The sequence below is a fragment of the Patagioenas fasciata genome, chromosome 17, assembly GCF_037038585.1.
Source record: "Patagioenas fasciata isolate bPatFas1 chromosome 17, bPatFas1.hap1, whole genome shotgun sequence".
In the NCBI taxonomy this organism is placed as follows: Eukaryota; Metazoa; Chordata; class Aves; order Columbiformes; family Columbidae; genus Patagioenas; species Patagioenas fasciata.
Window position 1 is genome coordinate 13,949,613 of NC_092536.1, and position 67,836 is coordinate 14,017,448.

Below are 67,836 nucleotides of genomic sequence, written 5' to 3' on the forward strand. Positions count from 1 at the left end.
CACTATCTCTCATGCCAAGACCCCTCACAAGTGCTTTGTTAGAGGAATGTTTCTGTTTCTCGGTAAGCAACACAAATGTGTTCTCTCCAAAATGTAGAGAAAAAGTGGTGCCAGGGTGCTCCCTGGAGGGACATCCCACACGAGGTGTGGTGGTGGCAACCGCAGACTTACCTCAGAGCCGGTTCATCTCTCATCTTCAACCTCACCTTGAACTAGCAACCTTAGAAATAAGATAGAATAAAACAAAATACACCTTTATAGCAACAACAAGTTTAAACACTTGGAATGACTCAGACCCAGTTTCCTTGTACGACTGTGTCTCTGCACATGAATTTGCTTTTGCCTTTGGCCTCAGCATCTGGGGCTTCCTGGAGGAGCAGCTTGGTCACCATGGGGTGCTGTGGGCCCTTCTGCTGCAGAGGAGCCCAGTTCTCAGCGCAGCCCATGAAGGTCCTTCTGCAGAGCTCCTCAGGCCTTGCAGGGATGGGCTGATGTGTTCTCCTGGTAAGACCTGAGTGCAAGAGTTCACAGGGGGAGATGGAGTCACACCAGTTTCCTGGCGTGTTCCTTGTTAAAAGCCACCTCATGTGCATCCCAGAGCCAGCGTGCAATGCACAGATGCATTGAGTAGCAGTTTGCTTTTTGTTGCCAGTGACTAGGGCTCATGATAAGATCTCAGCACCTCATTTCCATCAGATGGTTGATCTGGTCTATGCCAGGCTTGTTCTGGTGGAGCAGTGGATGGAGAGCATCTGGGCTGGCAAGGGAGTGGGATGGGGATGGGACAGCCATCTCCTTGAGATGTGAGGCCACTACAGTGTCTGCTTCTGGCATATCCACAGCTCCAGAGACAAGGAAACTCCAGGGAAAGTCACCTGTTGGGGTGGTAACGTCACCTCTGACACCAGCAGAACACAACCCAGCTGGAGCAGAGATACAGAGTGGCTCTCAAAAGCACAGGAGCAAAAATGTCAGCGAGAGGAACAACCTTTGTTGGGTCTGCCTGCCAAGTCCTGCCTGGATTTTGTCCAGCTTTACACTTTAGAGCTGAAATTTTCCATCCCAGGGTCTTTTTCTTTCCAAGTTTCGGTGCAAACAGTCAGACCAGGGGGACAAGCGGAGCTGGAGCTGGGGCAGCCAAACACCCAGAGCTGCGCTGGTGGGGCTGGTGCCCTTCATCAGCGCAGCACAGGAGCTTTCAGAGAGCAAGCACACATTTTCCAGCTGTATCAGCAGCTCTAATGAGAGAAAATTACTTTGTTTGGCCTGCATTAAGAAAAAAAGTCAGTCTCTCCAGCAGAAAGCTGTCACATCACCAGCTTGTGGAACGGAGACTTGGAGCGTTGCCTTCTCCCGTCCCCAGGAAAATCTGCAGAAATTTGGACAATGATGTTGAAAAATTATTTGAGAGCTCATACAGTCAGAGTGCGAGTTTTGGTGGCAGCTACAGCTCTGCTGTCCCAGGTGTCCTCTCACCACCACGGTGGGAGCATCGTCCAGAGCTCTGGGTGGGTTCCGTCCCGGGCTCCCCTTGTGCTGACGTCCTGGGGTGGCTGTCACAGCTGGGTGACAGCAGGAACAGGGAGGGGGGTGGCAAAGCCATGGGGGTCTCTGGCATCTCCAGCTCAGAATGCCCCTTGGAGGAGCGTTAGATCAAGCCATGGCATGAATCCATCTGAAGATTCTCCCTTTGATACTTTCTCAGGTTTAAGATTTAAGAAATTACATATAAAAATCCAATGAGAAGGAACTTTAAATGTGCAAAATGAAGCCATGCAACCAGCAGAGTGAAAGACAGAATTCAACCTTGAAAAAAGCAGCGCTTTGGGGCAGTAAAATGCATCTTGAAGTGACCCCAGCCACACAGTCTGTTTTTGGCAGGCCATGTCATCATATGGGATGGGAGAGGTGAACACGACAGAGAAGCCCATGGGGCTGCAAAGAGCTGGTTTGGAGTGTTGTGGGGCACAGGTGGTAGCTACACAAAAAGTATAAATGGTGAAAAAAAAATAGGTCAGCAAGGATCTGCAGCCTGTGTGGTGATAGAGGACACGTGGTTTTGGGATCAGTCACTCAGGTTCCCTCCTAACACTTATGGATGTTGGATATGTTGAGCCATGAAGATGATGGAGTGGATGATGGAGTGGAGCATCTCCCGTGTGAGGAAAGGCTGAGGGAGCTGGGGCTCTGGAGCTGGAGAAGAGGAGACTGAGGGGGGACTCATTCCTGGGGATCAATATGGAAAGGGGCAGTGTCAGGAGGATGGAGCCAGGCTCTGCTGGGTGACAACCAGTGACAGGACAAGGGGCAATGGGTGCAAACTGGAACACAAGAGGTTCCACTTGAATTTGAGAAGAAATTTCTTCATGGTGAGGGTGTCAGAGCCTGGCCCAGGCTGCCCAGGGAGGTTGTGGAGTCTCCTTCTCTGCAGACATTCAAACCCGCCTGGACACCTTCCTGTGGAACCTCAGCTGGGTGTTCCTGCTCCATGGGGGGATTGCACTGGATGAGCTTTACAGGTCCCTTCCAACCCTGACACTCTGGGATTCTGTGATTCTATGGTATGTAAAAGTGGATAAACCTTTTCGAGCATCCCCTGGCACCCCGGGGCTGGTCTGAGCTCAGGGCAGGGGCTGGTGGGGACATGGTGGGTACAGGAGACACAGGGGAAGCCGCTGGAAAGGGAACCCTGTGCCCAACGCATCCGTTGGATGGTGGACGGCTGCACGTTGTCAGTGCCCTTGCTGGCTCAGGGGGGCAACCAGCGGCCTCAGTCACTTCCCCCGGTTTGTCCCAGAAGGTCCCTGTCCCCCTGTGTGTGCCCAGCTGTCAGAGAGCTCGTGGTCCTGGTGAGAGGACAAGGGACCACAGGGCTCTCAAGCCACCCCCTCTCTGTCTCCAGGACCTCGGAAGCCACGTGCTGCTGGTGCGGGAGGCTGAGCCCAGGTTGGTGGTGCGACCCCAGCAAAGTCAGTCTCTTTTCAATTCTGTTTTCTGGCTTTTTTTCTGTTTTCAGCCTTTATGGAATCTTGTGCTGGGAGGGGAGCATCCTTTCCCGGGGCGCTCTCCCTTTGAGGGGCCAGCTCAGCACTTCCCTGGGACAGCAGAATAAGGGAAAAGCATGATATTTCCTACAAATTATTTGCCTGTGAAAAAGGAGGAAGACAGGAAAGCAACACAGAAGTAAAGAAAACAGAACAGCTTTTCCCCTTTCCATGTGGACATCTCAACGGGAAAAGGAACATTTTTCCTCCCACTTTTTTCCACTGGAAAATAAGTCCACTTGGTTCTACTTGCTCTCAGTTAAATACACGGAAAGTTAAGAAGTAAAAATAAGTGACAGTCGGAAAAGGGCAGGTGCCAGTGGGCCGCTGCGAGCTGGGAACCGACCTGTCCTGCCGCGGACCAGCAAAGCGGAGCCGTCGCGGGGCAGGATCATCCAGGCTCTGCAGCCAAAGGGGCTTCTCCGGGGCTGTAGCCACCCTCAAATCAACGAGCTTTTGCTGTGAGACATCTCTCCTTCCTGAGGCACAGTAACTAAGAGCATATTTTTAGTAAAATGAGCCACCGCATTAACCAACAGGGAACAGTCAGGTTCTCAGGGGTAAGGGTGTCTTGAGTTCATCTGCTGCAGCCTTCAGAGTGCTGCTTGTCCCCGACCCGACCACGGCTGGTTGCCCTCAGATCGCTGCAGGGAGCCCCCAGCCCTGGGCACAGTGGCTCCTGCAGCCGGGAGGGCTTAGGCTTGGCTCAGCGGGGGGAGCCGCGTCCCTGGGCCTGGCCTGGGGCTGCTCCTTGCAGACCAGGCCTGCAGAGAGGAGCAGGGCGCTCCTTAGGAGCACGGCCTGGGAGGAAGCTGAGAGCTTTGGAAGATGCTGGCTGGAGAGTGGCCCTCAGAGGCAACCGGCCCCTGGGTTCACATCTCAGCAGCAGCTCTTGATGGGGGGCAGGAGGGGCACAGCCAACCCCCCCCAAACGCTCCTGCTGTCCCTGCCCAGGGCTGCCCCTTCTGCCCTGCACCCATCTCCTGGGGCCCTGCACCCCTGTTCTGCTGGGAGACAGCCGAGCAGCCCCTTCCCTCTCCCCAGTACCCTCCTCTCCCTCTCCTTCCCCTCCCCGCAGCTGTCCCGGGAATGTTCCCCCAGCATGAGGTGTTTAAATCATTTATGAAGGGCTAAAACACAGCTGGCTCGCTTCCAGGCGCTCTGGCATCCAGGCTCCATAAACAACCCACCCGCCAAGGGAATCAGCTTAGAAAAAAGGCTTTTTATGTCTATTCCCCAGACCCCACTTCCACAGAAACCTTCTGGCACCATCCTTTCTCAGCTCTAAGTGCAGCAAAATTGTTTCAGGCGTGTGCTGACCTGCCTTCTCCCCCAGGCGCACCCACAGACATCTCGCATGATCCGCCTCTACCTGCAGATGGAAAACCAGAGGGACCTTCTGCACAACAAAAGCAAACCAAAACAAACCAACAACAAACCACCAAAACCAAACAAACCCGATGTGGGATGTCTGATGTGCCTTTCCTAGCCTTGGATATTTCCTGGGGGCCCTTTCAGAGGTGACCTCCTTTTCTACGTATCTTTGACCTGTGTGGAGATGTGAAGATAGGAATTCACCCAGGTGTTCTCTCGTGGCTCCTGAGACACACCGGGCCTGCAGGGACGCAGAGGGAGAATCAACAGGACATCCATTTCTTAGGCTGCAAGTGATTCACTGAAAATCATTGGGATGCAAGTGAAAAATGCCAGGGATTGGAGCCCAGCCCAGCTTCCCAGACCCCAACCATGCCGGGGAGCGAGGTCCAAGACATCAGGAGATCAGCTGCAAGAGCGGCCCCTCAGCATCTCCTTCCTACAGCAGGGTCTGTGGCAGCTCTCAGCCGCTCTCACTGGGCTCCAGACCCACAGAGACACCCCAGGAGCTGGAGCTCTCACCTTGTGACTCCCCAGGTGCCCACCAGGAAGTCCCCAAACCCACCTGCTCCATTCCTGTAGAGGTGGGACACACCTGCCCGCGCAGCACCGGGACGGGCTCAGCACTGCCCTAGCTGCACCGGTTAAACCTCCAAGGTCCTGTGCAGTCCCAGGAGGAGGGGAAGGACACAGGGACCCGGCTGCGGGAGGAAGGGCTGGATCCTCCACCCCACTGGCTCCTGCACAGCACAGCAAAGCAGAGCTGCGCTTGCAATAGTTGTACAGCCAGAGTCACCTCGGGAAGGTGACAGAGAGGGTGACAGGACTGTTTGGATGGGCTAGAGAGAATAAACTCATCTAAATACACACTGTCATGGGATCAGAGAACAGTTTGTGTTGAAGGGCCCTTCCCAGCTCCCCCAGTGCCACCCCTGCCATGAGCAGGGACATCTTCACCAGCTCAGGTTGCTCAGAGCCCCGTCCAGCCTGGCCTGGGATGTCTCCAGGGATGGTTCATCCACCACCTCTCTGCCCGACGTGGGCCAGGCTCTCACCACCCTCAGGGCAACAATTTCTTCCTCATGTCCGGCCTGAATCTCCCTCCTTTAGTTTAAACCATCACCCCTTGTCCTGTCATAACACGCCCTTTTAAAAGTCTGTTCCCATCTTGCTTACAAGCCACTTTTAAGTCCAGAAAGGCTGCAATAAGGTCTCTCTGGAGCTTCTCTTCTCCAGCTGAACACCCCAGCTCTCTCAGCCTGTCCCCCAGCAGAGCTGTTCCAGCCTCGGGGCATCTTGGTGGCCTCCGCTATCTGAGGGCTGGGAGCTCCTGTGCATCCCACATGGGCTTTATTCCCATCAGTGTGGATATCAGCAGCTCTGGGGGTCTCCCTGAAGAGCGGCACAGCAGGAGACGAAGCCTCTCACAATGAAAATTAAGCCCCAACCAGAGAGTGAGCCACACATGGTTGCCATCTGGGAAGCACCATCCTCACTTTGATCTTCTCCTGGGTCTTGCTGGTGGGTCTGCAGTGGGCAGCTGCCCTTGACCCCTGCCAAGGAAGGGCTGCAGGTCCTGGCCAGTCCATCACGTCCTGCTCCAGGGACACGTCCAGCAGCACGAGATGCCAGCTGAGGCTCTGCACTGTTCCCCACACCCCTGCCTGCCTGCTGGTGGGTACAGATGTCCCTCCCGACATGCTGGGCCTGGGTGGACACAGCTTGTTGGGCTGGTGCTGAGCACAAGGCAAGTGTGTGATCCCAGTGAGAAATACCCAGCAGAGGAGAATCTGAATCGGCGCTCCCCAGGGAAACCGTGGGGGACGGACACAGGAGAACAGGGTGCCCGGCGTGGCCAGGGCTGCGGGGCGGGCAGAGCCACAGCACAGCGAGAGTGGGACCCAGCCCTGGGGATGGAGTGGGGCTGGAGGAAGACAATGGTGAGGAAGGCTGGTCCCTGTGCCCCAGTGATCCCGTGTGGTCCAGCAGACCGGGGGACGTGCACCTGTGCACCCTCCACTTCTGCAGAGGAGACAGGAGGAGCAACATCGGTCTCACAACGCCCCCTCCCAGGTGCCAGGAGCGGCTGCTGTTCCTCGTTGCCATCTGTTATTTTCACAGTGTCAAAATGCCTCTGCCGAGCTCCAGACCATGAAATACGCACGCCGTGGCCTCTCCCTTTCCAAACTACCATCTTCTCCCACACTAAGTCCCTTTCTCACCTATTTGTCTTGCATTCAGATTTGTTTCTTCACATCGTCTGGCTTCCCAAGCCATCGGTAACGGCTCAGCACTGTGGCTGGTGTGGCCAGGAGTGCCCGCTGAAGGACTCGGATGGGGCTCCTCGGGCCTGGAGCACATTCTGTGTGCAGGACACAGCAGCATCGTTGTGTTCAGGATGCGGGTATCCATGCTGTGGGCTGGACCGGGCTTCCCCTGCCCCGCACGGGCTGGCTGGAGCCAGCGGGAGCAGAGCAGAACGTGCACCGTCCCCGTGCCAGCAGTGGCTGCCTGGGTCTGGTGGGTCTGGGAACAGTGGCTTGAAAAGCATAAAGTCCCAGCCCAGGGTCATCAGGAGCTGGAGGTCAGTGCTCAACAGAGCCACAGTGCAGGGACCTGCAGGGCTTGTCATGGTCCCTGTAGCAGCCTCAAGCATCCCTGGTGCTCCCCCAGCCATCTGCAGAGTTGCTCAAGGACCGCTCTGCTTCAGGGAAGCCATCCCAAGACAGACACCATCGCATTTCACTTCCACAAAACGTGGGGTTTTTACTTTTCACCTTTGCGCCCAGATATGAGACCGAAGTTGCTCTGGAAGCTCAGACCTGGTTGTACACCACAAACCCCCATCCCAGCCGGAGACCCCGCCGGTGCCATGGGGCTGCCAGCTCTGCCGGCACAACGAGCAGCGCTCGGAAACATCCCCTGCTAGGAGCAGGCAAAGATTGCTAAGCAGTGACTGATGCCATTAGAGACTTTCAAGGGAATTTACTCTGTGGCACCTGGGTGATAAATGAGCTCCTGCCATGGCGGGTGGGTCTGCTTGTGGCCATCGGTTAGCAGAGTCGTGGCTTAGCCCAGCACCACTGAGGCTAAAAAAGAAGCAAAAGATATAGCTGATTAAAGGTTTCTAATTGCAGCAGAATCTGTTCCTCAGAGTTTAATGCAGCTTGGTGTAATGGTGGCGCTATTTTTCATCAACAGGAGTTTGAACTGCAGCATGAGACTTCACATGCAAAACCTACTCACGGCATAGAGCTTCAGATGAATTATTTCACTCAAAAGAGCAAGAAAAAGTCAATGCAGCACAGGAAATATTGGGAAGGAAACGGGTGCTTTTTCATAGCTGACCTGTTACCCAGCTGTGTCAGGGGACAAGGCCACTGTCCGGCTTCCACCAGGGCAGCGCAGGGCATCCCAAAAAAAACCCTGGTGTATGGGGATATAGCAGAAGATTTGGTGAGGAGGTTAGTTAAATGTAAATACGCTCAAGTGACTTGCACCTGTCTGTAGAAAAAGCACACACATCACACTAATTGTTTTACTGACCTTGTGTGCTTGATGAGTAGAAGCTCTGTGTTAGATAACACAGGCCTGGGAGAAACTCCAGGCTCCTCATCACTGTGCCTGAGATTCCTGCTTTGTTGTGAGAAAGAGCGGGAGGCTGCGCCTGCCTGAAGCCTTGAAATGCAGGCGAGCTCAGCAGGCCCAGTGATCTTCCAGCAGGGCTGAACTGACCAGCGCCTGCGTCCCTGCTGCTGTCACCTCTGCCTGGGAGCTCAGGTGTGGCTTCGGAGATCCCCCAGTAGAGAGGGAACTAAAATAAAACTTGCTCTTTGTAACGCCTCTGTGGCCTCTGGCTCTTCTTGTGAGTGCCTGGGTATGTGCGCGCACCTAGCAAATCAGCTCAAGCATCCACTGCAGTTGCAAGGCCAGTGCTGGGCTGTGGAGGAATAAAAGCATTTGTTGTAACTAATTTTTCCTGTACCAATGGCCCTGTGGTAGGTGTGCCTCATCCAGACGGAGCTGGAATTCCACAGTTCGCTGGGCTGGGGTTTGACTGCTTTGGAAAGTTTTGCATCGCTGCCGCCGGAGCCTTCTCAAAGCTCCAGGTCTTCCTCTCCACGCCAGCGGAGCTCACAGACCTGGTGCTGTCTGCGCTGAGCAGCCCCGGGCAGGGCACCACGTGTGAGCGTGGAGCCGGGTTCTGGCAGGTCTGTGCCCGCCCTGTCACCCTCCGGGATCCCTGCGAGACTGGGGCTGGAGCAGCGGGCACGGAGCGGGGGCACTGGTCAACCCCAGACGGTGATGGAGACCGCAAGAGCTGCTCACTCGCCCCCCCCCGCCCCCAGGGAGCGCAGAGTCGAAAAGGAGGGGAGGAATCTGTGGGCTGGGTTAAAAACAGTTTAATAAGACAATGAAATAAGATGCCACTAATAATAATAATAATATCAAAAATAAAATAAGTAAGTATAATTTTTAAAACAAAATAAAATAAACCAATACAAAACTAAATAAAATAAAATAAAATAAAATAAAATAAAATAAAATAAAATAAAATAAAATAAAATAAAATAAAATAAAATAAAATAATTTTGTTTTAAATAAAATGTGATATTCAACACAATTTCCCACAAAGCCCATCTGCACCAAGCAGCCACTCCTGCGAAGGGAGCGCCCTGGTCCCAACCAACCAGTCATGGGGAGAGAGTGAAAAACCAAAAGGCAGAAAGGCCCAAAAGCCAACTGCAAAACGGGAAAAGGCCAAACACTATCACCAAACTCCCAACAGAACAGAACTCCCAATCAGAACTAACTGGACTAACAAACTGGACAATCCGAACAGGACTAACAGAACGGACTAGCTGGGAAAGTCGATTCCCATTCCATACTGAGCATGGTGCTAACGGCAGGGAGTATTTCACCAATGGGTCTGGATCCGTCTGTCCAGGCGCTGTCCTGCTGTGCCCCCTCCTACCAATTTGCACCTGTAGCTGGACACCAAAGTCATCCTTGGTTTCTCTGACAATAGTGAATATATCAGTGAGTTCTTACATTCCGTTCATACTGACTTCCAAAACACAGTCCAGCTACTGAGAAGAAAACAGTAACTATCCCAGAGGAAAGCAATGGAATCTCAGTATTCTCATAGTGAGTCTAAACAGAAGGCTGTGCTGGCTGCAAAGGAGAGAAAGATTCTAACTGCGTGGAGAAAATTAACTCAATTCCAGTCAAACCAGGACAGGAGACATGGGCATGGAGACGGGACATGGGCATGGAGAGGGGACATGGGCATGGAGAGGGGATGCAGCTGTGATGCTGCTGCAAAACAGTCCTGCAAAAAGGAAGAGAACTCCCGGTTCTCTGCTCCCCAGGCCAAGAGTCCAGAGCACATCTGGCCACGGGGTGCCAGGGAGGTGCTGGGTGGTGTCTGAAGTCCAGCGCCGGCTGTGCCTGGAGGAACAGCTCAGGCAAGCACCTGCCAGGAGCAGCACAGACACTCGGTCCTGCCTGGGAACCTCCCGAGGCCCTGCCAGCCTCTGTGGTGGGGCTCTGTGGGGCAGGCAAAACCCAACAGCCCCAGCCCGTGCCAAGGGGGGCGGTCTGCTAGCTCAAGCTGCCCCAAGCACCCCAGCACCCATGAACCCTGACCAAACGAATGAGAATTCAGCTGAAACCCCCAAATCATTCATGCACAGACCAGGAGGAGCAACTCTTCTATGACAGGTCCCCTGGGTCTGAGTTACCCTCCCCAAGGGCACCCCAGCTCTGTGGGCTGGTCATGCCACAGCCTGCCCCAGGGTTTGCTGCAAGGGGACAGGGACGCTTTGGGGGCACCCTTTGGCCCTCCCTGGGGCTGTGCTAAGCAGTCAGGAGCCCCTTGGCCCTGCAGGGTTGGCCCCGGTGCTCCCCTCAGGGCTGCGCTGGTGGCATGAGGACCAATTCAGGGCCCCCTTGGGACCCCCAGAGCTCTCACTGGGGCTCCTCTCCTTGCCCTCCCCAGCACTGCTGCCAGGGGATGGGGCTCCCTTCGGCCCCACGCGGGGCTCCCCTCAGGCCACGCCTGCCCTCCACATCTTCCCTGGGGCTCCCCGGAAGGGATGCGACCCGGGGCGCGCTGCGCCGAGGGGATGGGCCCGGGGGAGGCACCGGGACCGACGGCTGCGGGAGGGGGTTGCGCCGGACAGGACGGTCCCGGTCCCGGTGCCGGTCCCGGTCGTGGTGCCGGTCCCGGTCGTGGTGCCGGTCCCGGTGACCCGGCAGAGCCGGGGCGTGGGGCGGAGCGGCGGCCCCGCAGCGCCGGCGGGCGCGGCCGTGTCGGCGGGACCCGCGGGGCGGTGCCGGGAGGACGGTACTTAAGGCGGCGGCGCGCAGCGGGCGGTCACGCCGTGCCCATGGCTCTGCCGAGCACGGCCCGGGCGCTCCGCGCCGCCGCCCGCCTGGGCGTCCCCGCCAGCCGCCCGAGCTCCGTGCCCGCCGCCGCGCCCCGCGGGGCCGCTCCGCCGCCGGCTGCGGGCAGGGGAGCCCGGCCGGTGCCGCCGCCGACTGCCCCTCCGCGGGGTGCGGAGCGGGGGCCGCCGCCCGCCGTGGATTTCGGGGACACGCGGGAGGCGTTCCGCAGCAAGAGCAGCGCCGAGCTGCTGCGCGGGCTGCTGGTGCTGGGGCTGTGCGCGGTCGGGCCGCTGGTGGAGCACAACCGAGAGGTGGCTGGCGGGGGGGGGGCGAGTCCCTGGTCGGCGGGGCTGCGCTGCGGGGATGGGGGATGCTGGGCCGGGGCAGGGCGGTTCCCGCTCCGGCTGAGGTGCCGGGCCTGGGGGGCTGCCCGCTCCAGGAGGGATACTGGTCCCCAGCTGGGCTGGGGGCTGTCGCTCCGGGGGTTGCCGGACCCGGATCGGGGGGGCTGCCGCTCCGGGAAGGCACCCATCCCCAGCCGGTGGGGGACTGGCAGGTCCGGGCCTGGGGTCCCTCGTTCCGGGGGTGTGCGGTGCGGGCCGGTGTCCGCCGGCGGGTCGCTGAGCTGCCGCTGTCCCGCAGCTGCTGCAGCTGTGCCGGCGGCTGCTGGGGCCGGCGCTGTTCGGGCGGCTGATGAAGATGACCTTCTACGGGCAGTTCGTGGCCGGCGAGGACCAGGAGGCCATCAAGCCGCTCATCCGGCGGAACCAGGCGTTCGGCGTGGGCGCCGTGCTGGATTACAGCGTGGAGGAGGATCTGAGCACCGAGCAGGCCGAGCGCCAGGAGCTGGAGTGAGTGCGGGGCCGGCGGGCGGGGGGCGGTGGGACCGCGCGGCGGGCGCGGGACTTGGCCGCTCTGCTATTGGCTGTGCCCGCCCATCCCCCCTCTCCCATTGGCTGCGGAGCCGCCGTTGCCATGCGTCACGGCCCCGCCCGCGCGGCGCGCCCGGCATCGTCCCCCAGCCGCCACCGCCCCCCGAGCCGCCCTCGGAGCACGCGGGGTGCTGCCCTTCCCCGGTGCTGCTCCCTCCATCCTCCTGCACACCCCGAGGTGCTCCCCACCCCGGTGCTGTGTCCCCCACACCCCACGCCGGGGTGCTGCCCCCCCCCCAGTCCCCTTCTCGCTGGGGTGCTGCCACCTTTGTTCTGCCTCCACTGGGGTGCTGCCCCCTCCCCTGCATACAGTGGGGTTACCCCCCCATTCCCCCTTCCTCTGGGGGTGCTGCTCCCCCGTCCCACTTCCTCTTCCTCCCCTGGACTACTGGCCCCTCCACCACCCTGCTGCCCCCTCTAGTCTCCTTTCTGCCCCCACCCCCCATTCCTGTCCCCTCCATCCCCCACCATGACACTATGACCATCTCCGCTGCCCTCAAGCCGGGGTGGTGCCTCCCCCAGGTTGCACCCGCTTTCCGCACTGCTCCCCACATCGCGGGCAGCCTTTGCTGCCCACCCTCCCCTGCTCTACCAAGGGCAGGCGTTGGCCCAATGCTGCCAGTAGTTTTGCACTCCTTGGGCTCCAGTTTCAGGGGACTTCACCCACCCAATCAGTGTCTCCCCCATCCAGGACAAGGGTGGCCCTGCTGGGGGGTGCAGGCTGGAGACACAGTGCTCCCCCAGGCAAGGCTGCAACAGCCCTGAACCCCTGTTCACAGCTGGGGGCGCTGGACAGCTGTCACACGCTTGTGACATGGTGTTAAAAATACAGTGGAAATGGCTGGGGGGATGTGCAAGTGGGGTTCCAGGTGGGTGTTGCTGGGCTCCTCCCGCTGCTGCCAGGAGCCTTATCTCTGCTCCCCAGCAGTGTTGCTTGTCGGGACCGCTGCTTACCGCAGCGGGTGACACTGTCCCTTGCTGCCTGCAGTCCCTGGCTGGCAGCGGGTGTGGGGGCTGCCCGGGGGGGCAGGCAGGGCTGTGCCCATCCCAGCCTCCCGCAGGTTGAGCTGCAAACTTCGTTTTGCTTATATAAGAGCTTCAAAATACCCCCCTGCAGCCCTGCTGTGGGGGTGTGGACCGGCTCTTCTGGAGGCGCAGAGCAGCGCTGGTCTCAGAGTGGTCGGTTTCTTCCCTGGGCACGCAGGTCCAGGCACATCGCTCAGCGTTCCACGGGGCCACGCTGGCCCCGCCTGACCCGGTGCTGCTGGTGCTGCCATTGCTGCTTCTTGGTCTGGCTGTGCCTGTGCCAAGCGCTTCCCTGTGGGTGACCAGCAAGGCCTTTCACAGGCTGGCCCTGCCTGCACCCGTGCTCTGCCTGCTCACAGGGGGTGTCGGTGGTTTGTGAGCTGTCTGGGCTGTGTTGGTCCCCCTGGGGCAGATTTTGGGGGCTGCATGTGTGGACTCATCACTAGATGAGTGCTGCCTGTCCTGAGTGTGTCACTCTCACCCAAGATCGCTTGGCAAAGCCACACACTGGACTCCGTCCTCATGCCTCCCAGTGCCACCCTGCCTGGGCACCAGTGCCATTTGTTCCAACAAATGAGCAGGGGGACAAAAACGCCATGCTGGCGATCACCCTGGGATGCCATGGAGCAGGGACAAAGCCCAGGGGAGGTGTGTGTGGCATCAGAAGAGCTGTGCTGGACCCTGCCGTATGCCAAACATTGCTCTGTCCTCCTTGGCTCCATTCTGGTGCAAACCCTCAAATTACTGATGCTTCTGCCAGGGATGGTGCTGAGCTGGGCTGTGTATGGTTGAGGGGGATGAGTGGTCCAGGGCTGGTGGCTGCTGGACTCTGGAGCCACATCCTTCCCTCCTGTGAGTGCTCTGGGGCTTTACCTTGCTGCCAGCTGGGAAGCAGCGGTACAAACCAGATGCAGCCAGCGAGTTTTTTTGCCTCCTGGTGCCATCTGCTGTTGTTTCCCCCAGGCAGCCCATGCTGGTTTACCAGTGCAGCCTGCTCTTCTGGAGCCAGCCGGGGATACCAGCAGGGAAATGTCCTCTTGTCCCCAGCAATGGGCCCTGGCCGCTCCCTGTGGCGCTGTCTGCTCGGGAACAGCCTCACAGTGTGAGCAGGCACCGGCTCGTCCTGCCCGGGCTGCACCCAGAGCTCTGGCAGCCAGGCCAGGGGTCCTTGCTCTGTGCTGGAGGCTGCTGCCCGGCCATGGTGACACAGCTGGAGCGAGGTGTCCTGGGTGCTGCTCTGCTCCCAGGGCTGCTCTGGGATGGCTGCAGCCCTGGGGGGTGTGGAGAGGTGATGCTACAGCCAGGCAGGGGCTCCTGCTCCCTGTGGGATGAAACAAGGAGCCCCCCCATCATGGAGATGGTTGTGATCCCCTTGCAGCCTCGGGGACATTGCTGGCCCATGGGTTGGGGTTGTCCTCACATGGGCAGGGACAGTCAGACACTCTGAACAGCTCTGCCATGCAGTGTGTGGGCTTCACTTCCCGTAGAGGTTTCTTGTGCAAGCACCTGGTATCCGCCCCACGTGGGATTGCGATCCAGCCTGGCTGATCGGCCTTGCAGAGCTGCCACCTCCCCTGTGCTCCTGCCCTCAGTGCTCTGCCTGTGCCACGGCTGCCCGGGATCACGGGCCAGTTTCTGTGGAGGTTGGAGCTGTGCAAGGAGGGGGGTCCTGCGGTGGCCCTGGGCTGCTGCGTGCTGGGAGCTCACGTGCTGCATGCTTAAAAGACTTTATTCTGCCGAGAGCTTGGCATTATTCCTACCTACAGGGCTTTAAGCATCACCCATAGCTCCGGCTCTACCCATCACCCATGGCTTCTTGTGGCCATGAGTTTTCCTTTGGACATGGTAATTCAGGGACAACTTTTCCCTGGTGTTCCCTCCTGTGCTTTCCCAGCCCCATTTGCTGATGAGCAAAGAAAATATGTTGTGCTTGTGGCACCCTTCTTCTAACCTCCAGAACCAAAGGTTAGATTAGTAGATTATCACCTACTTATTTCTGACAGGGGGACCTCTGTGCTTCTCCCGAGACAGTTTATTTGAGCCTGACCAAAACTTTTTGAAAGCCTCAGTCTGCTGTGTCAGCTGCATTACTCTTCCCAGCAATTCAGCAGGCTGCATCGAGTCTCCAAAACCCTCTTTGCGGCGCTTGAAGGACCCACTTTTGCCTACTTTGGGTGGGTGTGAGCTCCCAGGTCCTGAGTGTGCCTTGCAGGGGCTCCTTCCTGCTAACAGCCAGCAGACGCCTTTGGGCAGTGCTGGAGATGTGTCCTGCTCCAGGAGACCTGCTCTCCGTTTGCAGAAGGGGTGGCCAGTTATAAACTGGGTTAAAAGGCCCTTTGCTGGTTTTCGGAGTGGTTCTGCTGACTGAGACCAGTATTGCAAAGGAAGCAGTTGATGTCCAGGAAGAGCGATTTCTTCAGCTGGAAGGACCTTCCTGTGTTTTGCGGAACAATAAAGCAGCACCATGGCAGTGCCTCGAATGCCCGCTCCGGGGGAAGGGCTCAGTACAGTCATGCGGCAGGAATGCTGCTGGAGAGGGTGTGTTTGTCTTCAGGAACACAAAACACTTCAAATTCAAGGGTGCTGTTTGCTTATTGAGCTGTGTGCTCATCCTGGGCAGGTCGGAGGAGGCTTCGCTCCCTGCCACTTGTCTCGGGTGTCAGAAGCAAAGAGTGCGTTGGGATTCAGAGCCACGCTGCGGCTGGGCCCTGCCCGCGGGACCCATCTCTCAACACGTCCTCGGCTGAAGCCCTCCCCTGCTCCTCGTTGCTCCAAGGGGACCCTCCACCCCTGCAGGCTTTGCTGTCACATCCCATCGCTGTGTGATGTCTCTTCCTTCCTTTCCTCCAGACGCTGTCCTCAGGGTAGCAAAATCCCGCAGCAGAGCCTGCCAGACGTGGTGCCACTGCTGCCCGTGAGCTCCGGCTGCTCCTGCCCCAGTTCACCCCGGGTTTGCTGAGATTTGAGCCAGCAGGGCTGTTCCTGGCTCCGGGGAGCGGGAGGAAAGGCTTGTCTCTGCTTATTTATGCTTCCAGCAGCTCCTAATCCCTGTCACAGGGTTTCCGTGAGGGACAGCATGTTCTGGGCCCATGCCACGTGCCTTTCTGCTCAGTGGTGCGAGTCCTCTGGCTCCGGACGGCTGGCTTTGCTGCGTGCCCCACCATTTGGCACAAACAGTTTTGGGACAGTGGATCTGAGGGGGAGATCTCCCGGAGGAGGTGGCTCTGCCGTCACCCAGGGCTGCTCGCCAGGCACCAGCAGTGCTCCTGGGTGAGGCCCGGCTCGGCGCTGGCTGCGGGGTGTCGGTGTCGACAGGAAGGCTTAGCTGCTCAAGGAGGATCTCATGACTTGGCCGGCATCCCCCAGGCTGTCAGAGCCCTGTTATCTCTGCAGCAAAGAGCCTGGGTTTGGAATTACATCTGAGGTCATCTGAGTTGAAGCTGAAGCTTTCTTTGTACGCTGTTGGCCGATGCCGAGGCACTGAGGACCTGCAGCAGGGCATCCTGCACTTGGCGCGCCCTGGGCCTGGAGGAGCTCCTTGCTTTGTGGCCTGCGAGGCAGGGAGGCGTTGGGTTGAGGTTGGTGCCACCACCGTGAGGACTGGGCTGGTGTGCTGGAGGTGGAGCACCCAGCCGCAGCAGGGCTGGCCTTGTCCTGGGCTGTGCCGTTTGAGAACAGCTCCGGACCTGGGACAGAGCATCTCCCTGTGCTGCCCCAGCGCCTCCTGCTGACACTTGCTGGGTGTTGAAAGCCCCTTGCTTTCCATGGGTAGGTTTGGGGCATCTGACCTGCCAGCAGAGCTTGTCCTGAGCAGCGTTTGATCCATTGGCGATGGGATGGCGAGGGAACAGCAGGGTCTAGGGGAGCCTCCGAGCTGCCCCGGCCACCAGCAGGGGGTTGTGGGGGGTTACTGACCTGGCCCTTACCTTCCCTGTTTCTCTTCTTAGCTCCTGCACCTCTGCAGCCGAGAAGGAGATGGGAGGTGAGTGACCCAGCCTCTCCTGCTGACAGGAGACAGCCTGAAGGTCCAGCTCAGCTGGGCCTGGTGTGGGGGAAGGACTCAGCCCCCACAACCTCAAAACATGAGCTGAATGAAGAACATCTTGGTTCTCGGCCAACCCTGCTCCTCAGCAAAGGCTCAGCCTCCGCTCGTGCACGGAGCAGGCAGGGAGCGTTTCAGCCCTCGGCCGCTCTTTTGAGGCCCAACCTGGAGCCCCTCTCCCCCGCACCCGCAGCAAAAGCTCCTGGGGATGCTTGTAGGAGCTCGTCAGGGCTGTGTGGCCCATCTCCATCCTCTTCCACCCCAGGAGCAGAACAACGGGAGAAGCAATACCGAGCGCATCAGGGATTTGGGGATCGCCGTGGTGGAGTCATCAGCGCTCGCACATATTTCTATGCCAGTGAGGCCAAGTGCGACCAACACATGGAGACGTTCCTCAGCTGCATTGATGCCTCAAGTAAGTGCTCTGCGTGTCCTGAGCAGCCCCACTGTGCTTGGGGACCACAGGGACCCTGCAGCCCCCACTCTGCCTCGGGTACCTCCTGCGTGCCCGCCAGCCGTGTGTCTGTGGCTCCATGCAGGTGCCAGCTCGCAGGACGGCTTCTCGGCCATCAAGCTGACAGCGCTGGGCAGACCTCAGTTCCTGGTGAGTGCCAGGGCTGTGAACAGGGGGCGGCGGGGGGCAGGCTGTGGAGGGAAGTGCTTGGGGGTGCTGGGCTTGCTGCAGAGAGGGCTGGGCACCCACAGGCTGTTCCCTGCATCCCTAAGACCACCCTGGAGACCCTACCTCAGCTTTTGGGGACACATGAAGAACTCAGAAGTTTAAAAGTCCCAGGATGGGGCACGGGGGTCTGCGCTGCTGGGCTTGGCTCCTGCTATAGGGTCAGGATCTGCCTCAGGCTGGGTGTGATCTTGCAAAGTCCTGGCGCAACCAGAGGCTCCAGCGCGAGTGTGTCACCTCGAGCTCTGTCCCCACAGCTGCAGTTCTCAGAGGTGCTGGTGAAGTGGCGGAGGTTCTTCCACCAAATGGCTGCGGAGCAGGGCCAGGCGGGGCGGGCAGTGCTGGAGATGAAGCTGGAGGCGGAGAAGCTGCAGGTGATGTCCAAGGCAGGAGGCTGTGCTGCCGGGGTTGTGCTGCTGGAGGTGGCCGGTGGCTGCAGAGGTCCTAGAGCAGCCCTGGCCTGGGACACCTCCGAGCCTGAAGCAGTGAGACCCCCGTAGCCCCTTGGTACTGATGCTCCTTCTGGTGGCAGGAGGCCCTGGCCAACCTCAGTGTCGCAACCAAGGCGGAGAGCCAGCGCTGGTTCACGGGCGAGGAGCTGGGCGTGAGCGGGTGAGCTGCCTGTGACCTGGGGTGCTGCGGGGTGGGGACACGGGGCTCCCTGTCCCTGTGCCTGGGCTCAGCACAGCGACCAAGTATAGAGGAGGTTTGGGTAGCAGTGACAAGACAGGTCAGGGTGGCACGTTCCATGCACCCTGCTTTTGCTGGTGGGGGCCACGAGCTGGTAGAGACCCCCGCTACCTCTGCAAGACCCCAGTACAGACCAGTCTCTCTGCTCCCAGCACTGTGGACCTGCTGGACTGGAACAGCCTGATTGACAGCCGCACCAAGCTCTCCAAGCTGCTGCTCATCCCCAACATACAGGTGGGCACCCATCTGTGCTGCTCCCAGAGCGGCCCCGTGGGGAGGGCACTGGGACCTGGGGTGGCTGGTGCTTGCTGGTGGCCGCGGTGCTGTTTGGCACCCGTGCTGGCAGAACCTGGCCGTGCTGTGACCCACCAGCAGCCCCCAGACTGGCGGGGAGGCAGCCTGTGCGCTGTGCTGGGGCGCTGGCATGGGGGCAGCCCTGGGGACGGGCTGTTCCTGCCCCGCGGGCAGCACTGGCCACAGGCAGGTCCCACAAGCTGCTCTCGTTTCAGACTGGGCAGCTTGAGCCTCTGCTCTCGCGCTTCACCGAGGAGGAGGATCTGCAGATGAAGCGGATGCTGCAGCGGATGGATGTCCTTGCCAAGGTTGGGGACACTGAGGCTGGGGGAGCTGGGCGTGGGCGCTGGCAGAGATTGGGAGACACGTAGCAGGCAGCCCCGTGAACCCGACATGCATGTCATTGAACCCCCAGAGAGCCACGGAGAAGGGCGTGAGGCTGATGGTGGATGCGGAGCAGAGCTATTTCCAGCCAGCCATCAGCCGCCTCACCCTGGAGATGCAGCGCCGCTTCAACAGGGATCGCGCCATCATCTTCAACACCCACCAGTGCTACCTGAAGGTGAGGTCTGGCTGGGCAGGAAGGACCTGCTGGAGCAGCTGATGGAGACCTGAGCTCCTGCAGCCCTGGCGATGCGATGGCACAATGCCAGGCTGGCTGCCGCCAGTTATGGGGCAGTTAGAGAATCACAGATTGTCCTGAGCTGGAGGGACCCACAGTGATCATCAAGTGCAACTCCTGTCCCTGCACAGGACACCCCACAGGTCACACCGTGTGTCTGAGGACGTTGTCCAGTCTCATCTTGAACACTGTCAGGTTGGGCCGTGACGCCTCCCTGGGAGCCTGTTCAGTGTCCAGCACCTCTGGGGGAAGAACCTTTTCCTCATGTCCCACTGACCGTCCCTGGTACATCTTCTGCCATTCCCTGGGTCGTCACTGTCACCAAAGAGCTTAGCCCTGCCCCTCCTGCTCCCCAGGTGAAACTGCAGCCCCGTGCGCTCTGCTCTCAGTCTCCTCCAGGCTGAACAAACCCCGTGACTTCAACCGCTCCTCATACGGCTTCCACTCCAAACCCTTCACTAGCTTTGTAGCCTCTTCTGAACACTCTCCAGTAGCTTAATATGCTTTTTATCCTGTGGCACCTGGTGCGCTGACCTTGTGCCATCTCTTCCATCTGCTCCCAGGAGGCTTATGACAACGTGGCGGTGGACCTGGAGCTGTCACGCCGGGAGGGCTGGCACTTCGGCACCAAGCTGGTCCGCGGTGCCTACATGGAACAGGAGCGGGAGAGGGCGGCCAAGATTGGCTATGATGATCCCATCAACCCCAGCTATGAGAAGACCAGCGAGATGTACCACAGGTACACACACCGCAGCCCCAGCCACGCTCCTCCCTCCCATCCCACCGGGCATGGCCTTGAGCAGCCTCGCCACACAGCCCTGTACTGTCTGACAGGTGCCTGGACTATATCCTGGAGGAGATCAAGCACAGCCCGAAAGTCAACGTGATGGTGGCATCTCACAATGAGGACACGGTGAAGTTCACCCTGCGCAGGTGGGTGAGGCAGTGTGGTGTGGCAGGGACCATGGGCTTGAGGGATGGGGGGACCCAGCAGAGCTGCGGTGAGATGTGCTGGGGCTTTTCAGGCCTCCTGTGTGCTCACCCAGTGGGATCCCAGCTCCCATCGGGTGCTCAGGGCTTCAGCTGGAGTGCAGCACGGTGCCCCCAGGGCCTGCAGAGCTGGCCCCGTTCCCCAGCCCAGAAGCTGTTTTCAAAACAAATGCCTCAAGTCCTCACATCCCAGCATTTGTCTGGGACGTGGTCAGTGCCGTGCTCTCGTACTTGGAGATGGTCCCCGCTCCTCTGGTGGGATGCGCTGCCCCGTCTGCTCCGCTGTCTCTGTTCTTCCCCAACACTGAAGCTTGGCTTGCAGGATGATGGAGCTTGGGATCCATCCCTCAGAGAAGAAGGTGTACTTCGGGCAGCTGCTGGGCATGTGTGACCAGATCACCTTCCCCCTGGGTGAGTGCGGGGAGAAGGGGGCTTGGCAGATGTGCTCCTGCCCCAGCCTGACCCCTGGGATCTCCCTGAGCAGCTGCTGGGGATGTGAAGGAGGGAGGGAGCCAGGCCGGGAGCTGTCAGGGCAGTGCTGGCCGAGGACAGTGCTTTGTTGCCTCTTTCCCAGCTGTGTGGAGTGCTGTGACCCCCACATGGGGGGACGTAGATGAGGGTGTAGATGGAGAATCGCATTAGTCTTCTGGAACCCCATGAGACTGTGATGGCTGGGCAGGGAGGTTCCTGCTTTGGGCTATGACCTGAGATCAGGGTGCTCCTAACTGGGGCAGAGCCTGATCCCGGCAGCCCGCAAACCCCTCGCATAGCTGCTTGGTCTGGAGCATTGCTTTGCCTGTCGGGAGGTGCACACTGAGTCCTGGGCTCTGCTGCTGTGGTGGCAACAGCCGCTTGTCCTCTCCTGCGCCGCTAGCCCAGGCAGCGGAGCAGAGCGCCCAGGGACAGAGGGACGTGCGAGGGCCAAGGCGCCCTGGCTGGGGTCAGCACCCATCCCCTGCCCGCACCGGTGTCCGCAGGAGCTGGGCAGTGCTCCAGCCTGGACCTTGCTCTGTCCTGGAGTTCCCCTCGCGGGCGGGTTTGGCTGCCTGTCCGCAGCCTCCTCTGCTCATGCTGGAAAAATGTGTTAACTTGATGTTTCTGGTTGAACGCTTCTCGAATTGGCCCAGCCCTGGCTGCCGACATTCCCAGGGCTCCCGGTGACCCCAGCGTGCTCGCCCTGCGCGTTGCCGAGCTGCGGCGCTGTGCCGGGGACACGCTGCTCCCGGGCAGTCCGGGCTGTGTCCGGCTGGTGCCGCTCCCAGGGGCCCCAGGTGCCCAACCACAGCCCCAGCGCTCCAGCCACGGTGCCCCCTCCATCGGCACAGCTGAGGGGCACGGAGAGCTGGGAGACAGGGGAGGCTTTTGTCCTTTTTTTTCTTTTTTTCTCCTCTTTCTTCCACTTTTCTTGGTTTTCTTTTCGCTTCCCCCTCCCCCTTTTCTTTTTTGCTTTTTTTCTTTCTTTCTCGTTGCTTCCCTGACCAGCTCCTCTCCCTCCAGGTCAGGCTGGCTTCCCTGTCTACAAGTACGTGCCCTACGGCCCGGTGGACGAGGTGCTGCCCTACCTGTCCCGGAGGGCCCTGGAGAACAGGGGCTTCATCCAGAGAACGAAGCGGGAGCGGGAGCTGCTCTGGAGGGAGGTGAAGAGGCGGCTCCTGGCCGGCAGCCTCTTCCGCCGCAGCCCCTAACCCAACCCTGGCATCCAGCCGGGGGCCTCCTGTGCCTTCACCTACAACCACTGCTGCCATTCCCCGTCCTGGTTCTGCTGCAGTTTCCCCCCCTCCGCACCCTTTGTCATGGGAGGGGACACATTCTTGTTGCTGTTCTGGAGGTCACTGCTGTGGGGTTGTCCCAGCCGGGGCTGCCCGAGGGCTGTCCCTCTGCCCACCCAGGGGTTCTGGAGCAGTGCTCGCCCTGGGCTGTCTCAGGGGAAATGCTGGAGCTCCCCTACCACCCCCCAACACTGGTGAACACCGTTCCAGGGTTCTCCCGGTGCAGGATTGCACAGAGATCTGTCCACCTGCTTTGTGCCACGGACTCAGGTCCAGCGTGAGCTGGGTGGCTTGGGGACAGCTGGCATTGGTCAGAACCTCCTCCAGCTTCTGCCAGGGCTTGGTCTCTGCTGCCTCTGTGGAGGTAGATGCCAAAGCAGAGGCCACAGTGACCACTGAAGAGTCACTGAGCAGGGCAGGACATGTCCCCGCAGCCCGTCCCAGGGTTCCCTGGCTGGGCAGGTCCTGGGCAGGAGCATCGCACCAGGCTGAGCAGCACCGAAGCTGCCCAGGGTGCCCCAGCCCCAAGCACACATCCAGCGGGGCAGGACGGGCGAGGGGAGCAGGCTGGCCCCATCCCCGCGCTGTTCTTGCCCCATTCCTGCACTGGTCCTGCCCTGCCTGCGCTCCCTGGCCCCAGTGATGACCAGGGGTGGTGGCTGCATGGGAGCACCAGAGCTGGGCCAACACTCAGCTCCACCGTACACTGGATTTGCAGAGATCTGTGATGATTAAATCGTAAGTGTTCTTGCTTCTGTCTCTCTCTTGGAGTTGCTGGGCAACACCATCTGTCCCCAGGCTGTGCTTCAATGCCCTGGGTGCCTGAGCCAGGGCTTGGGGAAAGGAGCTGGGGATGGGCTGCAGCAGGTGAGGCCAAACTTCCCTGGGCTGGGGATGGAGAAGCTGTGGAGCTGTGGTGGGTTTGGGCTTGGAGGAGCTGGGAGTCCTGGAGCACACTGTGAGGTGGGATGGCAGCTCTGGGAGAGTCTCTCCCCAACCTGACATCTGCTTCTGGGGGGCTTGCACCCTGCAGGCTTTCGCTGCCTCCAATTGGGAGCAGGATTTTGGGGGCTTGTTTTGGGCTCTGCAGGACCACAAGCATCTCTGGGCTTTCCTGCCCAGCAGCTGAGGCAGGGTCTGCTTTTTCCCTGAGCCTGTTCCTCTGCTTCTGGTGAGCCACCGCCAAGCCAAAGGGGTGAAGTTCAGGCTTCCCAGAGATGTTCCCCCACTGACTTTTCTCCAGCTGCGACTCCCAGGCCTTGAAAACCGCCCGGGGGAGCAGGGAGCATGGCTGCAGCACAGGGGCAGGGCTGCTGGTGTTTAAAAGCAGTGCTGGCACAGGCAGCAGCTGCGCCGCTGGTATTTTGGGGAGGATGTGCTGCCGGCCCGGGGCTGCCCCTGCAGCCCGTGCAGGACGCTGTGGCGGTGGCACAGAACACGCTGCCGCCCGCGGCCGGCGCTCTGCCGCTGTGCTGGACCCAGGGCTGGATGCGCGTGCAGCTGTTGCCAGCTGCAGGCTTCTGCAAAGCCCCCGGGCACCTGCACAGCTATTGCAGGAGCGGCTGTTGCAGCCTCCATAGCAGCAGCTTTGTGCATCTGTACAGAGCCCCTCCTGCCCCCCTCTTTTTGGAGTGAACCCCCTCCCCAGGCCCTTTCCAGGACAGGAAGGTCTACAGTCTGTCTCTGCGGTGCATGTGCTGCTGTTTGCAGGGCTGTGTGTGGGGTCAGGGTGCAGGGAACCGCCTCCTGCCTCCCAAGGCACTGGATGCCTTTTCAAACCCCCAAATCCCCACGTTCCCAGCAACCGTTATCCACACCCAGCCACAAAACAGCAAGTGCTCCTCTCATTTCTGGGTGCATTGACCCAACCAAACCCTTCCTATATATTTCTCTAACCCTACCTATATATCTCAGGCTTTCCCCACCCTACTCCATTTTAGCGTTCGCAGCTGGAAGCTGCTTTCTGCGTGTCCCGAAGGCAGGGGAGCCATGAACCGGTGGCAGGTGTGCCGGCAGCCCGTGCTGCAGCGCTGGCTGCAAGGACGCTGGCTGCAGCAGCAGGGGGAGTTGCGAGGGGAAAGAGCCGTGTCCTTGCAGCAACCATCACAGCCCTGCGCTCGAACGCTGCGAGCAGCCCCAGTGCACACATGAGCTGGGGCTTCTCCCACGGAGCAGAGCCCGGCCGCGTCCCGGCAGGGTGGTGACAAGCACCTCATATCACACAACTCCCCGCTGCCCCGCCGTGCGGTCCTGCTCGCTGAAACAGCTGCGGGGGTTTTTGAACCGTTGACAAAACAATGTATTTTTTCCTTAGTTTGGTCTTCAGAAATACTATAGGACCAATGCTTCTTTTTTTCTCTGATATTTTCCAAAACACAGTCCAACAGGGAGGCAAGTACCTGGTGGGGCATTTCCAGCCTGAAATCCAAAAAAAGGAACTGCAGATGGTGGTGTGATGGAAAGCCTCACGCCACTCTTGCAGGGTGCTGGCACAGGCAGCAGCTGCACTGGGAGCAGGATGGACAACTGGTACCCATGGAACGGGGCAGATGGCTGGTACCCATGGGATGGGATGGACAGCTGGTACCCATGGGATGGGATGGACGGCTGGTACCCATGGGATGGGATGGACAGCTGGTACCCATGGGATGGGATGGATGGCTGGTACCCATGGGATGGGATGGACACCTGGTACACATGGGATGGGCAACCCCAGCCAGCCCAGACCGCACCCCCTGAGCACCATCAGTCCTCCCTCCACCTCCTCCCCACAGCATCCTCAGCAGCTTTTCTGGCTACCAGAGGGACCAGTTTATCTCCCTGGCTACAGCCCAAATTCTGCCCTTGTGTGGGTTAGAACTGGTGAAAACAGAGCAGCAGCAGCATGGGATCTGCTGCCTGCAGGCACAGAAAACTGTTTACTGAAGCAAGAAAACAGCAGAAATCAAACACATTCTTGCACAAAGCAACAGCAGGGAAAGGTGTGGTGGTGCGACCCTGCCCTGGCTCATTGGGAAGAGAGCAGAGGAGCACCAGGCACAGATGGGGGTGATGGAGAGAGCTGCTGGGAAGGGAATCCAAGTTACAGAAACAGCCGGAGCAAGGCCACAGCTGCAGGTGGGCACAGCTGCCAGGGGATGCAAATACAAAGCTCGGCTTCCTGCCCAACCTGGGAGTGACCTCCTGCCCAGCCTGCGTCCTCAGACAGACAGGGATGCTGAGCTCAGCCTGGGGCTGAGGGACACCCCAAGAGAACTCACTGCAGCCAAGTCAACGTGGTCTCGGTGCTCCTGCTCCAGCCATGGGGGCTGAGCAGGGACACCCCTGTGTTTCTGGGCACCCTCCAGACAGGTCCAGTGAGCCGGAGGGGGGGAACAGGGATGTGGAGGCAGGGGAGGCTGGGCGAAGGATGCTGCTTCCTAGCCCTGCTGCCAGGCAGGGGACTGGGGGCATGTGGAAAGTGGTGGGGCTGCAAAGGGGAAAACGGGGGCTACACAATGGTCACAAGCCCATTTGAAAGCTCAGGTCTGAAAAGGAAAGTTGGTGGGTTTAACCACCAGACTTTTCCTCTGCACCAAAGGTACTGCCACTGGGATGTCAGCCACAATGTGCACAGGGCATGGGGAAAAGGCAGCCTTGGGCATGGTCACTGCCATCTCAGTCCCCACTGGTGGCCCAACACCAACGTTGCTCACTGGGAAGCAGGAACACGCTCAGCTTTGCCTTCCCAGCTTCACACCACAGAGGGTCCTGACTGTTCCCTGCTGTGGCATCACACGTGCCAAGGCCACGGGCCAGTCTCTGAAAGGCAATGCAAAGAACACGTTTGCAGGGGGCAATCTTGCAGATGTGAAACCGTCTGTGCACTTTGGACAAGCTACTGCTCACAGCTGGATTTGGGAGGTCGGCGAGGCTCAGGCAGGCAGATATATCGGGATGGAACTGCAAGAATTAATTCCCACTAACAAGACCACCAGAGACTTCCCCATTGGGAACCTCTTGTCTGAGCAGGAGAGAAGCCTTCCCCGCACACCAGCCCTATGTACTGCAAACTCCGAAGGACGTCGGTGGTGAGAACCCACTGAACTCATTTACTCTTTGCTGGGTGGAAAGATCCTGGGTCCCCAGGACACTACCAGGACTCCCTAATCCTCTCCAGAAGGATGCTGCCCAACCCATGCCTGGTGTGATGGAGGCTCCACATGCACAGAAAAGCCCTGGGGGTGTGTGGTGCTCGGCCCCAGCTCTGCGGGAGGTGCACACTGTCCATACCCTCCTCCACAGCTCCTGGATGCAGCCGGACTCCGCAGCAGGTTGGGGTAGCTGTTCAGCTGCATTCATGCTACCACATGGGAGACGGTCGCGGTGTCCTCCATCCGTGCTCTGTCATACAGCTGTCAGATGTCCCTGGAGCTCAAACAAGCTCAAGTTGTCTCCTGCAGTGACCATGAGGCTGAAAAGCCAGCTGGCACAGGGTGGTGGCCCAGGCACTGATGCTATCCTATCAGACCAAGAAGGCTGGTTGCCCAGGCTGCCGCACTGAGCCGGGGGTGTGGGAGCACTGCGGGTGCGCAGTGTGGCCCCCCGATTCCCAGCTGTGTTCTTATGGTGGGTTAACCAGTGGCTTCTCGGAGGCCCATCTGTCCCTGTTCAGGGACTGCCACGGGCACTTCTGGGCTCCTGCGGGTCCCTGGCTCCCAACAGGCTGGTCCAGGGGCTATTGGACACCCAGGACTGCTGGACACGTGGAGCTGCCAGATGAGGACAGCTGGACCACCAGGACAGCTGGACCACCAGGACAGCCAGACTCTGGGGCTGTTGTGGACCCAGGACAGCCAGATCCCAGGGCTGGTGGGCACCTGGGGCTGCCAGACCCTGGGGCTCTTGGGCATCCAGGGTTGTTGGGCTCCTGGAGCTGCTGGAACGCCAAGTCAGGGCTGCAGGACTCCCAGGGACTCCCGAACACCTAAAACTGCCAGACCACCACTGCACACCTGGGACTGTCAGATCCTCCGGATGGGCAGACCCAGGGCTGTCAGGCACCCAGGACAGCCAGACCCTTGGGACGGCCAGAGCTGTCGGGCCCCTGGAGCTGCTGAATCCCCGGGACGGCCAGTCCCCGGTGCTGCCGGACCCCGGAGCCACTGGGCCCCGGGCACCTGGGAGCTACTGGACCCCCGGGCTGAACTGGAAGCCAGGACTTCGCAGACTTCGCCCCCCCCGGCAAACCCTCCGCCGCCTCCCGGGGCTGCCTGCGCGGTAGAGACCCCCGGGCCCGTCGGGGCCGTCGGGGCGGCGCTGCCCCGCGGCTGGGGAGGCGGCGGCCGGCGGCCCCCGGAGCCTGGCCCGCCGTCAGGGGAACCAATGCGGAATTTCCTGGCTGGCGGCGGGGCCCCTCCCGCCGCTGCCGAGAGGGGCGCGGGGGAGGCGGCGGCGGAGCGATCGCACTGCGGCTTCCGCCCGCCGAACAGCAGCCGGGACAGGGCGGGTACCGGGCACCGCGGAGCCGCGGCGGGGGGGGCCAGAGCGCCCGGCCCCGTATGCGATGGGCTGGGTCAAGCCGGGCCCCGCCGCTCCGACGGTCATGGCGGCCCGTGGGCTGCGACCGCCCCGCCGCGCCCGAGCCGGAGCCGGAGCCGGAGGCGCGGTGCTGCTGCCGGTGCTGCTGCTGGTGCTGAGCCGCGGAGCCGCGCAGGAGCTGAGCCCCCGCGGCAGGAACGTCTGCAGGGCCGGCGGGTAGGAGCGGCGGGGCGGGCAGGTGTGGCGGGGCGGGACGGGACCCCCCCACCCGCCGGTCGGGGCCGGGGCGCGGTGGGGTGCGACGGCGCTGGGCGGGGGGACACTCGCCGCTCCCCTCCCCCGGGCCAGTCGCGGCGCTGGGCGCCTTCCAAGACAAAGTCCGTGTTGTGCGGAGCTGAGGCGGGGGGAGCCGGGGAAGGGGCGAGGAGCTCAGCCCAAGCGGGGCCGGGAGTGAGGGGCCCCGGGCGTGCTACGGGGAGCCGGTCCTGGGCACATCGGGGCCTGTCCTGCTGCCCCTTGGGTCAGTCCTGCTGCGGGGAGCCGGTCCGGAGTGCGCCGGGGCCGGTCCTGCGCCCTCGGGGCCGGTTCTGCTGTGTGGAGCCGGTCCCGGGTGCCTCCGGGGATCGGGTTGCGCTGTGAGGGGCCCGTCCCGCCCCGCCGGGCCAGTCCCACTGACGAGCCAGGGCTGGCAGGATGCAGGATGCTCTGGGTATCCTGGTGGAGCTGCTTGGGATGGCAGAGTAGCAGCACCAGGGCTCTTGGGTTTGGCTTCAGAAAGTGGGTGCTGGCACTGCCTGGCTGTCCCTGGGGTCACATCCTGCCTGCCAGGCCGGGGGCAGAGCCCCGGGAGCTGGCAGTGCCTTGTCCCCTCTCCCAGCACTCTCCATGTACCACGAGTGGCTTTGCAGAGCATCACCTCTGTCGCCTCGGGCCAGGCTTCTCTGCAGCGCTCAGGCTTGGTGCTGGGCAGGCTCCTCGGCCAGGCTGGCCCCAGCAAAGCGGGGAGCGTGCCCATCACCACTCCCTCCCGACTGGGAGAGCAGGATCCCTCCCTTGATGGGGGGCCCAGGCCATAAATGCACCTTTACATCTCACCCGTGAGGTCAGACGAGTCCACAAGGAAAACATGTGCTGCAAGCGAGAGGGGCCGCATAATGGCTCCATTCAGCAGGGCCACAGGGCGCTGGTGCCCCCTCCTCAGATTACAGGCTGAGTTTCCGAAGGAGGCATTTCATGAGCCAGAGCGGCTGCAGCTCCCGGCGCCGAGCTGTTCCTTGCAGGGGAGGATGCGGGGAACAGCCTCTCCTCAGTGGCCCATGAGCTGCCAAGCTGGTTCCCTGCAAAACTGCCACCACATCCTGGGATGGCAGAGGTGATGTGAGCAGTGTCCCCCCATTCCCAGCATCCTGCCCCATGTGCTGGGGATGGGGTGTCTGGGTGCTCCCCCTTGCACAGGGACCGCCCCATCCCTGCGGGGTGCTGGCGGGGGACACACTGCACCCAGTGCCGCAGGGCTCAGAGTCGCCCCCTGTGCCACCCACGGGTGCCATGGGGTGCGAAGAGGCACTTGCTGGTGAGCAAGACAGGGCGCACAGGATGGGCAGGTGGTGGTGTCCATCCTCCTGTGGAACGGGGCGTGAAGACAGCCTAGGAGCCAGACAAGGTCCCTAGGAAGCTGAGATGACGTTTGCATCTTTTTCCACCCCTCACCCTTCTGCAAACCTTTCTCCCTCCCCACCTGTATGCCTTGCACCCACCACTGTCTTTACTGTGCTGCTCCCCTCAGCATGGAAGACACCCCGTGTATCACCATCCAAACCCACCTTGGTGGCCCCAAGAACCTGGGGTAGGTGCTGCAGGTCATTCCCTGTGTCTGGGGCTGGGGGCAACCAGGCTGGAGAGGGCTCGGGGTGTCCCCTGCCCAGGCTTGGTGAAGCTGCTGGTGGACTCTGGACCGTGTGGCTCTGCCAAGCACGTGCAGGCATCCCTCAGCTGCGGGTTTTGGAGGGCTCAGGAGGAGGATTCTGCTCCAGCCCCTCCTGCAACCTCCTGAGACCTGGCTAGCGAGTAGTAATCCAAGGAACTATGGTAGGGAAGAAGAGCAGGGCATATTTGGGAGCTATTTGATGTTAAAGTTTTGTGTACTATGTACTACTTGCTCTTAAATTTGAAGCTCTTTTCTAATCAGTTACAAGTTGGTGTGACCCTGTCCGAAGCTGCCGTTTGGGATGCAGGCTGATGAGAGCACTGCGCGCCTGGCCATTGCTTTGTTCATCTCCTGCTCTCATTAATGCTCTCTTTTGGTAATCTTTGTTTTTTAACTTATTTTTCCTTTCTTTCTCTGCCTGAAGAGTTTCTGTTTACGTACACAATCCTACTCCTGTCTGCCTCACCAGGGGCTGGGTTCGGGTTGAGGAGCTGCGGCTGGCGTTGGGGGGGGGGGGTGCTGCTGGCTGGGAGCCAGTTGTCCCGAGAGCCCTGTGTGCCACATGGGGAAGCGGGTGGCACCGAGGGCTGGGTGACACAGAGAAAGACAGAGCTCAGTGCTGGGGTGATGCTCGGGAGGAGCAGCGGGGCGGGGAGCACTGGGGGTGGCCGTGTGGCTGAGGAAGGTGACAGCGATGCTCTGGGCTTTGAGGACATGCTGGGTGCCCGCAGGGCTGAGAGCGGGGACGTCTTGTGTGGGACCCCAGGCAGCAGCTCTCAAATGCACCCCAGGTCTCTCTCTTGCTTTCGGGCGTGTGAGCCCACTCCTCGTTGTTTGGGAGGCTGCGTTGGTCTGGATGAGGAACCTTCTCCATAGCTGTAGGTAAAGGGGACCAGGCTTCACGGAGCAACATGGGATGTTAATCCACAAGAAAAATATTCTGCCTCTGTAGAGACCCCAGAGCACGTGCAGAGGTTCTGTGTTCTGCTGGTTCTCGACGTGAGCAGGATGTGACATGCGCTGGGGGCAGCGCTGGCGTTGAGCACTCGTCCCTGCAGGTCTCAGCTCTGGCTCTGCCCGCGTCCCTGCTCCTTTTCCTCCACATCAGCAAGGCTCCCAAGCCCTGGCCATACCTAGGAGGCAGCTTTTTGTCTTTTCACAGTATTTGTAGTGCTTTGAAGAAAAGAAGAAATAGAAAATGTATTTGCACTGTGCATGTCGGTAGTGGCGTGTCCATGTGGGTCGGGAGTGAGCTTTTAAACACATCTCCCAGTTATCCCAGTGCCAGTGGCCACAGGGCACATGGAGCCACCAGACCACAAGACGTGTTTCGGAGCTGCACCCCGATGGGTGCTGGGCCCCCCTGCAGCCAGCACCGACCCTGCCCGGGACTGGCGGTGCTCGGGGACCAGTCCACAGGCTGCACTGGGAGCACCAGTTACCCAGTGCCGCATCCCAGCTGCCTCTCCTTGCAACAGCAGGCAGTTTATTTGCTGTCAAAGCTGCTGATAAACGAGGCGGGGGTGAGCAAAGGGGTGTGGGACGCCATCAGCAGGCGCGGTGAGGGAGAGATTAGCTATCGGTGGAGAGATAAGCAGGAATCCTGTGTCCGACCAGGCGGTGGGTGGGCTGTGGTCCCAGCTGGTGGTGGTCGCAGCAGGAAAAGGGTTTTCCCTCCTGCCACCATGTTTCAGCAGCTCCCAGCTCCCTGCCGTCAGCTCGGGCTTTCATCACGGGTGATGCTTTTCGGTGCATCACCCGCAGTGCCCATTTTGGTGGCCAGGCTGAGCTTTCAAGGGAGGAGGTTTCCCAAGCGCAGGGGTTTCCCCGTGCAAACCTGCGATGGTTTCATCTAAAACCCACCAAACACTGAATTTCTAAAGCGTGGAGGGGCAAAAGCAAGCCCAGGTGGGACAGCAGATGCTTTGGTCACACCGTGGGAGGGTCAGGGCACCACAGACCCTTCCCTGCCTGCACCCAAGCATCTCAGCACAGCTTTTCGGGGAGGGCAGCCTGAAGCCCCTTGCAGAGAAGACCCTTGTCTCGAGCCCACGCACTCCTCGGGTGGGTTGTTTGATGGTTGGGCCCTGTTTGCCATAATCACTGCGCACCCCCACGCATGCTCAGCCGGAGCAGAGCCCCCACTCCAGCCTCGGGTTCCCCACGCGGGGGGTACGTGCCGACTGCGATCGCAGCGTCTTGCAACCGCTTCAGCGGGCTGGATGGATGGAGCTATTTTGAGCTCCGGCTGCAAGGCATTTTTTCCAGGCCTTGAATCATTTTTGTGGTTCTTTTCTGCCTCCTTTCCAATTTTTCACCGTCCGCTGCAAAAGGGGGGACGCAGAGCTGCGGGCTGGGCCGCGCGGGTGCTGCCCGCCGAGGGGCCGGCGCTGGGAGCTGTGTCCAGCCCCGGTACCCGCGTTTGGCCGGGGGGCTGCTGGCAGCTCCCTCCCCGGCCCCAGGACAAGGCGGTCTGGCAGCCAGACGTGGTCCTGTGACTGTGCTGGGTTTCGAGCGAATACTTCCTCGATGTCTCCTCCTCCTCTTCTGCATTTGTTACATATAAAGAGGAAAAGGGAAAGAAAAAAATAAAAAGAAGAACGCATTCCAGGCTGCGTCGCCGGACCAACCCGGGTGAAGTTTTGCTTGACTGCAGCATCTGCTCAGGCCGTTTATAACCCTCCAGCATCGCTCCCATCGCTGGCAGGGACTGGCAGTGTGTCACCCCAAGGATGAGCGGGACACCTCAGGGATGAGCGAGACACCCCAAGGATGAGTGAGACACCCTGAGGATGAGCAGGACACCCCGGGGATGAGTGGGACACCCTGAGGATGAGCGGGACACCCTGAGGATGAGCGGGACACCCCAGGGATGAGCAGGGCACCCCAGGGATGAGCAGGGTACCCCAAGGATGAGCAGGACACCCCAGGGATGAGCGGGACACTCCAAGGATGAGTGGGACACCCCAGGGATGAGCTGGACACCCCCGGGGATGAGCAGGATTCCCCTCCCTGGAGCGTTCCAGTGGTGTCACAACATGGGGAGCATGTTCCCCACACCTGGGTTTCAGCATCGTGAGCGCCCAACCGTTTGCTTGGGGGGTCATTGAACCAGTGTGGGTGAGATGTCCCCGTGTGTCCCACGCCAACAGGGAGCTGAATATCTCTGGCTGAACCTCTGGGGGGGGTCTGAGACCCCATCCTGCTATTGGCTGGGGTTAAGCTTGTGCCAAAAGCACTTTGGCTGATGACCCCATGCTCCCTGGAGGTGGTGGCACTCCGGGACACCCAAAGGTTCAGGGACACATCCCAGCTGCCTGCAGTTGGCATCACCCAGCGGGGACATCCCCTGTGCTCCAGCCATACCAGCAGGGTGGTTCTGGCCTTTGGGGTGCTGACCCCAGGCCCCTGAGCAGCTAACCTGGGGTTTGGGTCATGTTCGGTCCCTCTGCAGCAGCCAGGTAGAAGTGTGCGTCCCCTGAGCTGCGCTGCCCAGTGCTGGCAGGGCTGAGCCCCGAGGGGACTTGCTGCCCATGGGATGGTTGCAGGTGCTGCCAGTGCTGCAGGGATCCTTCCCACTCTGCTCTGGGTCCTGTTGGCACCTGGCACAGAGGGGGCGAGCAGGCAGGGGGTGTGCAGGCAGGGGGGTGTGCAGGCAGGGGGTGTGCAGGCAGGGGGGTGTGCAGGCAGGGGGTGTGCAGGCAGGGAGGTGTGCAGGCAGGGGGTGTGCAGGCAGGGGGGTGTGCAGGCAGGGGGTGTGCAGGCAGGGAGGTGTGCAGGCAGGGAGGTGTGCAGGCAGGGGGGGTGTGCAGGCAGGGGGGTGTGCAGGCAGGGGGTGTGCAGGCAGGGGGGTGTGCAGGCAGGGGGTGTGCAGGCAGGGGGGGTGTGCAGGCAGGGGGTGTGCAGGCAGGGGGGTGTGCAGGCAGGGGGTGTGCAGGCAGGGAGGTGTGCAGGCAGGGGGTGTGCAGGCAGGGGGGTGTGCAGGCAGGGGGTGTGCAGGCAGGGAGGTGTGCAGGCAGGGAGGTGTGCAGGCAGGGGGGGTGTGCAGGCAGGGGGGTGTGCAGGCAGGGGGTGTGCAGGCAGGGGGGTGTGCAGGCAGGGGGTGTGCAGGCAGGGGGGGTGTGCAGGCAGGGGGTGTGCAGGCAGGGGGTGTGCAGGCAGGGAGGTGTGCAGGCAGGGGGGTGTGCAGGCAGGGGGTGTGCAGGCAGGGGGTGTGCAGGCAGGGGGGTGTGCAGGCAGGGGGTGTGCAGGCAGGGGGGTGTGCAGGCAGGGGGTGTGCAGGCAGGGGGGTGTGCAGGCAGGGAGGGTGCAAGCAGGCAGGGAGGTGTGCAGGCAGGGGGTGTGCAAGCAAGCAGGGAGGTGTGCAGGCAGGGGGTGTGCAAGCAGGCAGGGAGGTGTGCAGGCAGGGGGTGTGCAGGCAGGGGGTGTGCAAGCAGGCAGGGGGTGTGCAGGCAGGGGGTGTGCAGGCAGGGAGGTGTGTGCAGGCAGGGAGGGTGCAAGCAGACAGGGGGGTGTGCAAGCAGGGGGTTGTGCGAGCAGACGGGGGTGTGCAGGCGGGGGGGTGCAGGCAGGGAGGGTGCGAGCATACATGGGGGTGTGCGAGCAGGCAGGAGGGTGTGCAGACAGGGGGTGTACAGGCAGGGGGGTGTGCAGGCCGGGGAGGGCAGTGTGGCCCCCATTCCCCGCAGCACCCCCTGAGCAGGGAGATGGAGCAGCCGGGGGGAAAGGCCGGGTGTCTGGCTGTGGGCACCGTGCCACCCCGTCCCGGGAGCTGGCTGCTTTGACGGACCCTCGGGCGCAGAGCATTCGGTTTTCCTCTGGGATATTTAGAGCCTTCCCTTTTTACCCAGCATTTGGGTGTTTGGGGGACTTTTTTATTTTCACAGTAGCAGTTGCAAACCTGACTTTTTCGTTTCATCGCTCCCGATTAATGGGAGAAACTGGTCCTGTCCTCACTCCCAGCTCTTCCAGCCGGTGCCTGTGGGAGCCCCCAGCAGATCTGTGCTCCGACAGCTCCCCTGGCCCCGTGGGGGTGCAGCAGCCCCTGGCCAGGGTCCAAATGACCAGGATCGAGAGCCCTCACCATCACAGCATTGGTGCTCCCAGTGTGTTTTTGGGAAGGACCAGGACTTGCTGAGGATCATAACCATTAGTGGTGCTTTTGTTTTCCCTCTGCAGCTCCTCGGTGCTCACGTGCTGCCCAGGATGGAGGCAACAAGGAAGCGAGTGTTTAATAGGTGAGCACTGGTGTTTTGCTTCATTGGACAATGCTCGTCTGCCCAACCTGTGCTGTGCCCTGCTGGCCTCACCACCACTGCCGGGAGCCACCCTGATGTGCCCTGCAGCGGGGACCCCCTGTCCCGGGGACGTCGGGGGGTGTCCTTCCTCCCCGTGGTGCTCGAGGCCAGCAGCGTGTGGATGGAACAGGTGCTCAGCCCCAGTTCTGGGGTGCTGGTCACAGAGCCCAGCCCTGGGGTACTCCCTGCCCCACAGTGATCCCTGGGTTGCCCCAGCCCCCTGTGGGCTCCTCCGTGGGGACCCTCAGCCCTGCTCGCAGGATGGGGGATTTCTCTCCATGTCAGTCAGCTTTGGGTCTGAGGATTTGGAGGTGCTGCTCTGAGACCCAGTGGACAGTGAGGTGTCCCCCAAGGTGAAGTGTGGGGACAGGGAGGGTGCAGCTGCAGGGATGGGACCCACAGAGTTCCCATGGGTTCTGCAGCAGTGTGAGGAGCCAAGCCAGAGCTGTCAGTGGAGGAGAAGCCGCCAGGACCAACTCGTATCCATCGTGGCTACCTGGGGAGCAGCTGCTGGGGCAGGCTGGCTATTGGGCAGGGGCCACGGGGCCTGCAGGCTGGGTAGCTCTGGCTGGGGCCACGCCAGCATCACAGCCCTCACTAGGGTCCTGGTGAGCCCGGCAGGGATGCTCAGCATGGAGCCCTGGGAGGTCTCAGCCCCTGCACTGCCATGGTGATGCAAGCAGCTGGTTTGGGGTTCCTGTGCTGCTCCCCATGGCCCGGGCTGGCCTTGCCCAGGAGCGCTGGAGGAGCTCCACACGCTGGCCCCGGGGCTCATCATTTTGCAGCCGATGGCGAAGACCACGTAACCAACTAACCCACCGTGCATGAGCCCTCGTAACCGCTCGCTGCATGTGACGGGTGCCTGCGCACCGGGAACAGGACACAGTGCCTGCGGCCGGCAGGAAGGGACGGGACAGGGCCTGCCAGGACAGTGGGGGTAGGACGGTCCCACCAGTGAGCTGCCCCATCTCCTCGCCCCCCACCTGCTCTAACCATTAGACTCACTGCTCCTAACCTGTGTAATCTGTCTATTTTAGGGTTTTCTATAGTATCCATCACCGTAGGTCTAAGAACTCCCAGGTAAGGTGGATGGGGTGGGTGGTCTGCTGTCCCTCTCCCGGTGGCTGAGGAGCCTTGTCCAGGGCCACGGGGGATCTGCCTGCGCCTCCCTGCGCCGCGGTGCTACCTGCGCCCATCCTGCGCCTGCCCCGCGCCGGGCAGGGCCCCGGCAGTACAGGGGCTGGTGGCTTTTGGGGGCCGGTGACCTGCATGGGAGAGGCGGTGGTGGGGGTGGCAGTGACGCCACTGCCATCCATAAGGAGTACAGGGAGGGGGACAGGGGGTCTGCGCTCGTGGCTGCCTGCAACCCCCACCCATGTCCCTATTCTCCCCCGGCGCTGCCTCTGCCGGTGGCACAGAGCTGAGTGAGGGACGCTGCTGCCGGTGCAGCGGGTGGCAGGGATGGGGCTGCGCTGGGTGGCAGGAGGCTGGTGGCAGGGATGGAGCTGAACAGGGTGCCAGGAGGCTGGTGACATTTTCCTGGTGATGTCCCATCCAGCCTGCCTGGCCACTTACCAGGATGGTCCTGGTGCCACAGCTCAGCCACAACCAGAGAGCTATGGCACAGCCCTTCCCCTGCTCTGCGGGGCCAGGGGAGTTTTGGGGTAGCAGGGGCGTGCCCGGTAGCACTCGCGCTCATGCCGTCTGTGTCCATCCATCCAGCTGTGTGCGAGGGGAACTTCACCTGCAAGGAGAACGAGGTGTGTGTCAGGCCCGGCGAGTGCCGCTGCCGCCATGGCTACTTCGGCGCCAACTGCGACACCAGTGAGTACCGTGTGCCCATGTGTCCTCAGGGGGTTTTGCCAGGGTGGCCCTGAGGTGCTGGCTCATTTGGGGCGACTTTCCAGAGCAGAACATCAGGGATGGAGCTGGAGATGCTCTTCTGCCCTTTTCTGTCCCCCAACTTTGTCCCCAGGGCATTGTCCCTTTGGAGGGGTCTCCTTTGAGATCCAGTGTGCTGGGAGGATGGGGGATTGTGGTCAAGAGGTCCCATTGGGACTGGGGGTCTCCACTGGTGCACACCGGTGGGGTTGTCCCACAGGCGGAGCCAGGGCTGATGGCTCTGCCCACAGAATGTCCCCGGCAGTTCTGGGGTCCCGACTGCAAGGAGATGTGCAGCTGCCACCCCAACGGGCAATGCGAGGACGTGACGGGCCAGTGCACCTGCAACCCCAACCGCTGGGGTCCCAAGTGCGAGAACGTCTGCCTCTGCAAGCATGGCAAGTGCGACCAGAAGACGGGCAAATGCACCTGCGAGCCCAACTGGTGGGGACCCCAGTGCTCCAGCTCCTGCTATTGCAGCCACAACTCCCAGTGTGACCAGCAGACGGGCAACTGCCTGTGCCAGCCCGGCTGGTGGGGCCGCGGCTGCAACAACCAGTGCTCCTGCAACAACTCGCCCTGCGAGCAGTTCACGGGGCGCTGCCAGTGCCGGGAGCGGACGTTCGGGCCCCGCTGTGACCGGTACTGCCAGTGCTACAAGGGCAAGTGCAACCAGGTGGATGGGACCTGCACGTGTGAGCCGGGCTACCGGGGGAAGTATTGCCGCGAGCCGTGCCCGGCTGGCTTCTATGGGCAAGGCTGCAGGAGACGGTGAGTGCCCGGAGCCTGCTGGGCCTGATCCAGCACCGTGGGCTTGGTAAGGGGTGGTGAAAGGAGGTTTTGGGGATGCCGCACTGTGTGACAGATCCCTCCTCGGCCGTTGCAGGTGCGGGCAGTGCAAGAGCCTGCAGCCGTGCACGGTGGCGGACGGGCGCTGCCTGACCTGCGAGGCCGGCTGGAACGGCACCAAGTGTGACCAGCCCTGCTCGCCCGGCTTCTATGGAGAGGGCTGCGAGCAGCTCTGTCCCCCCTGCAAGGATGGGCACACCTGCAACCACATCAACGGCAGGTGCTCCCATTGCAACCCGGGCTGGATCGGAGACCGGTAAGTGTGGGGGGCATGGACGGAGCTGGACCGGGGGAGCTGTGCCTGGCCTCTGGTGCTCCCGGCCAGGAGCAGGGCTGGCTGCAGGTTTGCAGCTGGGAGGGGAGGGCAGGGATGGGCTGAGCCCGCTGGCACAGCTGTGGGACTGGAGGGAGCCTGCGAGACCCCTGCCCCTGCCCCCAGGTGATGGTGGGTGCTTGCGGAGAGGCTCAGCTCTCAAGCTGGGATGCTTTCTTGTGCCCAGGATTGGTTCCAGGGCTTTGCAGCACCCAAGTGGGGCTGGCAACGCACAGCCCCATCTCCCTGCCTGCAAGTGTGGGGCTGGGGGGTGCCAGAGGTTCCCTGGAGCCCTGGGTGCTCCAGCCACCTGCCCTCATCCCTCCCCAGGTGTGAAACCAAGTGCCGCAATGGGACGTATGGGGAGAACTGCGCCTTCGTCTGCAGCGACTGCGTCAATGGCCAGTGCCACTTTGAGACCGGCCACTGTCTCTGCCACCCCGGCTCCCACGGCACCTAGTAAGTGACCCTGGCGAACACCCCGGCATGCGCCCCGGGCACAGGTGATGCTCCAGCACCTCCTGTCCCCTTGGGTCCTGTGTGGTTCCCACCTGAGAGGTTTCCTGCAGTGGAAGTTCTCACGGGCAATAATTTGGATGGTGTTTGGAGTGGAGGGGAAAGATCTCGCTCGCAGAGCCGTTAGAAGCAAGGTAACGCCACGAGGTGGGGGGTTTTGCTTTAGGAAATTGTTTGGCAAAAACAAATGCTGTCGACAAAACGGTGGTTTAGGTCTTTTTGTTTTTTTAAGTCCACAGTGGAATTTCTAACTGAAAAGAGAGAGAAAACCACATCCCAGAATAGCAAATAGCCTCATGGGCATGGCATCCATGGGGTGCTCCTGCTGCAGGCTGTGGCTCTGGCCAGGGTCTTCCTCACCCCCAGGAAGAGCCCCCACATCGTCCCCCCTGCCCAAGGAGGGGCCACAGGGACATCACCGTCCTGCTCACATCCCCTGGTGGTTTTTCCACATGAGACTGCAATGCTGTTTGAAAAGGCGAGGAAAGTCTTTCCCCCCGAGCCGGGACGTGCAAACCCTCCCCAGGTCCTGCCAGCTGCTGCTCAGGTTCTCCTAGCGATTAACTCAAGCATGGCAGCAGCAACAGGGCTTCGGAGCTGGCATCCTGCCCATGCCAGTGTTTCATTCAGGGCTTATAAACAGGGAGCGTTTGCATTTTAGGTGTTTTTTTGGGAGGGCTTCACCAACCGCTTGTGCTGCCGGAGGAGCTGACTGGGCACTGGTGCCAGCCCAGGGTGCCTAGCCTGGGCATCGTTGCCACCTTTGGTAGCCCAGGCAAGCGGGCCCTGGGGCTCAGTGGGGGTGCCCAGGGGTGCTTTCAGCACAGTGCCGGAGGACAGCACGTGAGTTAATCTGTTCTGAGACCCCGACACAGCGCTGGGGATGTGGGTCCTGGGTTGCAGCCCCAACCCCAGCAGCATCCCGGAGCTGTGACCACGGCTGGGCTGTGCCGGACGGTGCTTGCCTTGGTCCTGGGGCGGATCCCTGTGACTGCGTGCAAACTAGTGTTTCTGTCAGCAGCGTGTAATTTTGCTAAAAAGGAGATGATTTCTGGAAGGAAGGCAGAAGCGATGTCCTTGCTGTGCAGGAGTGTCCCCTCAGCTCTGCGTCAGGAGGATACTAAAGGAAAACCTGCTAAAATACTGTGGTGTGCAAAAAGTGGCTTATCTGGCATTGCCAGAGGCCTCCGGACTCTGTTAGAAAAAAACACCCCCTCTGCTCTCCCAAAACCTCAGCCCAGGGCAGAAATAGTGGGGTGAGCTTTGGGTTGCAGAGGAAATACCCCAGCTCCCATCCTGCCACGTTTGCTGCCCTGGTGCAGCTGCCCGGTGCGGCCGCGGGGGCTCAGCGCCGTCCCGGCGGGCACCCGGCACCTGGCAGGCACGAGGCTCAGCCGCGCCGGCGCTTTGCAAGTCCACAGAGCGTGAAATGGGCTGAGCCGCCTCCGGGCACGGCGCCCAGGGCCGGGGCAGCTGTGGCCCCAGGGGAGCGGGTTCGGGCCGGGATCCACTGGCTCCTCACGGCTGTAACCGCTGCTGCCGGGGAGCAGCTGGTGGACGGTTTGGTGCCCAGCAGCACTGCCAGCATCCCCCAAATCCATCCGGGTCCTGCACCGCGGTCCCTGTCCCACAGCTGGGCTGACAGGTTGGGTTGGTCCCACCGACACCGAGAGCCCCGGTTCCTTTGGCATGTGCCTGGCGCATGTTTGCTGTGCTCAAGCCCTTGATGCTCATGGGTTGGGGCCTGTTCATGTGTGTCCCCATTGCCTTGGTGATGCCCCCAGGGAGGTCATTGCACCAGCGGTGGAGATTTGACTCCAGGCTTAGCTGAGTCAGGGGGGTCCGCCTTGCAGAGCTGATGCCTCAGGGCTGCTTTGTTGTTTTTTGCTTTCTGGAGGTCAAAAAAATACAAATGAAATCGATCTGTGCACTTTCCCAGCTTGTGGCTGCCATCGTCCTGCCTGGCTAAGGGCAGGGGCCAGGGGGTGCCACGGGCCGCATCACCACTAGGCTGAGCTGGAAACCCTGAGCATGACACCAGGGTGTCTTTAAATGTGACTGCTGGGTTAATGACCTTTCATAATTGCTGTGCCTAATTGCAAAGCCCTGCATGGGGAGCGGCAAGAGCATCTGAGCTCCAGCTGGGCCAAATCCCCCAAGTGATGGGCTCAGCCACCCGGTGGGTGATGGGCTCCTGCTCTCCAGGGCCTGGGAGGTCTGTGTCAGAAGGGGCTGGGGAAGTGCCCCCCACTTTTCCCTGTGGCACTGGGGGCTTGGGGGGAACAGCAGCCAAGGTGACAATGGCTCTCACCTGGCCCCTTCCCTCCAGCTGTAACCTGACTTGCCCTCCCGGCCGCTACGGAGCCAACTGTGCGGAATCCTGCGGCTGCCACGATGGTGCCTGTGACCCGCTGACGGGCGCCTGCCACATGGGTGAGTGCCGGGCGCGGGCCGGGGCGCGGGGCTCTGCCGGGGGAGTCACCGGGCTGAGCAGCCGGTTCTGTCTTACAGAGGCCAACCAGCGGATGGGGGTGATCGGGGCAGGAGCGCTGCTGGCGCTGCTCCTCATCCTCCTGCTCTCCCTGCTCTGCTGCTGCTGCATCTGCCGTAAGAAGGACGAAGCCTGTGGGTGAGTGCTGGTGCCGGGGGGGCTCTCACTGGGCTCTGCCGTGAGTCACAGAATCCCAGAGTGTCAGGGGTTGAAGGGCCCTGGAAAGCTCATCCAGTGCAATCCCCCACGGAGCAGGAACACCCAGCTGAGGTTCCACAGGAAGGTGTCCAGGCGGGTTTGAATGTCTGCAGAGAAGGAGACTCCACAACCTCCCTGGGCAGCCTGGGCCAGGCTCTGACACCCTCACCAGGAACAAGTTTCTTCTCAAATTTAAGTGGAACCTCCTGTGTTCAAGTTTGCACCCATTGCCCCTTGTCCTGTCACTGGTTGTCACCCAGAAGAGCCTGGCTCCATCCTGTGACACTCAAGCGGAGTGGGGAGCTGCAGGTCTGGGGAGAGCTGGGGATGTCGGTGCCCAGTGTGGGGCTGGGACCAGTGTTGGGGTTACAGGGACCACACCAGGACAGCAACGCTGTAGGGAAACTGAGGCAGAGCAGCGCTGCCTGCCCAGCACTGTGTGGCCTACAGATCCTCGGGGTCTGAGTGGTCCGGCTGCATCCTCGGGGCAGCACCCATCCAGGAGCTGGTGGGGGGACTCGCGGTGAGCCCTGCCTGGGGACACACTGCCCCATCTCCCCAACTTCCTTTCCCTCTTGTGGTCCATCACTTCATGGAGACCCACGAGGTCCCCTCCAGTCTCCAGGGAGCTGGAGTCACTTTGCAAAGGGAACCCTAAAATACAGCGAAGGCATCAAGATGTGGCCACAACCCCTTATACAACCCATGGGGTGACACCTGGGGGTGACGAGCTGCGGCACAACCACTTGTCCCGCATGGGGACACTCGGGGCCAGGAGGGTGAGTGTCTGCGGCAAGATGGAGGTGAAGCTGTGTTTCAGCAGCGCTGGGTGACATCTCACCATGGTGACAGGGCTGGGGACAGTCCTGCTGCAGGGGGGAGGCTTGTGCTGCTCAGCAAGGAACGAGCGGGCGGTGGGAGCCCCTCTGGCTGAGGAGAAAGCCTCCCCTTGTGCCGCCAGCCACTGCACAGGAATTTTCCAGAAGCCTCCCCTTGCGGCCCAGCCAGCTCAGTCCCAGCCCAGCACATCTGGCTTGGAGAGCCTGGGGGCTGCGTGTAATAATCCCACTGATAAAAGCACAAACGCAGCCTCACATGGTGGGATATCACACGGGGAGGTGGAAATAACTCAAAATAGATCCATCTCTCCTGGGGTTCCTGGACACAGCGATGTCCCCAAACAGCTGGGTCACCGTGGCGCTGTCCCGGCAGTGGTCCCTCGCCAGAGCATCCCAAGGGACTGCGGTGGCAGTGGGCACGTCACAGGTTGCCTTGCATCAACACATGAAGCTGCTCGCTCCTGCGGCTGCAGTTAATTGCTTGAAACGTCAGCCCCTGGAGGCTTCAAAACCAGAGAGCAAATAAAGAGAAGCCATGTGTTTGTTTTGGGGTTGGGATGATTTTTACTTATTTAAAGATTCACAGGGTATTGGTCTGGTATTGCGGGTGTTTTGGGGCTGGGCTGCCAGTGGCCATGGCTGAATCTGGCCCTGCTCTGCATCCTGGTGTGGTGGGAGCTGGTGGCCGGTGCTGGCAGCAGCCCTGGGGTGTCCCTGACCCCCTGTGCCCCCTCCCCACAGCCACCCCAGGCCCTTCCACGAACCCCCTTTGCATCTGCAGCATCCCTGAGCTCCTGGCTCTGTCCATGTCCCCGTGAAGACTGTCCCCACCATGGGGCGGGTGCCGGTGCCTCTCTGATGGAGCTGTCACCTTCTCTTGCAGCTCCAACCAGGACCCAGCAGCAGCCAAGAAACCGCCGAGACGCTTGTGCGGGCGTTTCAGTCGGATCAGCATGAAGCTCCCGCGCATCCCCCTGCGCCGCCAGAAGTTGCCCAAGGTCGTGGGTAAGGTGCTGGGGTCTAGGGGAGGGGCAGAGAGCCAGACCCCGGGGCTTGACCCCTGGCAGGGCAGTGTGTGTGATTCACGGCATCCTTTCCAGCCCCAAAGCCAGGACGGTGAACACAGCAAAGCAGTGACGGGGACACGCGGGTCCCCAGGACTGTGGCAATGCTCCATGTGAGCTTCCTGGCTCGCCAGGGCTCAGTCCTTTCTTAGGCTGCAGGTTCTGGATCTCAAAGTGCATTGCTTTGCTTCACAAGGGCAGGTACACACTACCTGGAGCTGAGCAGGTTTGTGAGGTTTTAGGTTCCCCAGGTAGAGGAACGCTCCCCGTCACTGCAGTGAAATGCCTGGTTTGCCCCTTTGGTCCTGCCCCAGCTGTGCACGGGGCAGGAGCCTCCGAGCAGGGCAGAGCCCACCCTGCTGCTGCAGTGGGATGGAGGGGCAGAGATGTGGGGTGAGCTCCCCACACTGCCCAGCCACAAACTGAGATGGTAGGAGGCTGCTTGCGCCCAGCAGAGCCCCTGACCTGGGACTGATGGGGATGCCAGGGAGCCCCCACATCCCGGCAGCAGAGGGACACGGTCTGCTGCACGCTCACCCCAGCGTGAGGAGGGGGATCTGCTGCCTCATAGAGGACGCCGGTGCGGGGAGAGTTCAGCCCTGTGCCCCTGTCCGAGCCCCACGCCTCCCGGGGCTGCGATGCCAGTGGGATGCCCCAAGCAGCCGCATCCCAGCGCTCGGCATGAGGCCAAATCCCCCATCCCAGGTGGGGCACGGAGGTGGCCCCTGTGCCAGCACGCTGTGCCTGACCTCCAGCATCAAAGCGGGGGGACAACTCCTCACTGCGCGGGGCACAGCAAAGCCCTGCCCCGGAGCAGGGTGCGCCGGGGCTGGAGAAACATTCCTGCTGCAAGGATAACAGAGGCCGTGTTTGTGGAAGGGGCCGAGCAGGGCTCAGGGAGGACAGAGGGTGCCTGTGTGCAGTGAGGGCAGGGGGGGTCTGGGAGGCTGCCTGCGTCTGGCTGGCGCCCACCCAGCTCCTCTGTGTAAACAGGGCAGCAGCAGCCCTGGGAAGGGCTGAGGATGCAGCAGCAGTGCTGGAGGGATGCTCGGGATGGTCTTGGGTCCCAGCAGGACTGGGGCAATTTCCAGAGCCTGGTTGTGGGGCTGGGGCTTGTTGTTTCACTGGAGGGAAAGGCTTTGGTCAGGGCTTGCCTCATGTTCATGGTATCTTACGTGGCAGAGCTGGTGTGGGTTTCTGCAGCCCCCGGTCCCTCTGGTGTCTGGTCTGGTGATGCCTCCAGCTCTGCTGAACCTGGGTCCCCCTGGACAAGGGGGATCTGCCAGGGTGCCTGTGGCAGCCACATCCCTGTGGTGCCCGGTGACCACGGTACCACATCATTGGCTCCACCTGGAAGCCACAGTGGCCAGTACGTGGTGGCAGAGGCTGCCTGTGCCCCACGTTGGTCCTGCCCCAGCAGGAGGGTCCAGCAGATGCTGAAATGCCCCAGCTCAGAGCTGGAGCTGCTCAGGACTCCATGGGGCTGTCATGGTGAAACTGGTGCTGGCCAAAGCTGAGGACACCCAGTAGATGGTCGCTGCAGGACTGCTGACATCTTTGCAGAGCTGCCGCTGTGGCCCTGCATTCACTGGCGCTGCCCGAGTTTTCCCCTCTGGGCTCAAACATGACTGTGGTCATGAGCAGCACAAGCCCATATGTGGTAGAACCTCCTCAGTTGGAGCAGCAGGTTTTGAAGCCTCAACAACGCTCATCAGGTGCCTGGAGCCCCAGGTTCCCCCCTTGAAAGCTGCTCCCCAGCCTTGGCACCAGTTTTGGATCCACAGCATCTCTCTTGGGATTGCACCGAGCTGGCAGCTGCGCGATCGCGTCCTGGGCTGACACCAGCGGCCCCAGTGCCAGGGTTGGGCATCCCCATGTCACGCCAGCAGATGGAAGCTGCAGCTCATGGCCTGGATGGTGCGCCTGCAATGGATACAGAACTGGCTGGAGGGCCAGGCCCAAATTGTTGTGGTGAATGGAGCCAAATCCAATTGTTGGCCGGTCACAAGTGGTGTCCCCAGGGCTCAGTATTGGGGCCAGTTCTGTTTAATCTCTTTATCAATGATCTGGACGAGGGGATCAAGTGCACCCTTAGTAAGTTTGCAGATGACACCAAACTGGGTGGGAGTGTTGATCTGATGGGGAGTGGGAAGGCCATACAGAGGGATCTGGACCGGCTGGGCCGATGGGCTGAGGCCAATTGTCTGAGGTTCAGCAAGGCCAAGTGCCAGGTCCTGCACTTGGGTCACAACATGAACGCTGCAGGCTGGGGAGGAGTGGCTGGAACAGGCCCTGGGGGTGTTGGTGACAGCGGCTGAACGTGAGCCAGCGTGTGCCCAGGTGGCCAAAAAGGTCACCAGCATCCTGACTTGTATCAGGAACAGTGTGGCCAGCAGGACTAGAGAAGTGATTGTGCCACCATGCTGGGCACTGGTGAGGCCAAACCTTGGATCCTGGGGTCAGTTTTGGGCTCCTCATTATCAGGACATTGAGGTACCAGAGAGAGTGCAGAGGAGGAGACGAGGCTGGTGAGGGGCTGGAGCACAAGTGTGATGGGAGCGGCTGAGGGACCTGGGAGGTTCAGCTGGAGAACAGGAGCTGAGGGGAGACCTTCTGATCTCTGAACTGCCTGAAAGGAGCTTGGAGCCAGGGGGGTCGGGCTCTGCTCCCCAGGAACAAGCACCAGGAGCAGAGGAAACGGCCTCAAGTTGCACCAGGGGAGGTTGAGGTTGGATCTGGGGAACAATTTCTTCCCCAAAGGGCTGTGGGGCATTGGAACAGGCTGCCCAGGGCAGTGCTGGAGTCACCATCCCTGGAGGGTTTAAAAGACATTTAGACGAGGTTCTTAGGGACATGGTTTAGTGCTGGAGTTATGTTGTGTTTGGACTTGATGATCCTGAGGGTTTCTTCCAACTGAAATGATTGTATGGGGTTCAGTTGCCCAGGACACGGGCAGCTCCGGCGTGGGTCTGGGTTGTGTGTCACCCCGCAGTGCCGGGGCTGCCCAGCTCTGCACCGCACGGCCCCGCTTCGCCCCCCCCGCCCCACCTGCTCCCCGTGGCAAAGCTCAACCAGCCCCGGGTGGTGCTGACCACAGGGACCGGGGGTGCGCGGGGCTGGCCAGGAGGGCTCTGGGACCACCCTCTGTCTCCCTTCTGTGGCTCCTCACCACTTTGTCCCGGTCCTGGCAGCGATGGGCTGCTGTGTGAGCCAGGCTGTGGCCAACACCCCCATGCACCCACATGCTGTGGGCCCGGGACCTTTGGGGTGCAGCAGGAGAGGACCTGTGGGAAGCTTCCGTGTTTCTCCCAGCCCCATCAGCCCATGGTGTATCAGCCAAGGGGGATAAACCCCGGGGGACCAGACAGCGCCCGGCTCTGGGTGCGCTGCACGTCCTCTTTTTATCCTTCCGCCACATCCCGGGTCTCACCGAGCCCCGGAGACACCTCATGGCTGCGAGTCCCAGCCGCTCGTCACGCCCCTCTCAGGAAGCATCTCCCTTCATCCGCTTCCAGCCGCCTGCTTTTAATTTTCCCTTTTTGGTTTTTATTACGAGGAAAGCCATGTTGAAACTGCTGCTTCCCCCTCTCCAGGCCATTTGCTCTTTAAATATCTACGCTTTTTTTTTTCCTTTCTCCAAGAAGCCAAACTATGCAGGGGCGAGCGTGCGTCGCTGCCGTCATTTTCATGAGCTTGCATCTCTGAAGCCAGATTCCCTAATAAAGAATAAATGTCCCAGTGGGCATCCCAGTAACACTGAAGGGTTATTTTATTGTAAAACAGGGATGTGGTGCAAGAATCGAACAGTCTGAGCAGGAAATTGCAGCACAACTTAAATGTTTGGGATGCACAGGCAGGGGTTACAAGTACCTGGAAATATCGATCTACGGCAGCTGAGCAGGGAGAACCTGCCCTGCTCCTGGGTCTTTGCGGCCCCTGCTGCAAAGCAGGGCTCTGTGGGGACGCCGCCACCCCAGGGGACAAAAGCCAGCGGGTGGGGGGGGACAAGGGCATCTAGTGACATCCAGCTTCCTGGCGGGGGATCAGTCCCCTCTGCCCATGTCCTGGGGGCGCCCTGATGATGATGCTGAAGCTGTGGGTGCTCAGGGAAGCCCCGTTGAGTTGTTTGGGAGATGAACTTAACTTACCCAACGAAAAGCCTTAAAAAGGACGAGACAGAAGCACCAGCCCCTCCCTGCTCAGGCAGCTGCCACTACTCAGCTTTTGGGTTTTTTTAACTGTTGAAACCGAAAATATATTTAACAAGTTTTTCCTCTCTGGTGGTTTTTCTGCTTTGCTGGGTGTCCCTGTGGGCAGCCCCGCAGCAAAGGGGGCAGTGCTGGCAGCAGGAGGGACGTTCCTCCTCAGCTTTGGGCTGGGAGGAGCTGGGAAATGGAAAAGTGGCAGAATTGGGAAAAATGGTTATGCACATCCCCCTGCCATAGGCATCCTTTTGCCATCCTTCTAACCCCTTGTGCAGAAGCAGAAGGAAAATGTAAACAGTGATGGTGAAGTAGAAATTTATTGCAATTAAAACCGGCAGCTCATTTCTTTCCCCGGGAGGGGGATGGTCACAGCACCAGGACTTTCTTTGCTCTGGCTCTGCTGGGTTGCACAGCTCATGGTGACCACCGGGACACTGGCTGGGTCCTCGTGGGGCCCAGGGGTTTGGGTGGCTTGTGCCTCCACCATGTGCATCCTCGATTTGGGCAGCTGGAGGCCTGCCGTGGAGAGGGGGGACAGATGGGAGGTGTGAGGCTTGCCCGGGCTCTGCTGTCCACAGCCACTTGTCCCCAGCCATGGGGGTTGCTGGTCGGCACCACTGCTGGCTGGTGACTTCAGTGGGTGCTTGGCTGGGGGACCTGGTGAAGATGCGCAGTGAGAGCTGTCCCCATGCCTGGGATGTCATCCCTGAGCCTGGGATGCTGTCCCTGTGTCTGGGATGCTGTCCCTGTCACCGTGCCTGGGATACTGTTGCTGTCCCTGTGCCTGGGATGCGGTCCCTGTGTCTGGGATGCTGTCCCTGTCCCCATGCCTGGGATGCTGTCCCCGTGCTGGGGATGCTCTCCCTGTCCCAAACACTCACTGTCAAGTTGGGCGGGGGGAGCTGTGCAGCATCCCACGCTCCTGTCTGACATGGGGGTCAGGGGGCTCCAGCAGGATGGGCACTGACAGCAGTTCCTTGCCCTCGCAGTGGCCCACCATGACCTGGAGAACACCCTGAACTGCAGTTTCATCGAGCCGCCCTCGGTGGTGGAGCAGCCTTCCCCATCCTGGTCATCCCGCGGCTCCTTCTCCTCCTTTGACACCACAGATGAGGGGCCGGTGTACTGCGTCCCCCATGAAGGTGAGCAGGGGGACAGACACTTCCCCAGGGGAATTTGGGGTCATTGCCAGAGGCCACCTCCTGCTCAGTGGAAAGACGTCACCCTTGTGCAGTGGGGACCGTGCCACCCGGCCTCCTCATGCCCCAGGGAGGGAAGCAGGTGCCAGTGTTTCCTCCCACACAGTTTCAGACCTCCCTCCGCTGGCATTGGCTGCTCCAGGGTTGTTTTAAGAGCTCTCTAGTGCTGGGGTCTCTGCCTGGGAGGAGGGAACAGGGGGACTTGGGGACACAGTGGGGTGTGGGGGGGAACCAGGTGAGATGCTGTCCCACTGTGCTGCAGGAACGTCTCAGTCCTTCCCCTCCCCAGCACATCCCCATCTGACATCCCCATGCTCTCTTCCCACAGAGAGCGTGGGTGACAGCAGGGACAGGGGGACACCTGCCAGCCCTGGGGACAAGCTGGTGGCCCCGGCCAGCGGGGAAGAAGCAGGTGAATACACCTTCCTGAAGGAGACAGGCTCTGTCAGAGCCTTCCCAGCCGACAGCAGCGAAACGCCCCTGCTCAAGTCCTCGGACAGCGAGCGGTCCTCCTGCGGCTCGGGCTCAGCCGGCGCCGTGCTCTACGCCCGGGTCGCCCGTCTCTCCAAGCAGTCCAAGGAGGAGGAGGATGCCACCGCGGAGCCCCGTAGCCCCGGGAAGCCACCATCCCCAGAGAGGACCAAACCCCGTCCTCCGGACCCAGCCACGAAGCCCAAAGTCTCCTGGATCCATGGCAGGTACAACTCCAGCCAGTCCAACTCACTGCCGGCGCCCAGCCGGTCCCCGGAGCCAGCAGCCGCCCAGTCCAGCAGCCCCGACCAGGGCTTGGCCAAGAGGAAGAGGAGCCCAAGCGAGACATCAGCTGGTGTGCAGGGCAGAGCGGAGGAGAAGGGCAGCACACGGGGCAAGGAGAAAGCACAGAAGCAACCGAAGGATCCCAGCGTCCCCGAGGGCAAAGCTGGCCTTACCGGGGAGCCCCAGTCACCCTCCAAACCCAAGCAGAGGAACAAAGCTGGCTCAGAGCCAACAGAGAACATCAACGGGGCAGTGCAGAACGCCTTCCGAAAGATGGGTGCATTCCAGCCGGAGCGGCGGGTCGGGGACAACAAGGATGCTCCCCGCAGCCCCGGCACCAGCAAACCGCGCTCCGAGCCCCTCCATCCCCAGCTGGCCTCCGAGCTGGCCGCCCAGCTGAAGGAAAAGACTCAGAGCCTCAACAAGGGGGACGGCGGCACCCGGGCAAACGGGGTGGGCGCCCAGCGGGAGAAGCCAACCCCTCCACAGAAAGCCAAGCGCTCGGCGGCCGCCGGCGGCCAGAAGACCAGCAAGCCCTTGCTGCCCACCTCTCCCCACCTGCAAAAACTGATCCCCGGGGTGGCCGAGCCAGCGGCTGGGGAGGCCAAGCGGGTGGAGAAGCCGAGCACCAGCAGTAGCCATGAGCAGGCTCTCCCCAGCGAGCAAGTGGCCAAGAAAACCCCCATTAAAAAGCCTCCCAGGAAGAAAAGCCGAGAAGCCAGCCTGGAGCCACCCCGAGCGGCCGCTGTGCCCGCGCAGGCTGTGCAGTGACCGGAGCCGGGCACCGGCCCCGCGCCGGCCGTGCGCCGGGAGGAAGGACGTTTGCTGGCATAGCCGGTGGACATGGAAGCCTGGACTGGGCAGGGGGCACTGGAAGAGCCTTGAGCCTTTGTTTTCCCCCGCTCCATCTCTCTCATCCCCCTTTTTCCTTTAGTCTCCCCTGCCCCAGGACCTGGTCCTCCCCACCCGTGCCCTGCTGCCTGCTCCCTGCCCGGCTCTGGCCGCTTGCCCTCCCGGCAGGGCAGCACTGCAGGGAGCCGGCCCAGCCGCCAGCCCGGGGGGTCCATGCCTGGCATATCCCCCCACTTTTTTGTAGCAGTATTATCAATCGCATAAGCAGCGCTTGTTGTACTAGACGTACCCACGGTATATTCTGCAGTAACGGAGCCGCTCGCTTCCCGCACCCCACTCCAGTCTGTGCGGCTCGTGGTGCGTGGGAGAGGGAGGTGCTGCTGCTCGGCACCCAGGGCATGGCCGGGAACCTGCCCTGCTCCATCGCCAGCAGCAAACCTCGTGCTCCGGCACCCTGGGCTCCAGGCACGGCTCTCCATTGCCAGTCCCACCGCAGCCGCACCATGCCCGGAGTGGGGTCGAGCTGGTTTCGACCAATGCCACCTTCCCCTCCGCCCTGGGGCTGCTTCTGGCCAGGAGGAAAGCACTGTTCATGGCCGGAGCTGGACGTCCTTCGGGCTCCCACGTCCCATCCAGCGGAATTGGAGGGATCGGTTGGTACGACAGAGCCTGGCATCTCTGTAGAGCGCTTTCCTAATAAAAATGTATTTCTTACACAGCTGGGTGCCATCTCTCTGTGCCTCAGGATCCCCGTAGACAGGCAACGTGCTGGTCATGACCTTGTCTCGCTCAGGTGCTCAGCCCGGTCCTGAGCAGGGTGCGGTGGGGAGGTGAAAGACTTGGCAGCAGGTACAGGTAGTGGCAGGCAGGGAGGCAGATCCCCGCTGTGGCTGCTGCTACGTGCTTACCTGTCAGCAGAGACCAGCCCTGGGGGCAAGATGAGGAGCCCCTCCGTCCCCCTCTATCCAGCATCCTCCCCCAGCCCATCAAGAGCCCCAGGGAGCAGACTGGTCTTGTGGCCAGATCCTCTCCAGCGTAGCCAGGATTGGCCCCTGGAGCTCAAGAGGGATCTGGCAAAGAGAGCCCATCCCTGGCTGGGTACTCAGGGTGCTGGGACACAAATGTGGGGGAGCATGGGGAGCTGGCAGGGCTCTGACCCCAGCTTTCTAACCCACCTGCCAAGGGGACAAGGCTGGGACAAGCCCAGGGGCCAGATGAGATGGACTTTCTCCCACACAGCTTCTGCCCAAGTTTCCTGAGGAGTCTGCACCCTGCCTGCACACTACCTACACGCTTCTGCCGTTTGCCTGTGTGCTGCCTGTGTGCTGCCTGTGTGCTCTGTGTGCATTTTGCAAGATGTCTGCCTGCTGCTTGGTCTCTCCCTGCTCTCTGCCTGCACTTTGCACACTACCCGCACGCTGCCCGCACGCTGCCCGTGCTCGCTGTCACTGCCGGCTGTGCAGCAAGGGTGCTGCCTGGCCCAGGAGACTGTGGCAGCAAAGCTCTGCCTGTCCTGCCACTGCTGGTGCGTGCCCAGGGCCCACAGCCTGCGGGGCTGGAGATGCTGGGTCCTTGGGGGCAGCAGCTCTGCTCCTGCCAAGCTCCTTCAGCCTCAGCCGGAGCCTCTGCGGCACCCGCCGCTCTGCCCAGCTCTGCCCAGCTCTGCCCGAGGAGCCGCAGCCAGGGGGACCCTCCTGCCCACCTGAAACGAAAGTGGGAACTGGGAGCTGGGAGAACTGGTGCCCACCATGGAGCCATCCTGAGCTCTGCCCACGGTGGGGAATGATGTCCCGGGAGAAGAACCATAGAATCACAGAATCATTTTGATTGGAAAACAGCTTTAAGATCAAATCCAACTGTTAACCCAGCACTGCCAAGTCCACCACTGCCCCATGTCCCTGAGAACCTCATCTCTGCCTGTCCAACCCTCCAGGGATGGTGACTCCAGCACTGCCCTGGGCAGCCTGTTCCAATGCCCCACAGCCCTTTCCAGGAAGAAAGCTGATGGAGGGCAGGTGATGGACACCAGGATGGGATGAGGCCACCTGGCACCATGACAGCAGCCCGATCAGGGATGGGGCTCCAGCATGGTCCTTGGCATTGCTCAGCATTGTGTAGCTGGAGCTGGTGCTGGTGCAGTGCCTGACACTGCCTGGGGAAACATCGTCTCACAGCAAAAAGCTGAAGAATAAAAGGAATTGGACATCATGGGACTTGTTGGTGTTGCTCACCAGATGATGAAGAACAACGGCTGAAGCCACTCCCGGGACATCAGGCAATGCAGTAATAGAAAGTGATGAATCAGCTCAACATCACCAAAGCCAAAATTGACAAAATCAATAGAAAAATGGGCACACTGAGCCTATGAGTCCTGGGACAGCATCAAAGCTCCTCTTCCTCCACTGCAGAGGCATTGGAGAAACAAAAGAGGCTTCTGGAAGGCTCATAAAGGCCTAGAAGAAGGAAAGGAGTCAAATTCAGGAAATAAAAATGCAAAATTAAATACAATTAAAGAGGAAAGAGGTTGTTGCAGACATCACACAGTCCCGTACAAATCTCTTCACATCAGTGCTGAAGAGCATTTGGAGAGAACCAGCCGCAGTGCTCATGATGGTGACCCAGCAGGGTGAATTTGGAATATCCCCAGGCTCTTCCCAGGGCACGTCCTCGCTGGCACAGGAGCAGAGCTGGGGCTGGTGCCGCAGGGACGTTGGGCACCGTGAGCTCGCCCCAGCGCCCAGGCTGTCCTGAGACAGCAGAGCTTCACCCAGGCCTGAGCCCGTCCACAGGCTCCCACCACAGCCCCAGCAAGCCAGAGCCGAGCCTGCGAGCGAGCAGCCTCCAGGGAAAGACAACATCCTGCGTCACAGACAGACACACATCCTGGCAAGAGGCTCAGTCCAACCAGGCAGTCATACGTCATGTCAGGACAGCTGTGGCATTGTCTGGCTGAACCTTGAGAACGTGTAAGAGTGGATGTCCCCAGCTCCCGGTGACTGTCCCAGGGTGCGCCGCTTTCCTGGGGAAGAATTTTCTTAGGGGTCGAACCTGAACCTCCCAAGTGGGTCACTGGCTGGTGTCCCCCCTCGCATCATCCAGCACCACCAAGAAGGATTTTACTCCATCATCGCAGCGGTCGGCTGCTCTCAGTCCCCCTTTGCCTCCTCATGGCCAGGCTGACCCAGCCCAGCCTCCCCCACCTTTCCTGGTGCAATGTCCTCCAGCTCCATGACCATGTTGGTATCCCTCCTCCAGGCCTCTCTAGTTCTTTCACATCCCTGTTGAACTGGGACACCCCTCCACCGGGTGAAGAAGCGGCAGCTTCCTTCCCAGTATCCCCCACTATGGGCTTTGCTTTTCTCTGGAGAAGAGCAACCACAAGCTGATGTTCAACCTGAGGTCCACTGTAGCCTCCAGGTTCTTTTCAGCAGAGTCCTTCCAGCTCAGATGGGGCAGGTGCTTCTCCAAGAAATGTCCAGTGATGCCAGGGCCCATCACCATCACAATGGCTGAGGCATTGCCACACCTCGGCATCACCGAGGGCTGATTTCTCTGCATAGTGTGTCCATGGATCTCTTTTTAAACATCCTGCCGTGGCCTGCAGGCTTTCCTACCACCACCACATTTTGGTATCTCTGACTGATGGCACCCTGTGATAGACACCAACTTTAAGTGTCCACAGAGCAGCAGAGGCTGAAAACCACAAAACAATTTTCCTGCACCTCTGAGTTCCATCAGAAAGGTCATACATAACGTAAATACACTTGCTTTTCTCAGCCACTTTCCACCAGTCTCTCCACGCAGAAACCTTTGACCTCAAAGGAAAAACAGCTGAACACAGTCACAGGAGGAAGCGTAATGCCGACCAAACCCACGTCTTCTGCTCAGCCAGGATGGAGCAGAAGCCACTTTCTTCTGAAGCCACCATGAGGAGCCACCTTCCAAAAAGTCACCATCCCCAACAGACAGGTCAGAGGTTTTTGCTGACAATGTGACAGCTTGACTAAGCACATTGCACAGCCTCCCATGAGCGAGGAGAAGCAGTGGATGGGCTGTCGGGAGATGCTGCGATGGAGCAGGACCTGCCCGGTGGCCACCATCCCTCCTTTTCACCAGGACATTGTCCAGGAGAAGCAGGAGAGCACAAAGGCACTTGGAGCCCATTTTCTTTTCCATCAACACTGTAACACTGGTCTTCCTCCCGATTCATTCCAATTTCTCAAACTGAAGAAGGAACCACTGGGTTGGACAATGACGTATTTGTTTTGGCTTGGCCAGCGAGCAGCAATAAAAGCGATCTCATTGCCAACAATCCATTTCCTATTTCGGGCCCTACCAAAAATAAACTCGGAAGGGAAACTCCAATGAGAACGAAACACGCATGAGACAACGGGGTCCTGAAATTGTACAGGGACTGGGACCCCAGAGAGGAGCAGCCACCCCAGTGCCACCAAAATCCATTCACATTCCTCACCACAGCCATCGGTGACTTCATCGACGTCCTCAGAGGACGGAGCAGCCTTTTTGCCGGCCATCACCTCCTGCTTGCGTGTCCCCCAGCTCAGCTGCTGCCAGCCCTGGGCACGCAGGAGCCGGCGGTGCCACCAGCACAGTGCTGCGGTCCCTCGGGGAGCCGGGGTCCCCACCAGCACGGGCTGAGGCTCCAGGACCTTCTGCCACCAGCCCTGGAGCATCATGAATGCCTGGAACCAGCATCTGCAGCAACCCCTGGGTTGACGGAGCCTTTGGCTGGTTTGTTCGCAACCTTTTCCCCCATGGGGGGCTGCTGGGGGCAGTTTTGTCACTGCAACCTTTCTCTGTGCCCAAAATGCCATGAGACACAGGACATCAACACAAATATACACTCCAGGAGTATGAATTTTTATATCTATACACACACACATAAGTATACACTCCTATATACTCCAGGAGCAAATTTATATATGTATGTTTTTATATATATGCACAAGTACTCTCGTATATAGTCCTGGAGTACATAGTATGTATACTTATTAGCATGTATAGATATCTACATGTATATATTTTAGATATATACTTATGTTTTTATATACTTCTATTTATTTTTTGTGCTTATTAATAGATGCATATATATATGTGTACATATATACACACGTGTCTATAAGCTCCAGGCTGGGCTGTCACCGCTGGCCATGTGGCAGTGCCACCAGGCACCTCCAGACACCACGTCCACAGATCAGGTCTTTGTGACGTTGAATCCAACAAGTGCCACGCTGGGCACCTCCCGGAGGAGCTGGGGTGCGGGACCCACGGGTGCGGGGTCCCCCGCACAGAGCTGTGGGGAGCAGGACAGCGGGGTGTCCAGCGGGACTGTCCCTCCCTGCACACCCTGAACCCAGCAGCAGCTCTGGGCTCTGTGAGCAGGACTTGACATCTCCCTAAAGCCATTTTGTCCCCCCTGATGGGCACCCAGGGCTGGGCAGAAGGCCACAGGGATGCTCCTGTGCCCTGTCCTCTGCTGCAACACATCACATCAGGGTCTCTGGGGGACCCTCCACAGTCCCCAACCCTTCAGACCGAAGGAAGGGGTGCAGGTGAATGTGCCATTTGGGGAAACAGTGCTGCAGCCTGGGCAGCCCCAGGGCACTGGGGTTGCTGCAGCTTGAGCCCCCGACTTCGCAAGCATTGGACGTGTGTGCAACACCTCCCTGGGCAGCAGGCCAAGCAAACCCACTTTGGCTCCATTTCAAGACTCTCCCTCACCCAGTGCAGTAGTGGAAGCGTTTGCACGTGATCCAGGGCACCAGGGCCTCCCTGGCCGCAAGGAACTGCAGAGAATAGCTCAGTAGCTGCAGCGCTTTGGGTTGCAAATGCATTTCTAGCACATGGAGCCATATCTGAGCAGATCCAAGAGCCTGAGCCTTTATTCAAGCCTCCGGAAGCTCTGTTTGGCATCATTTTGGAAAAAACCCTATTGTTGCACTAGAGAAAGCAGGAGCTTTTGAGCAGAACAATCAGGCAGAAGAAAGGCAGAGGCATCCACGCCACCACTACCTGATTTATCCCCAGGAGCGTGCTGGCCCGGCCACACGCTGTAACGCGCCCGGCCGTGTTTAGTCTGTGTGGGAGCACAAATCACGGTGCGATGTCATCGCTCTGCCAGGGTCTGGATTTCATTAGGAGCCACATGATCGGCCGCGGCTGCTGCTGGGTCCGGCTGGGCTCCCCCCACGGAGCCGCACGGGATGCAGGGGCGGTAGGTGGGGGCGCGGGGCTGAACTGGTGCCTTGTTTGCAGGTGAGGAGCAGTAGCCACCTCGGAGGGATGTGGTTTGGTCCCTCTGGGATGTTTGAAGACCCTGAAAGTATCCTGAGGGGAAGGGAGCATGGCCTGAAGCTGTTCCCTGCTATCATGGCGACTGCAGGGGCATGGCGAGATGGAGCCCTGGAGCACCCTTAGCCCAGAAGACAGGACCCCCTCGTCTGGGTCCCTGCCCCTCCGCAGAAGCCAGGCTGCTGGAACAGCTGGGCACAGCTGGGAAATGGGCAGCCCTGGGCCAAGGGATGGAAGGAGCTGGCTGCAGAGCCTGCTGCATCCCTTGCAGTCCACATCCTTTGCACCACTTGCAATCCACTGCAACTCTTGCATCCCTTGCATCCTTTGCAGCTCGCTGCATCCCTTACATCCTGCTGCAGCTTTGCCCCTTGCAGCCCTTCCAGCCTTCGCAGCCCCTGGTCCCTGCACAGAACTCCCAGCCAAGCCCTCACACTTCTCCTGACTCTCACCCCCTCTCTCCCAGGACGAGGCCCCGTGCAGTGACCCCAGAGCACCCGTCCCAGCCGGCGGGAGCACCCCCAGCAGCTCCCGTCCCTTGCCACGAGCGAGCCCGGGCTCACCAGGCAGGGCCACGTTGTCTACGGGGTGGTCTAGACCCGTTGCCCTGTGTCACACAGAAGTTCTGATAACCACTCTGCTCTGCAGGGAATGGAGACACAATTTGCTCCTGGGCTGCTGAACCATAACACGACTTTGCCTTGGCTGAGCACCTGCATGTCCTCCTGGTGAAGGAGCCTCTCCTCCTGTGCAGCCAGTACGCACATGTGCAGTCTCTTTCGAGTCCCCATGAACGCTCAGCCCAGACAACAAAAGCCTGGCCATGTTTTGGAACATGTTTCTGACCAGGCATGTTCATCCCAGCAGGTCAAACGCAGCTTTTCCAGCTCGGTAGCCCTTGCTCTGCCCACTGCATGAGCACAGAGGTTTCACCCGGCACCACCGAGAGCCAGCGAACAGCTCCACACAGATCTTACTTTAGCTGCAGCTCGGGGGTGAAATTCCCATTCAGATATTCAGCTCCAGAGGCCAGAGTGGGGGAAACACACTTACTCCACAGTGTTTAAACTGGGATAAATCCGGTGAGCCTGAGGCTCTGGCATTCCCTGCCACAAGCTCTCCTTGCCCAGGTGACGTGTGCATGAGGCTGAGCTCAGACACAAGTCTAAAGCGGCCCAAAAAAGGAAGGGAGGCTGGGGATAGGTGTCAAAGGCATGTGCCCAGCAGTGCCACGGGGAGCAGAGCCGCTGGTGGGATGCTCACCAGCTCCCAGCCCAAGCTCCAGATGATGCTGCTTGTCCCCCAGCCCATGGTAAAAGCAGTAAAGCTACATCTGGTTCAACAGCTGCAGCGCATCGGCATCTTTTGGTGACGCTGGACGCCCAGTGGAACCGCGCTCGCAAAGGCTGAGCAGCTCCCAGCTCCGGGGCGGTGACTCAGAGCTGTGGTGATGTGGCAGCTCTCCCCGGGGACACCAGCCTTGGGCAGCTCTCTCCTGCAGATGGGTTTCTCTGGGGGATGATTCCTAATCACAGTGTGCTCCAGCTGCAGAAATGAGCTGTCCTGCTCCACGCATGTGGGCACCCCACTCCTGCTGCTGTCTCTGTGTAATGTGGGGTCCAGCAAGGCCACAAAAATGCTGGTTTCCAGCATTTCTGAGTGTGCAAACATGCTCTTTAGGGGAGGGCAACACCCAGGCATCACTTCCTTAAATGGGAAGCCTTTGGAAATCTTTCCATGCTGGGAGATGTGTTTCCTGCAGGTGAGTGCAAGAAGCCTGAGCCCCACAGGGGACACTTTACCTGGGGGAGAGGAGAGCAACTCTAGTGGGAAACGGAGTCCCTTTGCCCTTCTGGATGTCCCTGCATGTCCCATGCTGGGGCAGGGGCTCCATCCCACGACATGTGCCTGTACCCCCGCTTCTCACCACCCATCCCTCCACCAAAAGTGCAAGGAAATCCCCGTGGTTGGTTTAGGGGCTCAAGAAAGAAGCAGTGGGCCAGGATCAGCCCCTGGCTCCCTTTGTGCCAAGGCAAGGACCATTTCTATCCCTCATTGCAGAGCCCCTCATCGTGAGCACCTGAGTGCGGCCTCATCGTGCCCGGCCAGCACATCACCCCACGGACGTGGGCCAGCGGCAGCCGGAGCAGGACGGTGTAGTGAGACAACCTGCAAGTCCCATTGGGGTCTTCCCCAGCTCCTCTCGCCTGTGCGAGCTCCGTGGTGGGGGTGGCGGGGTGGGGAAGGACAGGAGGAGCTTTCTCGCTCCTTTTGTTCCCCCATCGCTCCCTCCAGGCCAGGTTAAGGCTCTTCCTGGACATCACAAGCCAACCATGGGGCTGTTGCTCTCAGCCCCCTGGGTCCAGCCACTGTGATCTTCTCCTGGGTGCCAGCAGGTCCTGGGGAGCACAGGAAGGGCCCATGCTTTCTCCTCCCACGCCGTACCACCTGAGCTGCTTGTGGCACCACTGCTGACACCGTCACTGGGTCGGGTACCCCGACTCCAACTCGACCCCACACCCCAGGACCTTCATGCACATCCTAAGGGATCATGATGTGCTCCCTGCCTTGGACACTTGGGGCATCTGGAGCCTGGGACGTGCCCGGGTCACCTGTGCTCTCCAGCCCTGGTGCCACCCACCTGCCCCTGCCACGCTCCCAGGCCCAGCCCGGGGCTGCACGTTATTCCCAAGGGGAGACTCAGCTGCTTTCAGCTCACTGAGCTTCTTCCCTCGACTCAAAGCACCAGCGTGCCCCTTGTCCCTCTGTCCCCATGGCACTTGTGCAGGTCCCAGCAGAGCCCCCTGTCCCCCAGCTCATTCAGCACAGTGAGCTCACCCCAAATCACCGCTGCCATCCCACCACATCCCGGCCCAGCACAAAGGCAGCATGAGCCCTGTGCAAACCAGGGCCAGCTACCTGGTGGCATGCACACTGGCTCAGACATCTGCTCCAGGTCCTCAAAAGCCCAGCCTGTGCCGGCCCCAGACTGCAGACAGCAGCGCCCGGAGCCTGCTGGGCTAATGAGAAGCACATGGGACCCACATCTGGTAGTGATTGAGCAGGGAGCAGTGCTGGGAAGGAGGAAGCACAGACTTCCTGCAGCACAAAGGAAGGGAGAGGAATGTCCGTGGCAGAGTGGAGGCCCCGGGGTCCTCCCTTCCCTCTGCCAACTCAGCCGTGATGCCTTCGCTGGAGGTGCAAAGGCACCAGATCGTGCCTTGCTCCTTTGCTGCCACCGTTGGAGCTTGTCCCAGGAGATGTGCTCCATCCTTCCCTGGGCTGAGCCCCCCACTTCCCAGCTGTCCCCCTTTCTGCTGGCAGGGGTGCACAGGCTCCCTGTGGCCGCTGGGCACGGCTCTCATGGCTCTGCTGGGCCTCTCAGCCTCATGCATGTTCTCTCCCCTCCAGTCTGGTGCTGACCAGGGTCAAGGTCAAGACCTTGCTGCTCAGAGTCTGGGGTCAAGACAACTCTCCCCGTGCCCAGACACCACTGGGCTTCAGCTCCCCCTTGAATCGGCCTTGGGAACAGAACAGAAGCCCTACCGAGGTGGTGAAGGTGGCAAGATCACAGCAGGGTCTGCTCCGTGGCGTGATGATCAGATGTGATGCTTGGATGGGGACAAGACAAGGGCTGCATCTAGGTTCTCACCAGCGCAGGCAGCCATGCCGGGGACAGGCAGTTTGCCTGTGCATTCTTGACCCCTCCATCACCGAGTATCCAAACGGCTGCCGCAGGGATTTCGGGTTGCACTGCCAGGGGAACACCCCCAGACAGCAAAACCCTGTGACAGTAAACCCTGGGTTCAGGTGACGCCAGGAAAGGACATTTAGCAAAAGCTTAATGGCAGAGAATGACAAAGTGTGAGTGATGCTCCTGTCCTGGTCTTTCACATCACTCCAGCCAACATTGAGCAGCACAGCCAATAGCTTTTCATTAAAGACTCTGTTTTCCCTTCCTGAGCAGCTCAACACGGTGCGGTCCCCCAGGCTCTGCACCACAGCTCTGCCTCGGGCAGCTCCAACGCAGCAAAACCTCTGGTGGTTCCCAAGGATGGGCTTGGGGTGATGTCTGTTCAAAATATGGAGCGACAATTGCATGGGGACATTGCTGCCAAGCTGAGGAAAGAGCAGGCAGGGGATGGGCAGGATGGACAGACATGGCAGGGTTAACCACATGAGGTCTAAGTAGCCCATAGGCAGAGGGGTCTGCAGTCAGCCCACCCAAAGCCTCTCCAGGACATGGGATCTGGGGATCCTTGGATGGAAACCTGAGGCAACCAACAGGAGGGGTTGAAAACAAAGGAGCAAAATTCAGGGAGATTTTAGGGATGCCCCATTTCACTGGGGATGCTCTGTGTTCTTCTCTAGCATGGACATTTCTACTCCCCTCGAGCAGGCAGCACAGCTTTTGTAAGCTTTGAAGTCATATTAAAGCTTCTACTTTTTAGGCATTTTTAATACATCTCAGTGGATCTTTTGTTTTGAAAATTCAAGCTGGGCCCCTTTTCATGCGAGCCGGTGAGTGAAATGAATTTGCAGCTCAGCCTGCACTAAACATTGATCTCATTACCTGCACCCCAGCGCCCACGAAAAGAAACCATTGCCATCCCAGTGGTGTGTTTGAAGTTTAAAGGCACTTAATAAACTCTGTGTGTTTTAAGGGATTAGAAAGGATCCTGCAGCCGAGTGGCCTTGACCTTCTCAGGGCTCTCCAGCGAACCCACAGATGCCGCCCAGCTTTGCTGTGGTGCAGCGTCTGCAGGGAACGATCCCCAGCTCATGGGCTGAATTGAAACCATGAAGCCCCAAGAGTGAAATTCCCCGGCGCGGGGGGCAACCGCGTTTCCAGCCGTGACAAAGCCACCCTGTGCAGTAACTCAAAAGCTGCCAAACTCCATCTGAATCGCTTTTAATAAGATGAAAACATTTCAAGCTGTTTTCAAGCCCGAGCAGACGGGCAGCCCGCAGATGCTCTCCGCGCGCATCCCCCGGGATGGGCTGAGGAGAAACCTCCAGGAAAACCCTCCGACCCGTGCCCCGTGTGCGCGGCCCCGCTCCCCCGGCGCCCCGAGCCATCGAGGCACCGCCGCGCACGCGGGGCCCGGGGAACGGCGGGAGCGCCGGTCGCTGCTCCGGCCCCGCTGCCGAACCGGGAGCGGCTCCTGCGGAGGATGCTCGGCGGGACGGGCGGGGACACGGGCGGGGACGTGGGCGGGGCCAGTGAGGGGGAGAGGGCGTGGTCAGGGGCGGAGCGCTCTGGAGGGGCGGGGCGATGGGTGGGCGGGAGCGCGCATGCGCGCGGCGGGGAGGGGGCGCGCTCCGCGGCGCCATGGAGCGGTTCGGCGGCGGGGCGGGGGGCTACGAGTACGGGTACGAGGTGGCGGCGGCCGAGCAGTTGTCCCGGCAGCAGGAGCGGCACTACCGGCTGCTGTCGGAGCTGCAGGCGCTGGTGAAGGCGCTGCCCAGGTGAGCGGGGGACGACGGGGCCCGCGGCGGGGAGGCGGTGGCGAGGCGGTGGCGGCGGGCGGGCGCTGACCCGGTGCCGTGCCCTGGCCCGGTGCCGTGCCCTGGCCTGGTGCCGTGCCCTGACCCGGTGCCGTGCCCGCGGCGGCAGCTCCTGCCAGCAGCGTCTCTCCTACACGACGCTGAGCGACCTGGCGCTGGCGCTGCTGGACGGGACCGTGTTCGAGATCGTGCAGGGCCTGCTGGAGATCCAGCACCTCACCGAGAAGAACCTCTACAGCCAGCGCCTGCAGCTGCACAGCGAGCACCGCGGTGCGGGGGCGCCGGGGGCATCGGGCGGGAACTGGGGAGAGCCCGGGGGCGGCAGGGCCGAGGTGCCGGGGAGAGGCGGTAGGGGGCGCTGGGGGGCGGGCACCGGGGGGCGGGGGGGGCGCAGGCGGATGGGGGGGCCGGGTGGGAGCGGGACCGAGACACGAGGGGCACTGGGGAGAGGTCGGGAGCGGCGGGGGGCACCGAGGGGCTATCCCGGGTCACTTGGGTGGGGGGTCACAGAGGGGACAGGTTGGGGACGCTGAGGGGGAGCAGGTGGGGAGGCATTGGGGCGGGGGAGCACTGGGTGGCAGTCCTGGGGCACTGGGAGGGTGGCAGGCGGCGGGGGCTCTGCAGGGAGGGAATGGGAGGCAGGGCTGGGGCACCCAGGGGTGACAGTGGGGGACACAGGGGAGAGGCTGGGGGTGCAGGCAGTGGGTGCATGGGGGGTGTGGGAACACTGGGGACAGGCCTGGGACACTGTGAGGAGGTGGTGGGGACACTGGGGGCCACACGTGTCCGGTTCCATGACCTGTTGCGGTTCCACAGGGCTGAAGCAGGAGCTATTCCACCGGCACAAGGAGGCCCAGCAGTGCTGCCGGCCGCACAACCTGCCGCTGCTCCGCGCCGCCCAGCAGCGCGAGATGGAGGTACGGGGCTTGTGACCCTTCCCTGGGGGGCTCCCAGGTGAGCAGGGCCCTTCCTGCATCGCAGCATCCAGAGGGTTTAACTCATCATCGCCCCCCAGCCTCAGGAGCCACCAGCCGTCCCGTCTGGTGTTCCCGGCACAGCCTGAGGTTCCCCACTGTGCTGGTTTGACTGAAAATGGGTTGATTTTCCTCATGCAGTTAGGAACGCTCATTATTTGGATATAGTTTGATAACAAGAGATTACGCCCTAGGGCAGAGTCAATGTTTTTAATCGCTCTGGTCTGAGAGCCAAGGACACTCTGAGCTCTGCCCACAGGTGTGAGGCATTGAGGAAGGGGATGGACGGGCAGAGCTGGACTGACACCCAGACTGAGCAATGAGAGTGTTCCAACCCGTTGGTGTCATGCTGCATTTTTAAGGAGAATGGGGAGCTTCTGGTCTCTGGGGTGTTCTTGCTCTCGGGCATTTTTTCTCTTGCTCATTCTTTCTTAGCTCTGTTTGCTGGAGCTGGGGGAGTTTGGCTCAGGACATTTAGTTTGACCTTTTGCTGTTTTGCAGAGGCCTCTGAGCCTTTCGCCGTTTTGTTTTTATTTTCTCTGTTCGGGACCTGCTGCTGCTTACTGGGACTGGCTACTCAGTTGTGGACAGAGTTCGTGAGGAATTGCCTTGAGTACCTTTTATTTCTGTTTTATCTATATTTTTACTAGTAGCGTATTAGTATTTTGTGATTTTATTGAACTGTGTTATCTAAATCCAAGTCTCTCCCTTCCCTTTTGATTCTCTCCCCTGTTGGGAGTGGATGGGAAGGGCTGAGTGAGCGGCTGTGTGGTTGTGTTGCCAGTTCAGGTTCAACCACGACACCCACCCAGACTCGGGGCTCCACTCCTTTTGTCCCCCAAGACAGGGCAGCCCAGGCTCTCACCAGCTGAGGCAGCTGCACCCGGGCTCGATCTGGGAACCGTGGATATTCAGGAGCCCACTCCCATAGAGCGATTCTCCCCACAATGCTTTAACGAGTCTTTGTTATAAGAGCGACCAAAACCTGTGTACAGATAGAGAGCGAGTTGATAGAAAATGCAAAGAAGGTGTGTGAAATCTGCCTTTACGACATAACAAGGAAAAAGCAGAGAATACTCAAAGAAGTGATGTTTTACTTTGTAGCACTGATAACCAGGAACTACCTTGAGATACTTAAGCATAGAAATAGTTTCTTCAAGCATTCCAAGGCGTTTGGAGAAACTTGAGCACGAGTGGCCTCTTTAGTCCCAAAGGACTTATCTGTATATTAGTGATGAGAGAGGGACTTTTACAAGGTGAAGGAAATTGCAGGTAGCTAGTTGTCATAGTGGATGGCGTTTAAATGTAGAGGGGAAGGTGCTTTGCTCCGGGTAAGGCAAACAGCTAACTGTTCAAATACAGCTGTTTCCTGACCTCCACCTGTGACAAGCGCCACGTCCGCGCTCGCTGTCGGATTGTTGGTGTTGCCGTGTCCCTTGTTTGCTGTCGAGGTGACTGAAGCCAGGCTGGACCTCCATCAGCCATCCCTCTTGCTTCTGTTGAAGTAACTTATGCTTGCAGCAAATAATAAGCTATACTGCCTTTTTTAAAGCATTTCCAATATTGTATTCGCTCATTAAGCAGACCACATATGTGTAATTTCTCCTTGTCTTACATGATGTGCAACTTCTTCCTGCTTCCTTCCCTGGCCTTTCTTCTTTTCTTTTTCTTCTGCCGGGTGTTAATAGGGCTATTTCTTAGGGCTTTTTATGCTCTGATATTTCTGCTGTAGAGCATTTCGGGAACAGAGCGATCATCGCCGTGACATTCGGTACCTGTCTAAAGGAGCTGCCCTCTGCGGTTAAAGGTTTGGAAGCCCAGCTCCCAGGAGATGGGTTGGGACGGGGCTCCCAGCAGGGTAGTACAAGACGGAGTTTTGAGGTGTTCCTAGTGGAACCCACAGCATTTAAAAAACTTTGCCTGTCATACAGTGTCACCAGTCACCGGAGCTGAAGCAAAAGCTTGTGTTTAAGACTTACTTTTCTCCAAGATTTGGGCACTTTTCTGTAGTCCAGAATCAAGTGCTGACCCTAAACAGTGTGTAGACACTTTAATCTGTTTTCCTTTCAAACCCAAGGAAAGTCTCGTCCAGCACAGCAGGTGGAGCCGGTGGTTGGTGTCTCGCCAAGGCGGCTGGGAGGAAGGTTGGTCTTTGGGGAATGAGGTGTTTGGATCCCTCACATCTTCCATGCAGTGTGAACCTCTGAACTGCAGGATGCTTAAGGATGGAGCTTTCTTAGGTTCATTAGCATCCCCTAGTGAAGGAGGCAATTAGCTCCTCTGCCTCGCCTTTTATTGAAGCTCATGTTGTCCTGAATTTCTCTACATTTATTCTAGTAAAGTCCTGCCCCAGGTGTTTTCTGCGGAGCAGCTGGTGTGTGGTGATCTTTTGGTGGATCACAGTCCTGCATCCTCCTTTATTAAGGAGGTGTAGTTCTGCAAAGCTTTCCCAAACCTATAGACATAATTAAAAATGTAAGGCACTAATTGACTGCTGTACGTCCAAGAACGGTTACGTGAGGCAGCTCCTGCTCCATGTAAGTAACGATTGCTCTTTGTTCAGGTCTGGCCTTCTGCAGACAGCCCCTGGTGACGTCCGGGGGACAAACCTGCTCTCTCCTACAGGCCGTTCAGGACCGAGATCCCTCTCACCCAAGTTCTGGGTTTCCCCTCAGTCTTTCCGCTCCCGGTCGGGTGGACCTGCCCAGGTCTCTTAAACCACCGGCCGCATCCCAGACTCGGTGCCTTCTCCCTTCCTGTGCGGTGGGATCACAAACCCCCAGCTGAACACCTGCCTGTGCAACGAAGGGGCAGCGTTGCGCAAGTAAAATGTTGAAACTTGTGCCATTTCTTTCTTGCAAGAGAAGTCATCTTCCTATGTTTTAGATGGGATTTGGTGCTTCCTGACTTTCCCTTGTGAAAGAAGCTCAGTACAGCCCAGGAAAGCTGTATTGCCTCACCTCTGTGTACACACGGCTTTTTATCTGAGCTGAGCTCTCCTCGTCCCCTGCAGCCCTCCTGCTCTCTGCCACCGAGCTGGGAGGAGTGGTGACACTGGAAGCTGTGCTGCCATCCAGAGACCTGGACAGGCTGGAGAGCTGGGCAGGGAAACATTTAATGAAATAGAACAAGGACAAGTGTAGAGTCTTGAATCTGGGCAGGAACAACCCCAGGTTCCAGTGTAAGTTGGGGAACGAGCTGTTGGAGAGCAGTGTAGGGGAAAGGGACCTGGGGGTCCTGGGGACAGCAGGGTGAGCATGAGCCAGCACTGGGCCCTTGTGGCCAGGAAGGCCAATGGTACCTGGGGTGGGTTAGAAGGGGGTGGTCAGTAGGTCAGAGAGGTTCTCCTGCCCCTCTGCTCTGCCCTGGGGAGACCACACCTGGAATATTGTGTCCAGTTGTGGCCCCTCAGCTCCAGAAGGACAGGGAACTGCTGCAGAGAGTCCAGCGCAGCCACCAAGATGCTGAAGGGAGTGGAGCATCTCCCGTGTGAGGAAAGGCTGAGGGAGCTGGGGCTCTGGAGCTGGAGAAGAGGAGACTGAGGGGGGACTCATTCCTGGGGATCAATATGGAAAGGGGCAGTGTCAGGAGGATGGAGCCAGGCTCTTCTCGGTGACAACCAGTGACAGGACAAGGGGCAATGGGTGCAAACTGGAACACAGGAGGTTCCACTTAAATTTGAGCAGAAACTTGTTCCTGGTGAGGGTGGCAGAGCCTGGCCCAGGCTGCCCAGGGAGGTTGTGGAGTCTCCTTCTGTGCAGACATTCAAACCCGCCTGGACACCTTCCTGTGGAACCTCAGCTGGGTGTTCCTGCTCCATGGGGGGATTGCACTGGATGAGCTTTCCAGGTCCCTTCCAACCCCTGACACTCTGGGATTCTCTGGCAGTTTCTACTGTGTTGATTTTCCTCCAGAGCTGCCCAGCGGTGCCGGTTTCTGCAGCCAGCGGGTCCCAGCATCTCCCGGAGCGCGCACCCCGCGCCCCTGATGTAGCACACGGTTCCTCTGCTCTGTTTCTCCTTCAAAGGCCGCACAGAGGTTTCTCTGCTGAGGTTTAGGTGGATGTCAGCAGGGCAGGAGGCGCTGTCTTTTCCTGATTGAGGCTATTTTGCAAAGTCCTTGTTTGATATTGTTCTCAGTCTGTGAAAAACAGAGCACCAGCACCCTGCCATGCCAAGCGAGGCATCAGCTTGCTGTTGTCAATACAGATTAAATGGGCTTTCCATTTGCAAAGTTGGGTTCTTGAGCTCCTTTAGTGAATAAACAGGATCTAGGGGTGATTTACAGCTCCATCTCTTGTGTGTCCAGGGAATGTGGAGGCTCGAGGAGCAGCTGAGAAGGCACCTTGATGAGCTTCAGTGCTCTCTTACTCCTCCAGGTCTTTCTTCAGCCCCGGCGGTGCTGTGAGGGGTTTGTGGTTCCTCCTCTGCTGACTTCTTCCATTGCTCTTGGTCTTTCCTGGCCTCCAAGCTCACAGCAAGCATGCTGGTCCCAGTGACGTCCCTCGTTTTCTGGCGCGGTGGCTTTTCTGTGGAACTCGGCAGGTGGAGGAGGTGGGAGCTGGGGCCGCGCAGCTCTCTGCTGTCCCCAGGACCCGTCGCTGCCTCGGGACAGAGCTGCTGTTCGCTTTCAGTAAAAGACTTAGAGATGAGAACGAGGCAGGAGGAAGTCAGATATTTCACTTTTCTTCCTCTCGACTGTTATCTTTTTCAGGCCATGGAGCAACGAATCCGAGAAGAGCAACGAATGATGGATGAGAAGATAGTCTTGGAGCTGGACCAAAAAGTGATAGACCAGCAGAGCACCCTGGAGAAGGCTGGGGTGTCCGGCTTCTACATCACCACCAACCCGCAGGTCAGGGCTGGGCAGGGAGCGTGCGGCCTGGCAGCGCTCCCGTCTTATAGCTTTATTATTTTATTTAATTTTTAATCTTGCTCTTAGTGAATTCCGAGTCGCTGGCTCGGAACGACCCGTCCTGTGCCTCCGCAGCTGATGGGCAGCGTGCGCTGGGCAGACCCAGCACTGCGTTCATAACAAAGCGCAGAAACCCATTAGACAGGGCAACACCCCCAGCTTGCTGCAATGTTTTTGCCAGTGTGGAGGGAAGAAACGCTTGTGCCAGCAGCCCGCAGTCCTGTGACTCATGAACGGGCCTGAATTGTGCTGAAATAATTGGCTGCGTAGGTTTATTGCTTTTGTACCTAGCTCAGCTGTACAAATTGCCTTCAAGAAGCCTTTTTGTTAGGCATCCTGTTAATTCTTGCACGTGACTTGCTGCAGATG

The 67,836-nt window shown here is 59.9% G+C and overlaps 3 protein-coding genes across 5 annotated transcripts in view; all 3 read left to right on the forward strand.

Moving 5' to 3' along the window:
* Positions 1-10,811: 10,811 nt before the first annotated feature.
* On the forward strand, positions 10,812-22,603 carry PRODH (proline dehydrogenase 1). 3 transcript variants are annotated; one of them, XM_065851633.2, is made up of 14 exons: positions 10,812-11,119; positions 11,451-11,659; positions 16,714-16,748; positions 17,074-17,223; positions 17,348-17,412; positions 17,745-17,861; positions 18,020-18,099; positions 18,330-18,411; positions 18,687-18,779; positions 18,887-19,033; positions 19,657-19,832; positions 19,928-20,026; positions 20,406-20,494; positions 21,581-22,603. In XM_065851633.2, the coding sequence occupies exons 2-14, from the start codon at positions 11,502-11,504 to the stop codon at positions 21,766-21,768; spliced, it is 1,479 nt and encodes a 492-aa protein (XP_065707705.2). In that variant the 5' UTR covers positions 10,812-11,119; positions 11,451-11,501; the 3' UTR covers positions 21,769-22,603. The 3 variants fall into 3 exon arrangements, with proteins under 3 accessions (XP_065707705.2, XP_071672026.1, XP_071672025.1); XM_071815925.1 differs by lacking the exons at positions 10,812-11,119; positions 11,451-11,659 and adding exons at positions 11,689-16,036; positions 16,160-16,344; XM_071815924.1 differs by lacking the exons at positions 10,812-11,119; positions 11,451-11,659 and adding exons at positions 11,689-15,304; positions 15,387-16,344.
* Positions 22,604-27,201: 4,598 nt separating this feature from the next.
* Positions 27,202-50,477, forward strand: SCARF2 (scavenger receptor class F member 2). The gene is given in 12 exon segments (XM_065851477.2): positions 27,202-27,314; positions 27,316-27,588; positions 34,478-34,536; positions 36,319-36,420; positions 36,729-37,248; positions 37,364-37,582; positions 37,970-38,098; positions 40,485-40,588; positions 40,667-40,784; positions 42,567-42,688; positions 47,942-48,094; positions 48,480-50,477. Coding segments are annotated over 12 exon segments (3,096 nt in total). The 5' UTR covers positions 27,202-27,216; the 3' UTR covers positions 49,679-50,477.
* A 10,899-nt stretch (positions 50,478-61,376) lies between these two features.
* LOC136109270 (protein DGCR6) overlaps positions 61,377-67,836 on the forward strand; it is a 9,157-nt gene continuing 2,697 nt past the window's right edge. Inside the window, exons 1-4 of the mRNA XM_065851807.1 lie at positions 61,377-61,540; positions 61,689-61,849; positions 62,396-62,496; positions 67,267-67,407. Coding sequence (XP_065707879.1) covers positions 61,404-61,540; positions 61,689-61,849; positions 62,396-62,496; positions 67,267-67,407 — 540 coding nt within the window. The 5' untranslated portion in view covers positions 61,377-61,403. The remainder of the gene's footprint in view (positions 61,541-61,688; positions 61,850-62,395; positions 62,497-67,266; positions 67,408-67,836) is intronic.

Excerpts from the sequence above, each read along its gene's own strand:
- PRODH (XM_065851633.2), top strand. The coding sequence starts at position 11,502 with ATGAAGATGACCTTCTACGGGCAGTTCGTGGCCGGCGAGGACCAGGAG. Across the intron at positions 16,749-17,073 it reads AGCCGAGAAGGAGATGGGAG|GAGCAGAACAACGGGAGAAG; the intron begins GTGAGTGACCCA and ends CTTCCACCCCAG. Across the intron at positions 19,833-19,927 it reads ACCAGCGAGATGTACCACAG|GTGCCTGGACTATATCCTGG; the intron begins GTACACACACCG and ends ACTGTCTGACAG.